This window comes from Eubalaena glacialis, chromosome 3 (assembly GCF_028564815.1).
Source record: "Eubalaena glacialis isolate mEubGla1 chromosome 3, mEubGla1.1.hap2.+ XY, whole genome shotgun sequence".
NCBI classification, from domain to species: domain Eukaryota; kingdom Metazoa; phylum Chordata; class Mammalia; order Artiodactyla; family Balaenidae; genus Eubalaena; species Eubalaena glacialis.
In genome coordinates, this window is record NC_083718.1 from 86,727,964 (window position 1) to 86,780,868 (window position 52,905).

At 44.1% G+C, this 52,905-nt stretch overlaps 10 non-coding genes across 10 annotated transcripts; all 10 read right to left on the reverse strand.

The window, feature by feature from the left end:
* Window positions 1-2,132: 2,132 nt before the first annotated feature.
* TRNAN-GUU (transfer RNA asparagine (anticodon GUU)) lies at window positions 2,133-2,206 on the reverse strand. Its single transcript has one exon. It is a non-coding gene; the product is annotated as a tRNA-Asn (tRNA).
* A 2,196-nt stretch (window positions 2,207-4,402) lies between these two features.
* TRNAV-CAC (transfer RNA valine (anticodon CAC)) lies at window positions 4,403-4,475 on the reverse strand. The gene has a single exon. It is a non-coding gene; the product is annotated as a tRNA-Val (tRNA).
* An 8,157-nt stretch (window positions 4,476-12,632) lies between these two features.
* TRNAN-GUU (transfer RNA asparagine (anticodon GUU)) lies at window positions 12,633-12,706 on the reverse strand. The gene has a single exon. It is a non-coding gene; the product is annotated as a tRNA-Asn (tRNA).
* Window positions 12,707-14,902: 2,196 nt separating this feature from the next.
* TRNAV-CAC (transfer RNA valine (anticodon CAC)) lies at window positions 14,903-14,975 on the reverse strand. Its single transcript has one exon. It is a non-coding gene; the product is annotated as a tRNA-Val (tRNA).
* An 8,183-nt stretch (window positions 14,976-23,158) lies between these two features.
* Window positions 23,159-23,232, reverse strand: TRNAN-GUU (transfer RNA asparagine (anticodon GUU)). The gene has a single exon. It is a non-coding gene; the product is annotated as a tRNA-Asn (tRNA).
* Window positions 23,233-25,428: 2,196 nt separating this feature from the next.
* On the reverse strand, window positions 25,429-25,501 carry TRNAV-CAC (transfer RNA valine (anticodon CAC)). Its single transcript has one exon. It is a non-coding gene; the product is annotated as a tRNA-Val (tRNA).
* Window positions 25,502-33,684: 8,183 nt separating this feature from the next.
* TRNAN-GUU (transfer RNA asparagine (anticodon GUU)) lies at window positions 33,685-33,758 on the reverse strand. Its single transcript has one exon. It is a non-coding gene; the product is annotated as a tRNA-Asn (tRNA).
* Window positions 33,759-35,954: 2,196 nt separating this feature from the next.
* On the reverse strand, window positions 35,955-36,027 carry TRNAV-CAC (transfer RNA valine (anticodon CAC)). Its single transcript has one exon. It is a non-coding gene; the product is annotated as a tRNA-Val (tRNA).
* Window positions 36,028-44,210: 8,183 nt separating this feature from the next.
* On the reverse strand, window positions 44,211-44,284 carry TRNAN-GUU (transfer RNA asparagine (anticodon GUU)). Its single transcript has one exon. It is a non-coding gene; the product is annotated as a tRNA-Asn (tRNA).
* Window positions 44,285-46,480: 2,196 nt separating this feature from the next.
* TRNAV-CAC (transfer RNA valine (anticodon CAC)) lies at window positions 46,481-46,553 on the reverse strand. Its single transcript has one exon. It is a non-coding gene; the product is annotated as a tRNA-Val (tRNA).
* Between the last annotated feature and the right edge of the window lie 6,352 nt (window positions 46,554-52,905).

A 52,905-nucleotide genomic window follows, 5' to 3' on the forward strand; every position in this document is an offset into this window, starting at 1 on the left:
GATATGTCTCTCCTCTGCTTTCTGTCGTCTGATTTCAGCAATCCCTGAAGGACGCTTGTTTGAATTTTTTCAGTTATTTAGGAACTTGAGTATACCAATGAAAGAAAGCTGCCTATTCCGTGCTAAAAATTCAACATTCTTCCTGTATTAGTCCCCCTTATTTTTTTTTAAACATCTTTATTGAAGTATAATTGCTTTACAATGGTGTGTTAGTTTCTGCTTTATAACAAAGTGAATCAGTTATACATATACATATGTTCCCATATCTCTTCCCTCTTGCATCTCCCTCCCTCCCACCCTCCCTATCCCACCCCTCTAGGTGGTCACAAAGCACCGAGCTGATCTCCCTGTGCTATGCGGCTGCTTCCCACTAGCTATCTATTTTACATTTGGTAGTGTATATATGTCCATGACACTCTCTCACCCTGTCACATCTCACCCCTCCCCCTCCCCATATCCTCAAGTCCATTCTCTAGTAGGTCTGTGTCTTTATTCCCGTCTTGCCACTAGGTTCTTCATGACCTTTTTTTTTTCCCTTAGATTCCATATATATGTGTTAGCATACTGTATTTCTTTTTCTCTTTCTGACTTACTTCACTCTGTATGACAGACTCTAACTCCATCCACCTCATTACAAATACCTCCATTTCATTTCTTTTTATGGCTGAGTAATATTCCATTGTATATATGTGCCACATCTTCTTTATCCATTCATCCGATGATGGACACCTAGGTTGCTTCCATGTCCTGGCTATTGTAAACAGAGCTGCAATGAATATTTTGGTACATGACTCTTTCTGAATTATGGTTTTCTCAGGGTATATGCCCAGTAGTGGGATTGCTGGGTCGTATGGTAGTTCTATTTTTAGTTTTTTAAGGAACCTCCATACTGTTCTCCATAGTGGCTGTATCAATTTACAGTCCCACCAACAGTGCAAGAGTGTTCCCTTTTCTCCACACCCTCTCCAGCATTTATTGTTTCTAGATTTTTTGATGATGGCCATTCTGACCGGTGTGAGATGATACCTCATTGTAGTTTTGATTTGCATTTCTCTAATGATTAATGATGTTGAGCATTCTTTCACGTGTCTGTTGGCAATCTGTATATCTTCTTTGGAGAAATGTCTATCTAGGTCTTCTGCCCATTTTTGGATTGGGTTGTTTGTTTTTTTGTTATTGAGCTGCATGAGCTGCTTGTAAATCTTGGAGATTAATCCTTTGTCAGTTGCTTCATTTGCAAATATTTTCTCCCATTCTGAGGGTTGTCTTTTGGTCTTGTTTATGGTTTCCTTTGCTGTGCAAAAGCTTTTAAGTTTCATTAGGTCCCATTTGTTTATTTGTGTTTTTATTTCCATTTCTCTAGGAGCTGGGTCAAAAAGGATCTTGCTGTGGTTTATGTAATAGAGTGTTCTGCCTATGTTTTCCTCTAAGAGTCTGATAGTGTCTGGCCTTACACTTAGGTCTTTAATCCATTTTGAGTTTATTTTTGTGTATGGTGTCAGGGAGTGTTCTAATTTCATACTTTTACATGTACCTGTCCAATTTTCCCAGCACCACTTATTGAAGAGGCTGTCTTTTCTCCACTGTATATGCTTGCCTCCTTTATCAAAGATAAGGTGACCATATGTGCGTGGGCTTATCTCTGGGCTTTCTATCCTGTTCCATTGATCTATATTTCTGTTTTGGTGCCAGTACCAAACTGTCTTGATTACTGTAGCTTTGTAATATAGTCTGAAGTCAGGGAGCCTGTTAATCCCCCTTATTAATGCTGAGTTCCTTAGGAGGGAACCATTGCATATTAAGATCATCCTTATTGTAGATATTACAGCTTTGCAGTTATTGACAAGGGTTGACTGGGCCCACGTGGTTTTTAGCAAATAGTGGAAAGACAAGAGGTGGACAGCTTCTCACTGCTGCGGTGTCACATACCAGGAAATACCAGAATCCTCAGGACAAGCCTCAGACAAAAAAGACTATCCGGGATAGGACCCCGAATGCAGTTCGGTAAACTTTGTGGGAGCAGATGTACAGGTGATAATCAGCATGGAACACCTGGAATGGTAATCAGCATGGAACACTTGGAATGGTAATCAGCACGGAAAACGCTGAATGGGTTCTAAAACCTCTCCCACCGTCCCTGGGTGGGCTCGAACCACCAACCGTTCGATTAACAGCCGAACGCGCTAACCCATTGCGCCACAGAGACAGCAGCACGCCGCTCTTCTGGCCTCTCTATGGAGTAGACACTTACCAATTCCTAGGCTGTGCCGCCTTTCTCGCAGGAAAACGGTACCAGTTCCAAAGCTTCGGAAAAACGGAAAGTTTAGAGCAGCCGATCGCACTGGACCTGAGACTGGGGCGAGGTCAGGAAAAGACAACACTAAGCACTATTATCACAGGGCAGCCACCCATGCAGACAATTCTGACAAGCACTTGAGAATACTCCCCCCTCCCTTGGACGCATTTCCCATCTGGTCCTCTCATCCTCCCACTCACTACAGGGAAGGATTCGTCACCTTTGTGTCCTGTCAGAACCCTTTACGCTCCGTGCAGGGCACAGAGATCCAGGCCACAGCCAAGGGGCAGCTGCACTTCCCAGAAGGGCCTTTCCCGAGGTAGGCGGTTCCAGCGCTCAGGCTGACCCGAGACCCCACTGCCCGCCAAGGCAACCGGGAAGGAGACCGGAGGGCAGCCGGTCCGGGGGGATTCCTACTAGCACAGAACGTGCCTGGCCTGCACTTCGGGGGCGGGGGGGAGCTGAATAAAACTCCTCCTGAAGCTTCTCTACAGCCTGAAGAGAACGGATTTCAGGTTCCTGAAAGGGCAAGGGGGCCTCCTCGCGAGGACAGAGGCTTCCCCTGGTCTTGGAGGACAAGTCCCGCAGAAGCTGCCTTTCAGAGACACGCCAAACGAAAGGAGCAATCTTGAGTGGAGATGTCTGCAAGGAGCTCTCAAGTGGTGTCGCCATTCTTATATACGGAGAGAGAGTGAGAAACCCAACGTGGGAAAATGTTTACTGTGCACTTACGTACAGAATATACGATGTTATTACTCTTGCAACTTTCTTGTATGTTTCAAAGGGCTTTGGTTTGGGTTCTTAATGAATGTTTGGAACTCGAGTCCCCGATTCTCTTGGGATGAGAACGCGGTAAATAAGACTTCGGGTTTGTACCATGCAGGGAGAAAAGAGCCGAGGCGAGAGCCGGCCAGCCCAGGCTGTTCCTTACATCTCACGTCCTCCAGCCTGCGCGACGTCAAGGACCCTGAGGCCGGGACTCAGCGGCATTTGGGGACTCAGTGCAGAAGCTCTTCTGCATCTGAACCTTGAAGCAAAACACAGCTCTGGTCGGGGCAGGAAGAGGAAGACTCCTGCCAGTGGAGACGCTGAAGGGGAAAAAAAGAAAAAAAATGTTTACAAAGGCTTCCCTGACCGGGAATCGAACCCGGGCCGCAGCGGTGAAAGCGCCGAATCCTAGCCACTAGACCACCAGGGAACCATTGAGGAGCCCCGACGTAGCGTCTCCAGATGCAAATGGTAAAAGTCAAGATTGAACTTCAGAGACCCGGAGCGCAGGAACGGAGATTTCCCAGAAGCCCAGGGCTGAATGCAGCTGTGCAAGGCTCCCAGCCCTTGCCCGGCTGCTCATCACCCTTCACCTCTCCAGTCTTGGGCGACGCCTTGGGCCCTGAGACAGGACCCAAGGTCCGTCCTGCTCTAGCTTCAGCGCTGTGTGCTGCCGAGCCAAGGTCCTGCTCTCTTTCTGAACCTCGCTTTTCCCTTGAGTCAGGTGCCGACCGGGATGTCAGCAGGTGATGGGCGGATCCGTCCACTTCCTGATCTCTGCCCTGGCTCTGGGGGCTCTGCTGGAGACGGCACCGGTACGGACTCCTTCCCCTCCGCGACCGGCTCAATTCGTGGAGCCTGACGTTGTTCATTTCCGTGTCTTTGGCTCGGATCCCCGGTGCACAGTTGGGTTCGGTCTCTTTTGTTGCGTCACGCAAATCAAACTGTTGCGTACGTGTGCCGAGGTGGGGGAAAGCCAAGTGTGCTTCACAGGGATGAACTCCTTGGTTTTCAGAGACATAACTCGTGTGAACACGTGGAAGAGGTTTAGGCGCCTGCTTAGTAGGTGAGGGGATTTCCGGATGTAAAAATGACCCGAAGTCAGCCTGGTCCTTTGCCCACTTGGATTAGCTGGCTGTGGCCTGCCCTCCGCAGTGCCTCAGAGCAGAGAAAGGAGGGCGGGTTCCTGGTGCTGAGCAGGCTCTCAGGCAGTAAGGGGACTCCTGCCCTGTACCTTGGGGATGGAAACTGAGGCTGCGCCCGCTGCCTCACCCCCTGCCTTTCGCCCGTTTGGGTTTTTTGAATGGGAAGGTAAAAACTTCAGAAAGGAAGGACGTTTGTTTCCGCCCGGTTTCGAACCGGGGACCTTTCGCGTGTGAGGCGAACGTGATAACCGCTACACTACGGAAACACGGCGGGTGCTACTCCTTAGTGGCACATCCCTGAAATCCGTAGGTCCTGCCACCACTATCCGAGTCGCCAACTTTTTCAACTGAAGAATGAACCTTGAAGCCCCGAGATCTCTCAGGCAAGGAGACTGCGGCTTCCGAGAGGCCCTGCTTTCAGGGTTCCTCGCCGGCCCCGAAGGGAGGACCCCCGAGCCTCCCACAGCCGGCCTTCGGGCTCCCGCACCGACCGCAGAGTCCGCGGATCCACGGCTGTGCCCCCGAGTGCAGGGGTCGCCCCCGCTGCCGACTCCTCAGCTCCCAGAAGCCGCGGGAGCCGGGGCTTCGGGCAAGTGCCCTTTGGGCCTAAGGGGAAAAGGTAGAGAAGTAGGTTCACTCCAGTGAGCTTCTCTCTCTCTGGAGCGGATCCTGTGGGTCCTAGCTGCATTTCTCCAAAGCCTGCAAACAGAATTCCTTTCATCCAGACTTGATTGAGTCGTTTTCAGGGTGAATGCTAGCTTGCTACAAACACTCCGTCGTACCTGAAGGAGGAAATCTACAACTTCCAGGTAAATTCTCTTTTCTTCCTTTGATTTCTTCAAACAACAACAACCAAAAGGACAGGTCACTGGTACATACTTGCACTTTTCTTATAATACTTAAGGTATGTCTGACTATCTATGAAAAGCTCTTGCTGTAGAAACATGTGCAAGAGATCGTCTACCATGAGCTAAACGATCGTCATGCCTGCCCAAGGTCCAAGAATCTGATGAAGCTGGATCCAGTCCCCCACTGCCTTTCGATCACCGGTTAGATCACCGTCCAAACCAACCAATTTTCCAGATGCAGGTCACTAATATGAGGGAGAAGAGGTCAGCTAAACATTTAAACAATCGCAATTTGTTCTGGGGCATGTTGAAAGTCAGCAGTGGTACAGTTAGAAGGGGAAATACAAGACTTCATGATAACGATAATACCAGCTTTCTCGAGCTTTACTCAGTGACCAGCACTGTTCCTCAGTGCTTTACTGTGGAATAACTTACTAAGTCCACATAACAACCCTGGAAGATTGTGTAGGACTTTACCACCCCTTGTTGCAGATGAGAACACTGAGGCACTGAAAAGCTGAGCTAACCTTTCCAGGGTCTCACCCCCCGTGACAGTGAGAGCCAGCACTCAGACCCAGGCAGTTTGCCTCCAGAGCCCCTGCCCTTGGCCACCATGCTCACGGGTAACTGAGAAAACTTCACTGAGATTTGCATCCCTTCCTTGTTCAACCTCCAAGATTTCAAAAGGAAAAGAAGATTGAAAGGTAGCCCTACAAACCTCGCCAAACTCATTAATGAAATGAAGAAGAAGAGGAGAAAGAGTAAACAGGACCATTGGAGAAGCAACGACGTTAGACGCAGAGAGAATGACGATGAGTTTGTTAAACACATACTAACTGGAAACTGTCTATTTAAAGACTAAGAAGGACCTATCTTCCAACCATTTAAGGCCTAAACTCTCCCTTTCCATGGCAGTCTCCACCCAAGAATAGATTTCAAAGCTACCAACATAGTGTATACAGATGTGAATATGAAAATCATACTTCAACATTAGTAGTAAAGAGATTATTTTTTGACTTTTAAAAAATTTTTTTATACAGCAGGTTCTTAATACTTATTTTATATATATTAGTGTATATATGTCAATCCCAATCTCCCAACGCATCCCACCACCACCAACCCCTCTGCCGCTTTCCCCCCGTTGGGGTCCATATGTTTGTTCTCGACATCTGTGTCTCTCTTTCTGCCCTGCAAACCGGGTCATCTGAACCATTTTTCTAGGTTCCACAGATATGCGTTAATATACGATATTTGTTTTTCTCTTTCTGACTTACTTCAAGTAGTAAAGAGATTTTGAATGAGTTAGCTCACATGGTTACTAATAAAAATGGGAAACAGTTATTAGGATGTTGTCATTAAACAAAGACAGGATTTATAAAAGAGCCAGAAAAGAGAAGAGAGGAAACACACACACACACACACACACACACACACACACACACAAAGCCTGAGAAAGGGGGGTTTTCCCTTTCCTAGAGGAACAGATAGCTGAAAGCCATCAAACAGCTACTCTGGACGGGTTAATCTAGTGAAGTTCCGAACTAATCAGGTAAACGCTTTTGGCTATGTGTGGATGCTCAAAACTTCTTGAGAGTTCAGTGGTGAAATGCATGTGGCGGCTTTTCTTTGTGTACTACCTGCCAGTGTCCCCCTTTGGCACCTGTGAGTTAAGCCTAATTGAACTACTTTCCTCATCAGAATTTCTCAATTTCATATACCCCACCCCCTTCCTTGACTCATATTTATTCTTCAAAGAGCAAATTTGGTCATGAACACTTGGTTCTCGCTTTGACACAGTATTAACAGTGGAATGTCAGCTTAAGATAATTGTTGTGAGCAGCACATGAGTAAGTAGTCAGATATCCGATAGTGAAGGGAAGCCAAAAATCTGAGGACAGCAAAAAAAATATCACAGTAACTACTTTGAACTTACTTTCCCTCCTAGCCCAGGACAAAGCAGAAGAAAAAGTATCAACATCACTTTAACAATAACCAAGTGGCAATAACCTTTAAAACAATGAGGCATAATATGCATAAAGTACAAAGAGTGTACAGTTCCCAAACCATTACCAGTGTACACCAACCTGAATCACTGCTGAAGCAACCTGAATAACTAAGGTATGGAAAATTACCAGACCACAGAAGGCTTCCTCATGACTCTTCCCATGCAAGAGCTCAGAGTAATCACACACATACCCCTCCCAACCTCTCTGCCTGTTACTTTCACATAAATTGAATCACAGGGCATGCACTGGGTTTGGGGGGATGGAGGGGCATGGGTCTGACTTCTTTCACTCACCATTATGTCTATGAAATTTAACCCTATTTTTCACGTAGTTCTTTGTCTCTGTGTGTATTCCTTGTAAGAATATAACTCGACATAGTTTTCTACTGTTGGACATTTCAGTTGTTTCCAATTGAGGATATTCTGAAATGGCACGAACATTTTTTTATGACTTTTGGTGGACATACACATTTTTCTAGGGCACCCCATTCCAAGAGAATAATGCCAGTGTTGACTTTCAAAATAATACTTTTGGGGGCTTCCCTGGTTGCGCATTGGTTAAGAATCTGCCTGCCAAGGCAGGGGACACGGGGTCGAGCCCTGTTCCGCGAAGATCCCACATGCTGTGGAGCAACTAAGCCCGTGCACCCCAACTACTGAGCCTACGCTCTAGAGCCCGTGAGCCACAACTACTGAGCCCTCATGCCACAACTACTGACGCCTGCCCGCCTAGAGCCCATGTTCCGCAACAAGAGAAGCCACCACAATGAAGCGTAGCCCCCAGTCACTGCAACTAGAGAAAACCCTCGCCCAGCAACGAAGACCCAACGCAGCCAAAAACAAATAAACAAAATACATTTTAAAAATTTATAAAAATAAAAATATATAAAAGTTGGGGGGTTTTTTGTTTTTTGTTTTTTTCCAGCAGAAAGGGTTTATTCAGGAATAGCGGGAGAATTGCAATTCAGGACAAGCAAGCTATAGCAAAAGCCATAGGCAAGTCCCACAAACAAAGGAGAGGAAGGAAACTTACTTTACAGAGAAAGAGGAGGAAGCTGAGGGAGGTTGTTTTGAACCCAAGTCCATTGGAGAAAAGTGAAAGTTCAGGGTGATGACGGTTTCTCATTGCCAAGTTGCTGAATTCTTGCAGGAGATGCAACGAATATGTTTTTCTGTTGGGGCCTGTAATCGATGATTCTTGCTGTTGATGCTTCTTCAGTTTGGGTTTGTAATTGACGATACTTCCTGTCTTTGAACTTGAGTGGTACCCCATGAGAGCTCCCACTTCTGGTCTCCCGACTTCATTTGAGTGACGTTTCCCTTTATTAGTTTTCAAACCTGTCACAAGGAATTTTGAATTTTCTATTTTCATCTATGTGAATGTTTTAGGAGACTTATTACGTCAAAATATTATCATTACAACCTGTGGCCCTAGCAACTTTCAAGTGTTCAGTAGCTACATGTGGCTTGTACCTATCATATTGGAGAGCACAGGTCAAAGGTATAGCACAGCTAAAAGTACGATTTCTGGGCCACAGCATATAACTGTGTATGTATGACCCTCAGTGGATGCTGCCAAATTTTTTTCCAACCTGTGGAACTTTTGTATACCTTTTCCAGAAATGAATAAGAATTTCCAGTGCTCGCCATCCTGTCAACATTTGGTTTTGTTTGTCCTTTTTTTTTAAAAAGTAAGCTTTATTGAGGTGTAATTTACATAGTAAAATCTGCCAACATTAGATTATTCTACATTCTTTTCAATGATATCATGTCTTTGCCAAGCTGGATTTTGGTGCTTGCTGTGATAAAAAGCAAGTGCCATGCAAAAAGTGAATGTGTAACAAGAAGCAAGGAGGCGCTTTGAGAAGGTTTCAGAAGCTGTGCAGTGCGCAGCATGAAGGTTATGATTCTGACGTGTCAGAGCAGTGAAAACACAAGCCACTCTACTGAACTTTTGTCAAGGGAACACATAAGAATAGCCACAGCACCAGCCACAAACCTACAACATATAGAAATATATGTGAACCCAGAAAACAACAGCATTCCCCAACGAAAGCACTGTTGTCAACCGACCTATCATGAAATTAGGGCAAACGGGAAGGACGAAGACAGAGAGAATTTGCAGGCAACCAAAGATGATTCGTTACTTAAATCAATTTAATGTTAGTCAAAGGATTAAAGTTAACTCTAGATCTTGAACTTGTAATTTAAGCTGACACATGTTGGACCATGAGAATGTTGGAATCATATATTGGTATATATGGAATCATATATTAGATGACGCCTAAAAATATTTACCAAAAATTGTAAGTGGAATAATTGAGTCGTCTGGTTCCTAGAATTACAAGTATTCATTCCTCTTTAAAGAAATTAGTATATTTAATGTACTTGACTAGTATATTTAATATACTTCAACACATAAATTGAAATTTTTAGTCGTTGAAAACTTATTGGATACGTTTGCTTATTTAACCAGTACAACCAGTACAGGAAATTTAGGAAGTCCAACGTAACTCAGATTTTCAAGCCAAAATAAAGCCAAGACTTATATAACAGTATATTATACCACCATTCTTTTCTACATCATAACATAATCTGAAAATATATATATAGTCGTTTTTAGACCAAAATTATTAAACCAATCTAATTTTTCTGAGTAACCTCGATAAAAGCACACGACAGGACATAAACATTTTAAATGTCATTATATATAAAATGTATAAATTATTTAAATTGCTTCAAAGTATTAAGGGTCATCTTTGTAATCAATTTCATTTCGTTTCTCACTGTTGTTCCGAGTAATCAAGACCATTAATTTAATCTACAGCTAAATCTGTTATTGTTCCTTGTCACCAATTCAACAACAAAATTTTTCCTTATAGAAATACCACATTGAAAGCATAAGTGGTAAAGCATTCTTCCCAGAAATTCTTAATTTTCTTATTTTAAATTTATACAGGTGATTATTACTTTCCTGAAATTAATTGGGGAATTAATTTTTAATTAATTTAAATGTTTAGAGGCCTAATTTGTCTATTCTCTCCCAAGGAAGAGAAAGTATATTGTTTTGCTTCTGAGAAAATATATTTAAAGGGAAAAAAATTCATCAAACTAGTGGGCATTATTTAAGGTGAAAGCAGAGGCAATGATATGTTTTAACAGCAACTGACAGTGAGGGAAACACAATGAAATAAGTAAGCCACATTAGGTCCTTGAAGGAAGCTCATTAATGAAAATCGGAGTAATTCTGTGATATGCTTTTGAGTCTCCAGGGTATGTGTCTGTGCATGAAGTCATTGTCCTATGCTTTTGAGTCTCCAGGGTATGTATCTGTGCATGAAGTCATTGCTCCTCATCCATTTTTATTAGCGACCGAACTGGCTTACAGTTCTGGAAGGTTCAAATCTTGATTTGTAGGGTTGTCACAAGTGCTCAGGCTGCTGACTTTGTTGCTTGTTTGTAATGATATGTCTCTCCTCTGCTTTCTGTCGTCTGATTTCAGCAATCCCTGAAGGACGCTTGTTTGAATTTTTTCAGTTATTTAGGAACTTGAGTATACCAATGAAAGAAAGCTGCCTATTCCGTGCTAAAAATTCAACATTCTTCCTGTATTAATCCCCCTTATTTTTTTTTAAACATCTTTATTGAAGTATAATTGCTTTACAATGGTGTGTTAGTTTCTGCTTTATAACAAAGTGAATCAGTTATACATATACATATGTTCCCATATCTCTTCCCTCTTGCATCTCCCTCCCTCCCACCCTCCCTATCCCACCCCTCTAGGTGGTCACAAAGCACCGAGCTGATCTCCCTGTGCTATGCGGCTGCTTCCCACTAGCTATCTATTTTACATTTGGTAGTGTATATATGTCCATGACACTCTCTCACCCTGTCACATCTCACCCCTCCCCCTCCCCATATCCTCAAGTCCATTCTCTAGTAGGTCTGTGTCTTTATTCCCGTCTTGCCACTAGGTTCTTCATGACCTTTTTTTTTCCCCTTAGATTCCATATATATGTGTTAGCATACTGTATTTCTTTTTCTCTTTCTGACTTACTTCACTCTGTATGACAGACTCTAACTCCATCCACCTCATTACAAATACCTCCATTTCATTTCTTTTTATGGCTGAGTAATATTCCATTGTATATATGTGCCACATCTTCTTTATCCATTCATCCGATGATGGACACCTAGGTTGCTTCCATGTCCTGGCTATTGTAAACAGAGCTGCAATGAATATTTTGGTACATGACTCTTTCTGAATTATGGTTTTCTCAGGGTATATGCCCAGTAGTGGGATTGCTGGGTCGTATGGTAGTTCTATTTTTAGTTTTTTAAGGAACCTCCATACTGTTCTCCATAGTGGCTGTATCAATTTACAGTCCCACCAACAGTGCAAGAGTGTTCCCTTTTCTCCACACCCTCTCCAGCATTTATTGTTTCTAGATTTTTTGATGATGGCCATTCTGACCGGTGTGAGATGATACCTCATTGTAGTTTTGATTTGCATTTCTCTAATGATTAATGATGTTGAGCATTCTTTCACGTGTCTGTTGGCAATCTGTATATCTTCTTTGGAGAAATGTCTATCTAGGTCTTCTGCCCATTTTTGGATTGGGTTGTTTGTTTTTTTGTTATTGAGCTGCATGAGCTGCTTGTAAATCTTGGAGATTAATCCTTTGTCAGTTGCTTCATTTGCAAATATTTTCTCCCATTCTGAGGGTTGTCTTTTGGTCTTGTTTATGGTTTCCTTTGCTGTGCAAAAGCTTTTAAGTTTCATTAGGTCCCATTTGTTTATTTGTGTTTTTATTTCCATTTCTCTAGGAGCTGGGTCAAAAAGGACCTTGCTGTGGTTTATGTAATAGAGTGTTCTGCCTATGTTTTCCTCTAAGAGTTTGATAGTGTCTGGCCTTACACTTAGGTCTTTAATCCATTTTGAGTTTATTTTTGTGTATGGTGTCAGGGAGTGTTCTAATTTCATACTTTTACATGTACCTGTCCAATTTTCCCAGCACCACTTATTGAAGAGGCTGTCTTTTCTCCACTGTATATGCTTGCCTCCTTTATCAAAGATAAGGTGACCATATGTGCGTGGGCTTATCTCTGGGCTTTCTATCCTGTTCCATTGATCTATATTTCTGTTTTGGTGCCAGTACCAAACTGTCTTGATTACTGTAGCTTTGTAATATAGTCTGAAGTCAGGGAGCCTGTTAATCCCCCTTATTAATGCTGAGTTCCTTAGGAGGGAACCATTGCATATTAAGATCATCCTTATTGTAGATGTTACAGCTTTGCAGTTATTGACAAGGGTTGACTGGGCCCACGTGGTTTTTAGCAAATAGTGGAAAGACAAGAGGTGGACAGCTTCTCACTGCTGCGGTGTCACATACCAGGAAATACCAGAATCCTCAGGACAAGCCTCAGACAAAAAAGACTATCCGGGATAGGACCCCGAATGCAGTTTGGTAAACTTTGTGGGAGCAGATGTACAGGTGATAATCAGCATGGAACACCTGGAATGGTAATCAGCACGGAAAACGCTGAATGGGTTCTAAAACCTCTCCCACCGTCCCTGGGTGGGCTCGAACCACCAACCGTTCGATTAACAGCCGAACGCGCTAACCCATTGCGCCACAGAGACAGCAGCACGCCGCTCTTCTGGCCTCTCTATGGAGTAGACACTTACCAATTCCTAGGCTGTGCCGCCTTTCTCGCAGGAAAACGGTACCAGTTCCAAAGCTTCGGAAAAACGGAAAGTTTAGAGCAGCCGATCGCACTGGACCTGAGACTGGGGCGAGGTCAGGAAAAGACAACACTAAGCACTATTATCACAGGGCAGCCACCCATGCAGACAATTCTGACAAGCACTTGAGAATACTCCCCCCTCCCTTGGACGCATTTCCCATCTGGTCCTCTCATCCTCCCACTCACTACAGGGAAGGATTCGTCACCTTTGTGTCCTGTCAGAACCCTTTACGCTCCGTGCAGGGCACAGAGATCCAGGCCACAGCCAAGGGGCAGCTGCACTTCCCAGAAGGGCCTTTCCCGAGGTAGGCGGTTCCAGCGCTCAGGCTGACCCGAGACCCCACTGCCCGCCAAGGCAACCGGGAAGGAGACCGGAGGGCAGCCGGTCCGGGGGGATTCCTACTAGCACAGAACGTGCCTGGCCTGCACTTCGGGGGCGGGGGGGAGCTGAATAAAACTCCTCCTGAAGCTTCTCTACAGCCTGAAGAGAACGGATTTCAGGTTCCTGAAAGGGCAAGGGGGCCTCCTCGCGAGGACAGAGGCTTCCCCTGGTCTTGGAGGACAAGTCCCGCAGAAGCTGCCTTTCAGAGACACGCCAAACGAAAGGAGCAATCTTGAGTGGAGATGTCTGCAAGGAGCTCTCAAGTGGTGTCGCCATTCTTATATACGGAGAGAGAGTGAGAAACCCAACGTGGGAAAATGTTTACTGTGCACTTACGTACAGAATATACGATGTTATTACTCTTGCAACTTTCTTGTATGTTTCAAAGGGCTTTGGTTTGGGTTCTTAATGAATGTTTGGAACTCGAGTCCCCGATTCTCTTGGGATGAGAACGCGGTAAATAAGACTTCGGGTTTGTACCATGCAGGGAGAAAAGAGCCGAGGCGAGAGCCGGCCAGCCCAGGCTGTTCCTTACATCTCACGTCCTCCAGCCTGCGCGACGTCAAGGACCCTGAGGCCGGGACTCAGCGGCATTTGGGGACTCAGTGCAGAAGCTCTTCTGCATCTGAACCTTGAAGCAAAACACAGCTCTGGTCGGGGCAGGAAGAGGAAGACTCCTGCCAGTGGAGACGCTGAAGGGGAAAAAAAGAAAAAAAATGTTTACAAAGGCTTCCCTGACCGGGAATCGAACCCGGGCCGCAGCGGTGAAAGCGCCGAATCCTAGCCACTAGACCACCAGGGAACCATTGAGGAGCCCCGACGTAGCGTCTCCAGATGCAAATGGTAAAAGTCAAGATTGAACTTCAGAGACCCGGAGCGCAGGAACGGAGATTTCCCAGAAGCCCAGGGCTGAATGCAGCTGTGCAAGGCTCCCAGCCCTTGCCCGGCTGCTCATCACCCTTCACCTCTCCAGTCTTGGGCGACGCCTTGGGCCCTGAGACAGGACCCAAGGTCCGTCCTGCTCTAGCTTCAGCGCTGTGTGCTGCCGAGCCAAGGTCCTGCTCTCTTTCTGAACCTCGCTTTTCCCTTGAGTCAGGTGCCGACCGGGATGTCAGCAGGTGATGGGCGGATCCGTCCACTTCCTGATCTCTGCCCTGGCTCTGGGGGCTCTCCTGGAGACGGCACCGGTACGGGCTCCTTCCCCTCCGCGACCGGCTCAATTCGTGGAGCCTGACGTTGTTCATTTCCGTGTCTTTGGCTCGGGTCCCCGGTGCACAGTTGGGTTCGGTCTCTTTTGTTGCGTCACGCAAATCAAACTGTTGCGTACGTGTGCCGAGGTGGGGGAAAGCCAAGTGTGCTTCACAGGGATGAACTCCTTGGTTTTCAGAGACATAACTCGTGTGAACACGTGGAAGAGGTTTAGGCGCCTGCTTAGTAGGTGAGGGGATTTCCGGATGTAAAAATGACCCGAAGTCAGCCTGGTCCTTTGCCCACTTGGATTAGCTGGCTGTGGCCTGCCCTCCGCAGTGCCTCAGAGCAGAGAAAGGAGGGCGGGTTCCTGGTGCTGAGCAGGCTCTCAGGCAGTAAGGGGACTCCTGCCCTGTACCTTGGGGATGGAAACTGAGGCTGCGCCCGCTGCCTCACCCCCTGCCTTTCGCCCGTTTGGGTTTTTTGAATGGGAAGGTAAAAACTTCAGAAAGGAAGGACGTTTGTTTCCGCCCGGTTTCGAACCGGGGACCTTTCGCGTGTGAGGCGAACGTGATAACCGCTACACTACGGAAACACGGCGGGTGCTACTCCTTAGTGGCACATCCCTGAAATCCGTAGGTCCTGCCACCACTATCCGAGTCGCCAACTTTTTCAACTGAAGAATGAACCTTGAAGCCCCGAGATCTCTCAGGCAAGGAGACTGCGGCTTCCGAGAGGCCCTGCTTTCAGGGTTCCTCGCCGGCCCCGAAGGGAGGACCCCCGAGCCTCCCACAGCCGGCCTTCGGGCTCCCGCACCGACCGCAGAGTCCGCGGATCCACGGCTGTGCCCCCGAGTGCAGGGGTCGCCCCCGCTGCCGACTCCTCAGCTCCCAGAAGCCGCGGGAGCCGGGGCTTCGGGCAAGTGCCCTTTGGGCCTAAGGGGAAAAGGTAGAGAAGTAGGTTCACTCCAGTGAGCTTCTCTCTCTCTGGAGCGGATCCTGTGGGTCCTAGCTGCATTTCTCCAAAGCCTGCAAACAGAATTCCTTTCATCCAGACTTGATTGAGTCGTTTTCAGGGTGAATGCTAGCTTGCTACAAACACTCCGTCGTACCTGAAGGAGGAAATCTACAACTTCCAGGTAAATTCTCTTTTCTTCCTTTGATTTCTTCAAACAACAACAACCAAAAGGACAGGTCACTGGTACATACTTGCACTTTTCTTATAATACTTAAGGTATGTCTGACTATCTATGAAAAGCTCTTGCTGTAGAAACATGTGCAAGAGATCGTCTACCATGAGCTAAACGATCGTCATGCCTGCCCAAGGTCCAAGAATCTGATGAAGCTGGATCCAGTCCCCCACTGCCTTTCGATCACCGGTTAGATCACCGTCCAAACCAACCAATTTTCCAGATGCAGGTCACTAATATGAGGGAGAAGAGGTCAGCTAAACATTTAAACAATCGCAATTTGTTCTGGGGCATGTTGAAAGTCAGCAGTGGTACAGTTAGAAGGGGAAATACAAGACTTCATGATAACGATAATACCAGCTTTCTCGAGCTTTACTCAGTGACCAGCACTGTTCCTCAGTGCTTTACTGTGGAATAACTTACTAAGTCCACATAACAACCCTGGAAGATTGTGTAGGACTTTACCACCCCTTGTTGCAGATGAGAACACTGAGGCACTGAAAAGCTGAGCTAACCTTTCCAGGGTCTCACCCCCCGTGACAGTGAGAGCCAGCACTCAGACCCAGGCAGTTTGCCTCCAGAGCCCCTCCCCTTGGCCACCATGCTCACGGGTAACTGAGAAAACTTCACTGAGATTTGCATCCCTTCCTTGTTCAACCTCCAAGATTTCAAAAGGAAAAGAAGATTGAAAGGTAGCCCTACAAACCTCGCCAAACTCATTAATGAAATGAAGAAGAAGAGGAGAAAGAGTAAACAGGACCATTGGAGAAGCAACGACGTTAGACGCAGAGAGAATGACGATGAGTTTGTTAAACACATACTAACTGGAAACTGTCTATTTAAAGACTAAGAAGGACCTATCTTCCAACCATTTAAGGCCTAAACTCTCCCTTTCCATGGCAGTCTCCACCCAAGAATAGATTTCAAAGCTACCAACATAGTGTATACAGATGTGAATATGAAAATCATACTTCAACATTAGTAGTAAAGAGATTATTTTTTGACTTTTAAAAAATTTTTTTATACAGCAGGTTCTTAATACTTATTTTATATATATTAGTGTATATATGTCAATCCCAATCTCCCAACGCATCCCACCACCACCAACCCCTCTGCCGCTTTCCCCCCGTTGGGGTCCATATGTTTGTTCTCGACATCTGTGTCTCTCTTTCTGCCCTGCAAACCGGGTCATCTGAACCATTTTTCTAGGTTCCACAGATATGCGTTAATATACGATATTTGTTTTTCTCTTTCTGACTTACTTCAAGTAGTAAAGAGATTTTGAATGAGTTAGCTCACATGGTTACTAATAAAAATGGGAAACAGTTATTAGGATGTTGTCATTAAACAAAGACAGGATTTATAAAAGAGCCAGAAAAGAGAAGAGAGGAAACACACACACACACACACACACACACACACACACACACAAAGCCTGAGAAAGGGGGGTTTTCCCTTTCCTAGAGGAACAGATAGCTGAAAGCCATCAAACAGCTACTCTGGACGGGTTAATCTAGTGAAGTTCCGAACTAATCAGGTAAACGCTTTTGGCTATGTGTGGATGCTCAAAACTTCTTGAGAGTTCAGTGGTGAAATGCATGTGGCGGCTTTTCTTTGTGTACTACCTGCCAGTGTCCCCCTTTGGCACCTGTGAGTTAAGCCTAATTGAACTACTTTCCTCATCAGAATTTCTCAATTTCATATACCCCACCCCCTTCCTTGACTCATATTTATTCTTCAAAGAGCAAATTTGGTCATGAACACTTGGTTCTCGCTTTGACACAGTATTAACAGTGGAATGTCAGCTTAAGATAATTGTTGTGAGCAGCACATGAGTAAGTAGTCAGATATCCGATAGTGAAGGGAAGCCAAAAATCTGAGGACAGCAAAAAAAATATCACAGTAACTACTTTGAACTTACTTTCCCTCCTAGCCCAGGACAAAGCAGAAGAAAAAGTATCAACATCACTTTAACAATAACCAAGTGGCAATAACCTTTAAAACAATGAGGCATAATATGCATAAAGTACAAAGAGTGTACAGTTCCCAAACCATTACCAGTGTACACCAACCTGAATCACTGCTGAAGCAACCTGAATAACTAAGGTATGGAAAATTACCAGACCACAGAAGGCTTCCTCATGACTCTTCCCATGCAAGAGCTCAGAGTAATCACACACATACCCCTCCCAACCTCTCTGCCTGTTACTTTCACATAAATTGAATCACAGGGCATGCACTGGGTTTGGGGGGATGGAGGGGCATGGGTCTGACTTCTTTCACTCACCATTATGTCTATGAAATTTAACCCTATTTTTCACGTAGTTCTTTGTCTCTGTGTGTATTCCTTGTAAGAATATAACTCGACATAGTTTTCTACTGTTGGACATTTCAGTTGTTTCCAATTGAGGATATTCTGAAATGGCACGAACATTTTTTTATGACTTTTGGTGGACATACACATTTTTCTAGGGCACCCCATTCCAAGAGAATAATGCCAGTGTTGACTTTCAAAATAATACTTTTGGGGGCTTCCCTGGTTGCGCATTGGTTAAGAATCTGCCTGCCAAGGCAGGGGACACGGGGTCGAGCCCTGTTCCGCGAAGATCCCACATGCTGTGGAGCAACTAAGCCCGTGCACCCCAACTACTGAGCCTACGCTCTAGAGCCCGTGAGCCACAACTACTGAGCCCTCATGCCACAACTACTGACGCCTGCCCGCCTAGAGCCCATGTTCCGCAACAAGAGAAGCCACCACAATGAAGCGTAGCCCCCAGTCACTGCAACTAGAGAAAACCCTCGCCCAGCAACGAAGACCCAACGCAGCCAAAAACAAATAAACAAAATACATTTTAAAAATTTATAAAAATAAAAATATATAAAAGTTGGGGGGTTTTTTGTTTTTTGTTTTTTTCCAGCAGAAAGGGTTTATTCAGGAATAGCGGGAGAATTGCAATTCAGGACAAGCAAGCTATAGCAAAAGCCATAGGCAAGTCCCACAAACAAAGGAGAGGAAGGAAACTTACTTTACAGAGAAAGAGGAGGAAGCTGAGGGAGGTTGTTTTGAACCCAAGTCCATTGGAGAAAAGTGAAAGTTCAGGGTGATGACGGTTTCTCATTGCCAAGTTGCTGAATTCTTGCAGGAGATGCAACGAATATGTTTTTCTGTTGGGGCCTGTAATCGATGATTCTTGCTGTTGATGCTTCTTCTGTTTGGGTTTGTAATTGACGATACTTCCTGTCTTTGAACTTGAGTGGTACCCCATGAGAGCTCCCACTTCTGGTCTCCCGACTTCATTTGAGTGACGTTTCCCTTTATTAGTTTTCAAACCTGTCACAAGGAATTTTGAATTTTCTATTTTCATCTATGTGAATGTTTTAGGAGACTTATTACGTCAAAATATTATCATTACAACCTGTGGCCCTAGCAACTTTCAAGTGTTCAGTAGCTACATGTGGCTTGTACCTATCATATTGGAGAGCACAGGTCAAAGGTATAGCACAGCTAAAAGTACGATTTCTGGGCCACAGCATATAACTGTGTATGTATGACCCTCAGTGGATGCTGCCAAATTTTTTTCCAACCTGTGGAACTTTTGTATACCTTTTCCAGAAATGAATAAGAATTTCCAGTGCTCGCCATCCTGTCAACATTTGGTTTTGTTTGTCCTTTTTTTTTAAAAAGTAAGCTTTATTGAGGTGTAATTTACATAGTAAAATCTGCCAACATTAGATTATTCTACATTCTTTTCAATGATATCATGTCTTTGCCAAGCTGGATTTTGGTGCTTGCTGTGATAAAAAGCAAGTGCCATGCAAAAAGTGAATGTGTAACAAGAAGCAAGGAGGCGCTTTGAGAAGGTTTCAGAAGCTGTGCAGTGCGCAGCATGAAGGTTATGATTCTGACGTGTCAGAGCAGTGAAAACACAAGCCACTCTACTGAACTTTTGTCAAGGGAACACATAAGAATAGCCACAGCACCAGCCACAAACCTACAACATATAGAAATATATGTGAACCCAGAAAACAACAGCATTCCCCAACGAAAGCACTGTTGTCAACCGACCTATCATGAAATTAGGGCAAACGGGAAGGACGAAGACAGAGAGAATTTGCAGGCAACCAAAGATGATTCGTTACTTAAATCAATTTAATGTTAGTCAAAGGATTAAAGTTAACTCTAGATCTTGAACTTGTAATTTAAGCTGACACATGTTGGACCATGAGAATGTTGGAATCATATATTGGTATATATGGAATCATATATTAGATGACGCCTAAAAATATTTACCAAAAATTGTAAGTGGAATAATTGAGTCGTCTGGTTCCTAGAATTACAAGTATTCATTCCTCTTTAAAGAAATTAGTATATTTAATGTACTTGACTAGTATATTTAATATACTTCAACACATAAATTTAAATTTTTAGTCGTTGAAAACTTATTGGATACGTTTGCTTATTTAACCAGTACAACCAGTACAGGAAATTTAGGAAGTCCAACGTAACTCAGATTTTCAAGCCAAAATAAAGCCAAGACTTATATAACAGTATATTATACCACCATTCTTTTCTACATCATAACATAATCTGAAAATATATATATAGTCGTTTTTAGACCAAAATTATTAAACCAATCTAATTTTTCTGAGTAACCTCGATAAAAGCACACGACAGGACATAAACATTTTAAATGTCATTATATATAAAATGTATAAATTATTTAAATTGCTTCAAAGTATTAAGGGTCATCTTTGTAATCAATTTCATTTCGTTTCTCACTGTTGTTCCGAGTAATCAAGACCATTAATTTAATCTACAGCTAAATCTGTTATTGTTCCTTGTCACCAATTCAACAACAAAATTTTTCCTTATAGAAATACCACATTGAAAGCATAAGTGGTAAAGCATTCTTCCCAGAAATTCTTAATTTTCTTATTTTAAATTTATACAGGTGATTATTACTTTCCTGAAATTAATTGGGGAATTAATTTTTAATTAATTTAAATGTTTAGAGGCCTAATTTGTCTATTCTCTCCCAAGGAAGAGAAAGTATATTGTTTTGCTTCTGAGAAAATATATTTAAAGGGAAAAAAATTCATCAAACTAGTGGGCATTATTTAAGGTGAAAGCAGAGGCAATGATATGTTTTAACAGCAACTGACAGTGAGGGAAACACAATGAAATAAGTAAGCCACATTAGGTCCTTGAAGGAAGCTCATTAATGAAAATCGGAGTAATTCTGTGATATGCTTTTGAGTCTCCAGGGTATGTGTCTGTGCATGAAGTCATTGTCCTATGCTTTTGAGTCTCCAGGGTATGTATCTGTGCATGAAGTCATTGCTCCTCATCCATTTTTATTAGCGACCGAACTGGCTTACAGTTCTGGAAGGTTTAAATCTTGATTTGTAGGGTTGTCACAAGTGCTCATGCTGCTGACTTTGTTGCTTGTTTGTAATGATATGTCTCTCCTCTGCTTTCTGTCGTCTGATTTCAGCAATCCCTGAAGGACGCTTGTTTGAATTTTTTCAGTTATTTAGGAACTTGAGTATACCAATGAAAGAAAGCTGCCTATTCCGTGCTAAAAATTCAACATTCTTCCTGTATTAGTCCCCCTTATTTTTTTTTAAACATCTTTATTGAAGTATAATTGCTTTACAATGGTGTGTTAGTTTCTGCTTTATAACAAAGTGAATCAGTTATACATATACATATGTTCCCATATCTCTTCCCTCTTGCATCTCCCTCCCTCCCACCCTCCCTATCCCACCCCTCTAGGTGGTCACAAAGCACCGAGCTGATCTCCCTGTGCTATGCGGCTGCTTCCCACTAGCTATCTATTTTACATTTGGTAGTGTATATATGTCCATGACACTCTCTCACCCTGTCACATCTCACCCCTCCCCCTCCCCATATCCTCAAGTCCATTCTCTAGTAGGTCTGTGTCTTTATTCCCGTCTTGCCACTAGGTTCTTCATGACCTTTTTTTTTTCCCTTAGATTCCATATATATGTGTTAGCATACTGTATTTCTTTTTCTCTTTCTGACTTACTTCACTCTGTATGACAGACTCTAACTCCATCCACCTCATTACAAATACCTCCATTTCATTTCTTTTTATGGCTGAGTAATATTCCATTGTATATATGTGCCACATCTTCTTTATCCATTCATCCGATGATGGACACCTAGGTTGCTTCCATGTCCTGGCTATTGTAAACAGAGCTGCAATGAATATTTTGGTACATGACTCTTTCTGAATTATGGTTTTCTCAGGGTATATGCCCAGTAGTGGGATTGCTGGGTCGTATGGTAGTTCTATTTTTAGTTTTTTAAGGAACCTCCATACTGTTCTCCATAGTGGCTGTATCAATTTACAGTCCCACCAACAGTGCAAGAGTGTTCCCTTTTCTCCACACCCTCTCCAGCATTTATTGTTTCTAGATTTTTTGATGATGGCCATTCTGACCGGTGTGAGATGATACCTCATTGTAGTTTTGATTTGCATTTCTCTAATGATTAATGATGTTGAGCATTCTTTCACGTGTCTGTTGGCAATCTGTATATCTTCTTTGGAGAAATGTCTATCTAGGTCTTCTGCCCATTTTTGGATTGGGTTGTTTGTTTTTTTGTTATTGAGCTGCATGAGCTGCTTGTAAATCTTGGAGATTAATCCTTTGTCAGTTGCTTCATTTGCAAATATTTTCTCCCATTCTGAGGGTTGTCTTTTGGTCTTGTTTATGGTTTCCTTTGCTGTGCAAAAGCTTTTAAGTTTCATTAGGTCCCATTTGTTTATTTGTGTTTTTATTTCCATTTCTCTAGGAGCTGGGTCAAAAAGGATCTTGCTGTGGTTTATGTAATAGAGTGTTCTGCCTATGTTTTCCTCTAAGAGTCTGATAGTGTCTGGCCTTACACTTAGGTCTTTAATCCATTTTGAGTTTATTTTTGTGTATGGTGTCAGGGAGTGTTCTAATTTCATACTTTTACATGTACCTGTCCAATTTTCCCAGCACCACTTATTGAAGAGGCTGTCTTTTCTCCACTGTATATGCTTGCCTCCTTTATCAAAGATAAGGTGACCATATGTGCGTGGGCTTATCTCTGGGCTTTCTATCCTGTTCCATTGATCTATATTTCTGTTTTGGTGCCAGTACCAAACTGTCTTGATTACTGTAGCTTTGTAATATAGTCTGAAGTCAGGGAGCCTGTTAATCCCCCTTATTAATGCTGAGTTCCTTAGGAGGGAACCATTGCATATTAAGATCATCCTTATTGTAGATATTACAGCTTTGCAGTTATTGACAAGGGTTGACTGGGCCCACGTGGTTTTTAGCAAATAGTGGAAAGACAAGAGGTGGACAGCTTCTCACTGCTGCGGTGTCACATACCAGGAAATACCAGAATCCTCAGGACAAGCCTCAGACAAAAAAGACTATCCGGGATAGGACCCCGAATGCAGTTCGGTAAACTTTGTGGGAGCAGATGTACAGGTGATAATCAGCATGGAACACCTGGAATGGTAATCAGCATGGAACACTTGGAATGGTAATCAGCACGGAAAACGCTGAATGGGTTCTAAAACCTCTCCCACCGTCCCTGGGTGGGCTCGAACCACCAACCGTTCGATTAACAGCCGAACGCGCTAACCCATTGCGCCACAGAGACAGCAGCACGCCGCTCTTCTGGCCTCTCTATGGAGTAGACACTTACCAATTCCTAGGCTGTGCCGCCTTTCTCGCAGGAAAACGGTACCAGTTCCAAAGCTTCGGAAAAACGGAAAGTTTAGAGCAGCCGATCGCACTGGACCTGAGACTGGGGCGAGGTCAGGAAAAGACAACACTAAGCACTATTATCACAGGGCAGCCACCCATGCAGACAATTCTGACAAGCACTTGAGAATACTCCCCCCTCCCTTGGACGCATTTCCCATCTGGTCCTCTCATCCTCCCACTCACTACAGGGAAGGATTCGTCACCTTTGTGTCCTGTCAGAACCCTTTACGCTCCGTGCAGGGCACAGAGATCCAGGCCACAGCCAAGGGGCAGCTGCACTTCCCAGAAGGGCCTTTCCCGAGGTAGGCGGTTCCAGCGCTCAGGCTGACCCGAGACCCCACTGCCCGCCAAGGCAACCGGGAAGGAGACCGGAGGGCAGCCGGTCCGGGGGGATTCCTACTAGCACAGAACGTGCCTGGCCTGCACTTCGGGGGCGGGGGGGAGCTGAATAAAACTCCTCCTGAAGCTTCTCTACAGCCTGAAGAGAACGGATTTCAGGTTCCTGAAAGGGCAAGGGGGCCTCCTCGCGAGGACAGAGGCTTCCCCTGGTCTTGGAGGACAAGTCCCGCAGAAGCTGCCTTTCAGAGACACGCCAAACGAAAGGAGCAATCTTGAGTGGAGATGTCTGCAAGGAGCTCTCAAGTGGTGTCGCCATTCTTATATACGGAGAGAGAGTGAGAAACCCAACGTGGGAAAATGTTTACTGTGCACTTACGTACAGAATATACGATGTTATTACTCTTGCAACTTTCTTGTATGTTTCAAAGGGCTTTGGTTTGGGTTCTTAATGAATGTTTGGAACTCGAGTCCCCGATTCTCTTGGGATGAGAACGCGGTAAATAAGACTTCGGGTTTGTACCATGCAGGGAGAAAAGAGCCGAGGCGAGAGCCGGCCAGCCCAGGCTGTTCCTTACATCTCACGTCCTCCAGCCTGCGCGACGTCAAGGACCCTGAGGCCGGGACTCAGCGGCATTTGGGGACTCAGTGCAGAAGCTCTTCTGCATCTGAACCTTGAAGCAAAACACAGCTCTGGTCGGGGCAGGAAGAGGAAGACTCCTGCCAGTGGAGACGCTGAAGGGGAAAAAAAGAAAAAAAATGTTTACAAAGGCTTCCCTGACCGGGAATCGAACCCTGGCCGCAGCGGTGAAAGCGCCGAATCCTAGCCACTAGACCACCAGGGAACCATTGAGGAGCCCCGACGTAGCGTCTCCAGATGCAAATGGTAAAAGTCAAGATTGAACTTCAGAGACCCGGAGCGCAGGAACGGAGATTTCCCAGAAGCCCAGGGCTGAATGCAGCTGTGCAAGGCTCCCAGCCCTTGCCCGGCTGCTCATCACCCTTCACCTCTCCAGTCTTGGGCGACGCCTTGGGCCCTGAGACAGGACCCAAGGTCCGTCCTGCTCTAGCTTCAGCGCTGTGTGCTGCCGAGCCAAGGTCCTGCTCTCTTTCTGAACCTCGCTTTTCCCTTGAGTCAGGTGCCGACCGGGATGTCAGCAGGTGATGGGCGGATCCGTCCACTTCCTGATCTCTGCCCTGGCTCTGGGGGCTCTGCTGGAGACGGCACCGGTACGGACTCCTTCCCCTCCGCGACCGGCTCAATTCGTGGAGCCTGACGTTGTTCATTTCCGTGTCTTTGGCTCGGATCCCCGGTGCACAGTTGGGTTCGGTCTCTTTTGTTGCGTCACGCAAATCAAACTGTTGCGTACGTGTGCCGAGGTGGGGGAAAGCCAAGTGTGCTTCACAGGGATGAACTCCTTGGTTTTCAGAGACATAACTCGTGTGAACACGTGGAAGAGGTTTAGGCGCCTGCTTAGTAGGTGAGGGGATTTCCGGATGTAAAAATGACCCGAAGTCAGCCTGGTCCTTTGCCCACTTGGATTAGCTGGCTGTGGCCTGCCCTCCGCAGTGCCTCAGAGCAGAGAAAGGAGGGCGGGTTCCTGGTGCTGAGCAGGCTCTCAGGCAGTAAGGGGACTCCTGCCCTGTACCTTGGGGATGGAAACTGAGGCTGCGCCCGCTGCCTCACCCCCTGCCTTTCGCCCGTTTGGGTTTTTTGAATGGGAAGGTAAAAACTTCAGAAAGGAAGGACGTTTGTTTCCGCCCGGTTTCGAACCGGGGACCTTTCGCGTGTGAGGCGAACGTGATAACCGCTACACTACGGAAACACGGCGGGTGCTACTCCTTAGTGGCACATCCCTGAAATCCGTAGGTCCTGCCACCACTATCCGAGTCGCCAACTTTTTCAACTGAAGAATGAACCTTGAAGCCCCGAGATCTCTCAGGCAAGGAGACTGCGGCTTCCGAGAGGCCCTGCTTTCAGGGTTCCTCGCCGGCCCCGAAGGGAGGACCCCCGAGCCTCCCACAGCCGGCCTTCGGGCTCCCGCACCGACCGCAGAGTCCGCGGATCCACGGCTGTGCCCCCGAGTGCAGGGGTCGCCCCCGCTGCCGACTCCTCAGCTCCCAGAAGCCGCGGGAGCCGGGGCTTCGGGCAAGTGCCCTTTGGGCCTAAGGGGAAAAGGTAGAGAAGTAGGTTCACTCCAGTGAGCTTCTCTCTCTCTGGAGCGGATCCTGTGGGTCCTAGCTGCATTTCTCCAAAGCCTGCAAACAGAATTCCTTTCATCCAGACTTGATTGAGTCGTTTTCAGGGTGAATGCTAGCTTGCTACAAACACTCCGTCGTACCTGAAGGAGGAAATCTACAACTTCCAGGTAAATTCTCTTTTCTTCCTTTGATTTCTTCAAACAACAACAACCAAAAGGACAGGTCACTGGTACATACTTGCACTTTTCTTATAATACTTAAGGTATGTCTGACTATCTATGAAAAGCTCTTGCTGTAGAAACATGTGCAAGAGATCGTCTACCATGAGCTAAACGATCGTCATGCCTGCCCAAGGTCCAAGAATCTGATGAAGCTGGATCCAGTCCCCCACTGCCTTTCGATCACCGGTTAGATCACCGTCCAAACCAACCAATTTTCCAGATGCAGGTCACTAATATGAGGGAGAAGAGGTCAGCTAAACATTTAAACAATCGCAATTTGTTTTGGGGCATGTTGAAAGTCAGCAGTGGTACAGTTAGAAGGGGAAATAAAAGACTTCATGATAACGATAATACCAGCTTTCTCGAGCTTTACTCAGTGACCAGCACTGTTCCTCAGTGCTTTACTGTGGAATAACTTACTAAGTCCACATAACAACCCTGGAAGATTGTGTAGGACTTTACCACCCCTTGTTGCAGATGAGAACACTGAGGCACTGAAAAGCTGAGCTAACCTTTCCAGGGTCTCACCCCCCGTGACAGTGAGAGCCAGCACTCAGACCCAGGCAGTTTGCCTCCAGAGCCCCTGCCCTTGGCCACCATGCTCACGGGTAACTGAGAAAACTTCACTGAGATTTGCATCCCTTCCTTGTTCAACCTCCAAGATTTCAAAAGGAAAAGAAGATTGAAAGGTAGCCCTACAAACCTCGCCAAACTCATTAATGAAATGAAGAAGAAGAGGAGAAAGAGTAAACAGGACCATTGGAGAAGCAACGACGTTAGACGCAGAGAGAATGACGATGAGTTTGTTAAACACATACTAACTGGAAACTGTCTATTTAAAGACTAAGAAGGACCTATCTTCCAACCATTTAAGGCCTAAACTCTCCCTTTCCATGGCAGTCTCCACCCAAGAATAGATTTCAAAGCTACCAACATAGTGTATACAGATGTGAATATGAAAATCATACTTCAACATTAGTAGTAAAGAGATTATTTTTTGACTTTTAAAAAATTTTTTTATACAGCAGGTTCTTAATACTTATTTTATATATATTAGTGTATATATGTCAATCCCAATCTCCCAACGCATCCCACCACCACCAACCCCTCTGCCGCTTTCCCCCCGTTGGGGTCCATATGTTTGTTCTCGACATCTGTGTCTCTCTTTCTGCCCTGCAAACCGGGTCATCTGAACCATTTTTCTAGGTTCCACAGATATGCGTTAATATACGATATTTGTTTTTCTCTTTCTGACTTACTTCAAGTAGTAAAGAGATTTTGAATGAGTTAGCTCACATGGTTACTAATAAAAATGGGAAACAGTTATTAGGATGTTGTCATTAAACAAAGACAGGATTTATAAAAGAGCCAGAAAAGAGAAGAGAGGAAACACACACACACACACACACACACACACACACACACACAAAGCCTGAGAAAGGGGGGTTTTCCCTTTCCTAGAGGAACAGATAGCTGAAAGCCATCAAACAGCTACTCTGGACGGGTTAATCTAGTGAAGTTCCGAACTAATCAGGTAAACGCTTTTGGCTATGTGTGGATGCTCAAAACTTCTTGAGAGTTCAGTGGTGAAATGCATGTGGCGGCTTTTCTTTGTGTACTACCTGCCAGTGTCCCCCTTTGGCACCTGTGAGTTAAGCCTAATTGAACTACTTTCCTCATCAGAATTTCTCAATTTCATATACCCCACCCCCTTCCTTGACTCATATTTATTCTTCAAAGAGCAAATTTGGTCATGAACACTTGGTTCTCGCTTTGACACAGTATTAACAGTGGAATGTCAGCTTAAGATAATTGTTGTGAGCAGCACATGAGTAAGTAGTCAGATATCCGATAGTGAAGGGAAGCCAAAAATCTGAGGACAGCAAAAAAAATATCACAGTAACTACTTTGAACTTACTTTCCCTCCTAGCCCAGGACAAAGCAGAAGAAAAAGTATCAACATCACTTTAACAATAACCAAGTGGCAATAACCTTTAAAACAATGAGGCATAATATGCATAAAGTACAAAGAGTGTACAGTTCCCAAACCATTACCAGTGTACACCAACCTGAATCACTGCTGAAGCAACCTGAATAACTAAGGTATGGAAAATTACCAGACCACAGAAGGCTTCCTCATGACTCTTCCCATGCAAGAGCTCAGAGTAATCACACACATACCCCTCCCAACCTCTCTGCCTGTTACTTTCACATAAATTGAATCACAGGGCATGCACTGGGTTTGGGGGGATGGAGGGGCATGGGTCTGACTTCTTTCACTCACCATTATGTCTATGAAATTTAACCCTATTTTTCACGTAGTTCTTTGTCTCTGTGTGTATTCCTTGTAAGAATATAACTCGACATAGTTTTCTACTGTTGGACATTTCAGTTGTTTCCAATTGAGGATATTCTGAAATGGCACGAACATTTTTTTATGACTTTTGGTGGACATACACATTTTTCTAGGGCACCCCATTCCAAGAGAATAATGCCAGTGTTGACTTTCAAAATAATACTTTTGGGGGCTTCCCTGGTTGCGCATTGGTTAAGAATCTGCCTGCCAAGGCAGGGGACACGGGGTCGAGCCCTGTTCCGCGAAGATCCCACATGCTGTGGAGCAACTAAGCCCGTGCACCCCAACTACTGAGCCTACGCTCTAGAGCCCGTGAGCCACAACTACTGAGCCCTCATGCCACAACTACTGACGCCTGCCCGCCTAGAGCCCATGTTCCGCAACAAGAGAAGCCACCACAATGAAGCGTAGCCCCCAGTCACTGCAACTAGAGAAAACCCTCGCCCAGCAACGAAGACCCAACGCAGCCAAAAACAAATAAACAAAATACATTTTAAAAATTTATAAAAATAAAAATATATAAAAGTTGGGGGGTTTTTTGTTTTTTGTTTTTTTCCAGCAGAAAGGGTTTATTCAGGAATAGCGGGAGAATTGCAATTCAGGACAAGCAAGCTATAGCAAAAGCCATAGGCAAGTCCCACAAACAAAGGAGAGGAAGGAAACTTACTTTACAGAGAAAGAGGAGGAAGCTGAGGGAGGTTGTTTTGAACCCAAGTCCATTGGAGAAAAGTGAAAGTTCAGGGTGATGACGGTTTCTCATTGCCAAGTTGCTGAATTCTTGCAGGAGATGCAACGAATATGTTTTTCTGTTGGGGCCTGTAATCGATGATTCTTGCTGTTGATGCTTCTTCTGTTTGGGTTTGTAATTGACGATACTTCCTGTCTTTGAACTTGAGTGGTACCCCATGAGAGCTCCCACTTCTGGTCTCCCGACTTCATTTGAGTGACGTTTCCCTTTATTAGTTTTCAAACCTGTCACAAGGAATTTTGAATTTTCTATTTTCATCTATGTGAATGTTTTAGGAGACTTATTACGTCAAAATATTATCATTACAACCTGTGGCCCTAGCAACTTTCAAGTGTTCAGTAGCTACATGTGGCTTGTACCTATCATATTGGAGAGCACAGGTCAAAGGTATAGCACAGCTAAAAGTACGATTTCTGGGCCACAGCATATAACTGTGTATGTATGACCCTCAGTGGATGCTGCCAAATTTTTTTCCAACCTGTGGAACTTTTGTATACCTTTTCCAGAAATGAATAAGAATTTCCAGTGCTCGCCATCCTGTCAACATTTGGTTTTGTTTGTCCTTTTTTTTTAAAAAGTAAGCTTTATTGAGGTGTAATTTACATAGTAAAATCTGCCAACATTAGATTATTCTACATTCTTTTCAATGATATCATGTCTTTGCCAAGCTGGATTTTGGTGCTTGCTGTGATAAAAAGCAAGTGCCATGCAAAAAGTGAATGTGTAACAAGAAGCAAGGAGGCGCTTTGAGAAGGTTTCAGAAGCTGTGCAGTGCGCAGCATGAAGGTTATGATTCTGACGTGTCAGAGCAGTGAAAACACAAGCCACTCTACTGAACTTTTGTCAAGGGAACACATAAGAATAGCCACAGCACCAGCCACAAACCTACAACATATAGAAATATATGTGAACCCAGAAAACAACAGCATTCCCCAACGAAAGCACTGTTGTCAACCGACCTATCATGAAATTAGGGCAAACGGGAAGGACGAAGACAGAGAGAATTTGCAGGCAACCAAAGATGATTCGTTACTTAAATCAATTTAATGTTAGTCAAAGGATTAAAGTTAACTCTAGATCTTGAACTTGTAATTTAAGCTGACACATGTTGGACCATGAGAATGTTGGAATCATATATTGGTATATATGGAATCATATATTAGATGACGCCTAAAAATATTTACCAAAAATTGTAAGTGGAATAATTGAGTCGTCTGGTTCCTAGAATTACAAGTATTCATTCCTCTTTAAAGAAATTAGTATATTTAATGTACTTGACTAGTATATTTAATATACTTCAACACATAAATTTAAATTTTTAGTCGTTGAAAACTTATTGGATACGTTTGCTTATTTAACCAGTACAACCAGTACAGGAAATTTAGGAAGTCCAACGTAACTCAGATTTTCAAGCCAAAATAAAGCCAAGACTTATATAACAGTATATTATACCACCATTCTTTTCTACATCATAACATAATCTGAAAATATATATATAGTCGTTTTTAGACCAAAATTATTAAACCAATCTAATTTTTCTGAGTAACCTCGATAAAAGCACACGACAGGACATAAACATTTTAAATGTCATTATATATAAAATGTATAAATTATTTAAATTGCTTCAAAGTATTAAGGGTCATCTTTGTAATCAATTTCATTTCGTTTCTCACTGTTGTTCCGAGTAATCAAGACCATTAATTTAATCTACAGCTAAATCTGTTATTGTTCCTTGTCACCAATTCAACAACAAAATTTTTCCTTATAGAAATACCACATTGAAAGCATAAGTGGTAAAGCATTCTTCCCAGAAATTCTTAATTTTCTTATTTTAAATTTATACAGGTGATTATTACTTTCCTGAAATTAATTGGGGAATTAATTTTTAATTAATTTAAATGTTTAGAGGCCTAATTTGTCTATTCTCTCCCAAGGAAGAGAAAGTATATTGTTTTGCTTCTGAGAAAATATATTTAAAGGGAAAAAAATTCATCAAACTAGTGGGCATTATTTAAGGTGAAAGCAGAGGCAATGATATGTTTTAACAGCAACTGACAGTGAGGGAAACACAATGAAATAAGTAAGCCACATTAGGTCCTTGAAGGAAGCTCATTAATGAAAATCGGAGTAATTCTGTGATATGCTTTTGAGTCTCCAGGGTATGTGTCTGTGCATGAAGTCATTGTCCTATGCTTTTGAGTCTCCAGGGTATGTATCTGTGCATGAAGTCATTGCTCCTCATCCATTTTTATTAGCGACCGAACTGGCTTACAGTTCTGGAAGGTTTAAATCTTGATTTGTACGGTTGTCACAAGTGCTCATGCTGCTGACTTTGTTGCTTGTTTGTAATGATATGTCTCTCCTCTGCTTTCTGTCGTCTGATTTCAGCAATCCCTGAAGGACGCTTGTTTGAATTTTTTCAGTTATTTAGGAACTTGAGTATACCAATGAAAGAAAGCTGCCTATTCCGTGCTAAAAATTCAACATTCTTCCTGTATTAGTCCCCCTTATTTTTTTTTAAACATCTTTATTGAAGTATAATTGCTTTACAATGGTGTGTTAGTTTCTGCTTTATAACAAAGTGAATCAGTTATACATATACATATGTTCCCATATCTCTTCCCTCTTGCATCTCCCTCCCTCCCACCCTCCCTATCCCACCCCTCTAGGTGGTCACAAAGCACCGAGCTGATCTCCCTGTGCTATGCGGCTGCTTCCCACTAGCTATCTATTTTACATTTGGTAGTGTATATATGTCCATGACACTCTCTCACCCTGTCACATCTCACCCCTCCCCCTCCCCATATCCTCAAGTCCATTCTCTAGTAGGTCTGTGTCTTTATTCCCGTCTTGCCACTAGGTTCTTCATGACCTTTTTTTTTTCCCTTAGATTCCATATATATGTGTTAGCATACTGTATTTCTTTTTCTCTTTCTGACTTACTTCACTCTGTATGACAGACTCTAACTCCATCCACCTCATTACAAATACCTCCATTTCATTTCTTTTTATGGCTGAGTAATATTCCATTGTATATATGTGCCACATCTTCTTTATCCATTCATCCGATGATGGACACCTAGGTTGCTTCCATGTCCTGGCTATTGTAAACAGAGCTGCAATGAATATTTTGGTACATGACTCTTTCTGAATTATGGTTTTCTCAGGGTATATGCCCAGTAGTGGGATTGCTGGGTCGTATGGTAGTTCTATTTTTAGTTTTTTAAGGAACCTCCATACTGTTCTCCATAGTGGCTGTATCAATTTACAGTCCCACCAACAGTGCAAGAGTGTTCCCTTTTCTCCACACCCTCTCCAGCATTTATTGTTTCTAGATTTTTTGATGATGGCCATTCTGACCGGTGTGAGATGATACCTCATTGTAGTTTTGATTTGCATTTCTCTAATGATTAATGATGTTGAGCATTCTTTCACGTGTCTGTTGGCAATCTGTATATCTTCTTTGGAGAAATGTCTATCTAGGTCTTCTGCCCATTTTTGGATTGGGTTGTTTGTTTTTTTGTTATTGAGCTGCATGAGCTGCTTGTAAATCTTGGAGATTAATCCTTTGTCAGTTGCTTCATTTGCAAATATTTTCTCCCATTCTGAGGGTTGTCTTTTGGTCTTGTTTATGGTTTCCTTTGCTGTGCAAAAGCTTTTAAGTTTCATTAGGTCCCATTTGTTTATTTGTGTTTTTATTTCCATTTCTCTAGGAGCTGGGTCAAAAAGGATCTTGCTGTGGTTTATGTAATAGAGTGTTCTGCCTATGTTTTCCTCTAAGAGTCTGATAGTGTCTGGCCTTACACTTAGGTCTTTAATCCATTTTGAGTTTATTTTTGTGTATGGTGTCAGGGAGTGTTCTAATTTCATACTTTTACATGTACCTGTCCAATTTTCCCAGCACCACTTATTGAAGAGGCTGTCTTTTCTCCACTGTATATGCTTGCCTCCTTTATCAAAGATAAGGTGACCATATGTGCGTGGGCTTATCTCTGGGCTTTCTATCCTGTTCCATTGATCTATATTTCTGTTTTGGTGCCAGTACCAAACTGTCTTGATTACTGTAGCTTTGTAATATAGTCTGAAGTCAGGGAGCCTGTTAATCCCCCTTATTAATGCTGAGTTCCTTAGGAGGGAACCATTGCATATTAAGATCATCCTTATTGTAGATATTACAGCTTTGCAGTTATTGACAAGGGTTGACTGGGCCCACGTGGTTTTTAGCAAATAGTGGAAAGACAAGAGGTGGACAGCTTCTCACTGCTGCGGTGTCACATACCAGGAAATACCAGAATCCTCAGGACAAGCCTCAGACAAAAAAGACTATCCGGGATAGGACCCCGAATGCAGTTCGGTAAACTTTGTGGGAGCAGATGTACAGGTGATAATCAGCATGGAACACCTGGAATGGTAATCAGCATGGAACACTTGGAATGGTAATCAGCACGGAAAACGCTGAATGGGTTCTAAAACCTCTCCCACCGTCCCTGGGTGGGCTCGAACCACCAACCGTTCGATTAACAGCCGAACGCGCTAACCCATTGCGCCACAGAGACAGCAGCACGCCGCTCTTCTGGCCTCTCTATGGAGTAGACACTTACCAATTCCTAGGCTGTGCCGCCTTTCTCGCAGGAAAACGGTACCAGTTCCAAAGCTTCGGAAAAACGGAAAGTTTAGAGCAGCCGATCGCACTGGACCTGAGACTGGGGCGAGGTCAGGAAAAGACAACACTAAGCACTATTATCACAGGGCAGCCACCCATGCAGACAATTCTGACAAGCACTTGAGAATACTCCCCCCTCCCTTGGACGCATTTCCCATCTGGTCCTCTCATCCTCCCACTCACTACAGGGAAGGATTCGTCACCTTTGTGTCCTGTCAGAACCCTTTACGCTCCGTGCAGGGCACAGAGATCCAGGCCACAGCCAAGGGGCAGCTGCACTTCCCAGAAGGGCCTTTCCCGAGGTAGGCGGTTCCAGCGCTCAGGCTGACCCGAGACCCCACTGCCCGCCAAGGCAACCGGGAAGGAGACCGGAGGGCAGCCGGTCCGGGGGGATTCCTACTAGCACAGAACGTGCCTGGCCTGCACTTCGGGGGCGGGGGGGAGCTGAATAAAACTCCTCCTGAAGCTTCTCTACAGCCTGAAGAGAACGGATTTCAGGTTCCTGAAAGGGCAAGGGGGCCTCCTCGCGAGGACAGAGGCTTCCCCTGGTCTTGGAGGACAAGTCCCGCAGAAGCTGCCTTTCAGAGACACGCCAAACGAAAGGAGCAATCTTGAGTGGAGATGTCTGCAAGGAGCTCTCAAGTGGTGTCGCCATTCTTATATACGGAGAGAGAGTGAGAAACCCAACGTGGGAAAATGTTTACTGTGCACTTACGTACAGAATATACGATGTTATTACTCTTGCAACTTTCTTGTATGTTTCAAAGGGCTTTGGTTTGGGTTCTTAATGAATGTTTGGAACTCGAGTCCCCGATTCTCTTGGGATGAAAACGCGGTAAATAAGACTTCGGGTTTGTACCATGCAGGGAGAAAAGAGCCGAGGCGAGAGCCGGCCAGCCCAGGCTGTTCCTTACATCTCACGTCCTCCAGCCTGCGCGACGTCAAGGACCCTGAGGCCGGGACTCAGCGGCATTTGGGGACTCAGTGCAGAAGCTCTTCTGCATCTGAACCTTGAAGCAAAACACAGCTCTGGTCGGGGCAGGAAGAGGAAGACTCCTGCCAGTGGAGACGCTGAAGGGGAAAAAAAGAAAAAAAATGTTTACAAAGGCTTCCCTGACCGGGAATCGAACCCGGGCCGCAGCGGTGAAAGCGCCGAATCCTAGCCACTAGACCACCAGGGAACCATTGAGGAGCCCCGACGTAGCGTCTCCAGATGCAAATGGTAAAAGTCAAGATTGAACTTCAGAGACCCGGAGCGCAGGAACGGAGATTTCCCAGAAGCCCAGGGCTGAATGCAGCTGTGCAAGGCTCCCAGCCCTTGCCCGGCTGCTCATCACCCTTCACCTCTCCAGTCTTGGGCGACGCCTTGGGCCCTGAGACAGGACCCAAGGTCCGTCCTGCTCTAGCTTCAGCGCTGTGTGCTGCCGAGCCAAGGTCCTGCTCTCTTTCTGAACCTCGCTTTTCCCTTGAGTCAGGTGCCGACCGGGATGTCAGCAGGTGATGGGCGGATCCGTCCACTTCCTGATCTCTGCCCTGGCTCTGGGGGCTCTCCTGGAGACGGCACCGGTACGGGCTCCTTCCCCTCCGCGACCGGCTCAATTCGTGGAGCCTGACGTTGTTCATTTCCGTGTCTTTGGCTCGGGTCCCCGGTGCACAGTTGGGTTCGGTCTCTTTTGTTGCGTCACGCAAATCAAACTGTTGCGTACGTGTGCCGAGGTGGGGGAAAGCCAAGTGTGCTTCACAGGGATGAACTCCTTGGTTTTCAGAGACATAACTCGTGTGAACACGTGGAAGAGGTTTAGGCGCCTGCTTAGTAGGTGAGGGGATTTCCGGATGTAAAAATGACCCGAAGTCAGCCTGGTCCTTTGCCCACTTGGATTAGCTGGCTGTGGCCTGCCCTCCGCAGTGCCTCAGAGCAGAGAAAGGAGGGCGGGTTCCTGGTGCTGAGCAGGCTCTCAGGCAGTAAGGGGACTCCTGCCCTGTACCTTGGGGATGGAAACTGAGGCTGCGCCCGCTGCCTCACCCCCTGCCTTTCGCCCGTTTGGGTTTTTTGAATGGGAAGGTAAAAACTTCAGAAAGGAAGGACGTTTGTTTCCGCCCGGTTTCGAACCGGGGACCTTTCGCGTGTGAGGCGAACGTGATAACCGCTACACTACGGAAACACGGCGGGTGCTACTCCTTAGTGGCACATCCCTGAAATCCGTAGGTCCTGCCACCACTATCCGAGTCGCCAACTTTTTCAACTGAAGAATGAACCTTGAAGCCCCGAGATCTCTCAGGCAAGGAGACTGCGGCTTCCGAGAGGCCCTGCTTTCAGGGTTCCTCGCCGGCCCCGAAGGGAGGACCCCCGAGCCTCCCACAGCCGGCCTTCGGGCTCCCGCACCGACCGCAGAGTCCGCGGATCCACGGCTGTGCCCCCGAGTGCAGGGGTCGCCCCCGCTGCCGACTCCTCAGCTCCCAGAAGCCGCGGGAGCCGGGGCTTCGGGCAAGTGCCCTTTGGGCCTAAGGGGAAAAGGTAGAGAAGTAGGTTCACTCCAGTGAGCTTCTCTCTCTCTGGAGCGGATCCTGTGGGTCCTAGCTGCATTTCTCCAAAGCCTGCAAACAGAATTCCTTTCATCCAGACTTGATTGAGTCGTTTTCAGGGTGAATGCTAGCTTGCTACAAACACTCCGTCGTACCTGAAGGAGGAAATCTACAACTTCCAGGTAAATTCTCTTTTCTTCCTTTGATTTCTTCAAACAACAACAACCAAAAGGACAGGTCACTGGTACATACTTGCACTTTTCTTATAATACTTAAGGTATGTCTGACTATCTATGAAAAGCTCTTGCTGTAGAAACATGTGCAAGAGATCGTCTACCATGAGCTAAACGATCGTCATGCCTGCCCAAGGTCCAAGAATCTGATGAAGCTGGATCCAGTCCCCCACTGCCTTTCGATCACCGGTTAGATCACCGTCCAAACCAACCAATTTTCCAGATGCAGGTCACTAATATGAGGGAGAAGAGGTCAGCTAAACATTTAAACAATCGCAATTTGTTCTGGGGCATGTTGAAAGTCAGCAGTGGTACAGTTAGAAGGGGAAATACAAGACTTCATGATAACGATAATACCAGCTTTCTCGAGCTTTACTCAGTGACCAGCACTGTTCCTCAGTGCTTTACTGTGGAATAACTTACTAAGTCCACATAACAACCCTGGAAGATTGTGTAGGACTTTACCACCCCTTGTTGCAGATGAGAACACTGAGGCACTGAAAAGCTGAGCTAACCTTTCCAGGGTCTCACCCCCCGTGACAGTGAGAGCCAGCACTCAGACCCAGGCAGTTTGCCTCCAGAGCCCCTCCCCTTGGCCACCATGCTCACGGGTAACTGAGAAAACTTCACTGAGATTTGCATCCCTTCCTTGTTCAACCTCCAAGATTTCAAAAGGAAAAGAAGATTGAAAGGTAGCCCTACAAACCTCGCCAAACTCATTAATGAAATGAAGAAGAAGAGGAGAAAGAGTAAACAGGACCATTGGAGAAGCAACGACGTTAGACGCAGAGAGAATGACGATGAGTTTGTTAAACACATACTAACTGGAAACTGTCTATTTAAAGACTAAGAAGGACCTATCTTCCAACCATTTAAGGCCTAAACTCTCCCTTTCCATGGCAGTCTCCACCCAAGAATAGATTTCAAAGCTACCAACATAGTGTATACAGATGTGAATATGAAAATCATACTTCAACATTAGTAGTAAAGAGATTATTTTTTGACTTTTAAAAAATTTTTTTATACAGCAGGTTCTTAATACTTATTTTATATATATTAGTGTATATATGTCAATCCCAATCTCCCAACGCATCCCACCACCACCAACCCCTCTGCCGCTTTCCCCCCGTTGGGGTCCATATGTTTGTTCTCGACATCTGTGTCTCTCTTTCTGCCCTGCAAACCGGGTCATCTGAACCATTTTTCTAGGTTCCACAGATATGCGTTAATATACGATATTTGTTTTTCTCTTTCTGACTTACTTCAAGTAGTAAAGAGATTTTGAATGAGTTAGCTCACATGGTTACTAATAAAAATGGGAAACAGTTATTAGGATGTTGTCATTAAACAAAGACAGGATTTATAAAAGAGCCAGAAAAGAGAAGAGAGGAAACACACACACACACACACACACACACACACACACACACAAAGCCTGAGAAAGGGGGGTTTTCCCTTTCCTAGAGGAACAGATAGCTGAAAGCCATCAAACAGCTACTCTGGACGGGTTAATCTAGTGAAGTTCCGAACTAATCAGGTAAACGCTTTTGGCTATGTGTGGATGCTCAAAACTTCTTGAGAGTTCAGTGGTGAAATGCATGTGGCGGCTTTTCTTTGTGTACTACCTGCCAGTGTCCCCCTTTGGCACCTGTGAGTTAAGCCTAATTGAACTACTTTCCTCATCAGAATTTCTCAATTTCATATACCCCACCCCCTTCCTTGACTCATATTTATTCTTCAAAGAGCAAATTTGGTCATGAACACTTGGTTCTCGCTTTGACACAGTATTAACAGTGGAATGTCAGCTTAAGATAATTGTTGTGAGCAGCACATGAGTAAGTAGTCAGATATCCGATAGTGAAGGGAAGCCAAAAATCTGAGGACAGCAAAAAAAATATCACAGTAACTACTTTGAACTTACTTTCCCTCCTAGCCCAGGACAAAGCAGAAGAAAAAGTATCAACATCACTTTAACAATAACCAAGTGGCAATAACCTTTAAAACAATGAGGCATAATATGCATAAAGTACAAAGAGTGTACAGTTCCCAAACCATTACCAGTGTACACCAACCTGAATCACTGCTGAAGCAACCTGAATAACTAAGGTATGGAAAATTACCAGACCACAGAAGGCTTCCTCATGACTCTTCCCATGCAAGAGCTCAGAGTAATCACACACATACCCCTCCCAACCTCTCTGCCTGTTACTTTCACATAAATTGAATCACAGGGCATGCACTGGGTTTGGGGGGATGGAGGGGCATGGGTCTGACTTCTTTCACTCACCATTATGTCTATGAAATTTAACCCTATTTTTCACGTAGTTCTTTGTCTCTGTGTGTATTCCTTGTAAGAATATAACTCGACATAGTTTTCTACTGTTGGACATTTCAGTTGTTTCCAATTGAGGATATTCTGAAATGGCACGAACATTTTTTTATGACTTTTGGTGGACATACACATTTTTCTAGGGCACCCCATTCCAAGAGAATAATGCCAGTGTTGACTTTCAAAATAATACTTTTGGGGGCTTCCCTGGTTGCGCATTGGTTAAGAATCTGCCTGCCAAGGCAGGGGACACGGGGTCGAGCCCTGTTCCGCGAAGATCCCACATGCTGTGGAGCAACTAAGCCCGTGCACCCCAACTACTGAGCCTACGCTCTAGAGCCCGTGAGCCACAACTACTGAGCCCTCATGCCACAACTACTGACGCCTGCCCGCCTAGAGCCCATGTTCCGCAACAAGAGAAGCCACCACAATGAAGCGTAGCCCCCAGTCACTGCAACTAGAGAAAACCCTCGCCCAGCAACGAAGACCCAACGCAGCCAAAAACAAATAAACAAAATACATTTTAAAAATTTATAAAAATAAAAATATATAAAAGTTGGGGGGTTTTTTGTTTTTTGTTTTTTTCCAGCAGAAAGGGTTTATTCAGGAATAGCGGGAGAATTGCAATTCAGGACAAGCAAGCTATAGCAAAAGCCATAGGCAAGTCCCACAAACAAAGGAGAGGAAGGAAACTTACTTTACAGAGAAAGAGGAGGAAGCTGAGGGAGGTTGTTTTGAACCCAAGTCCATTGGAGAAAAGTGAAAGTTCAGGGTGATGACGGTTTCTCATTGCCAAGTTGCTGAATTCTTGCAGGAGATGCAACGAATATGTTTTTCTGTTGGGGCCTGTAATCGATGATTCTTGCTGTTGATGCTTCTTCTGTTTGGGTTTGTAATTGACGATACTTCCTGTCTTTGAACTTGAGTGGTACCCCATGAGAGCTCCCACTTCTGGTCTCCCGACTTCATTTGAGTGACGTTTCCCTTTATTAGTTTTCAAACCTGTCACAAGGAATTTTGAATTTTCTATTTTCATCTATGTGAATGTTTTAGGAGACTTATTACGTCAAAATATTATCATTACAACCTGTGGCCCTAGCAACTTTCAAGTGTTCAGTAGCTACATGTGGCTTGTACCTATCATATTGGAGAGCACAGGTCAAAGGTATAGCACAGCTAAAAGTACGATTTCTGGGCCACAGCATATAACTGTGTATGTATGACCCTCAGTGGATGCTGCCAAATTTTTTTCCAACCTGTGGAACTTTTGTATACCTTTTCCAGAAATGAATAAGAATTTCCAGTGCTCGCCATCCTGTCAACATTTGGTTTTGTTTGTCCTTTTTTTTTAAAAAGTAAGCTTTATTGAGGTGTAATTTACATAGTAAAATCTGCCAACATTAGATTATTCTACATTCTTTTCAATGATATCATGTCTTTGCCAAGCTGGATTTTGGTGCTTGCTGTGATAAAAAGCAAGTGCCATGCAAAAAGTGAATGTGTAACAAGAAGCAAGGAGGCGCTTTGAGAAGGTTTCAGAAGCTGTGCAGTGCGCAGCATGAAGGTTATGATTCTGACGTGTCAGAGCAGTGAAAACACAAGCCACTCTACTGAACTTTTGTCAAGGGAACACATAAGAATAGCCACAGCACCAGCCACAAACCTACAACATATAGAAATATATGTGAACCCAGAAAACAACAGCATTCCCCAACGAAAGCACTGTTGTCAACCGACCTATCATGAAATTAGGGCAAACGGGAAGGACGAAGACAGAGAGAATTTGCAGGCAACCAAAGATGATTCGTTACTTAAATCAATTTAATGTTAGTCAAAGGATTAAAGTTAACTCTAGATCTTGAACTTGTAATTTAAGCTGACACATGTTGGACCATGAGAATGTTGGAATCATATATTGGTATATATGGAATCATATATTAGATGACGCCTAAAAATATTTACCAAAAATTGTAAGTGGAATAATTGAGTCGTCTGGTTCCTAGAATTACAAGTATTCATTCCTCTTTAAAGAAATTAGTATATTTAATGTACTTGACTAGTATATTTAATATACTTCAACACATAAATTTAAATTTTTAGTCGTTGAAAACTTATTGGATACGTTTGCTTATTTAACCAGTACAACCAGTACAGGAAATTTAGGAAGTCCAACGTAACTCAGATTTTCAAGCCAAAATAAAGCCAAGACTTATATAACAGTATATTATACCACCATTCTTTTCTACATCATAACATAATCTGAAAATATATATATAGTCGTTTTTAGACCAAAATTATTAAACCAATCTAATTTTTCTGAGTAACCTCGATAAAAGCACACGACAGGACATAAACATTTTAAATGTCATTATATATAAAATGTATAAATTATTTAAATTGCTTCAAAGTATTAAGGGTCATCTTTGTAATCAATTTCATTTCGTTTCTCACTGTTGTTCCGAGTAATCAAGACCATTAATTTAATCTACAGCTAAATCTGTTATTGTTCCTTGTCACCAATTCAACAACAAAATTTTTCCTTATAGAAATACCACATTGAAAGCATAAGTGGTAAAGCATTCTTCCCAGAAATTCTTAATTTTCTTATTTTAAATTTATACAGGTGATTATTACTTTCCTGAAATTAATTGGGGAATTAATTTTTAATTAATTTAAATGTTTAGAGGCCTAATTTGTCTATTCTCTCCCAAGGAAGAGAAAGTATATTGTTTTGCTTCTGAGAAAATATATTTAAAGGGAAAAAAATTCATCAAACTAGTGGGCATTATTTAAGGTGAAAGCAGAGGCAATGATATGTTTTAACAGCAACTGACAGTGAGGGAAACACAATGAAATAAGTAAGCCACATTAGGTCCTTGAAGGAAGCTCATTAATGAAAATCGGAGTAATTCTGTGATATGCTTTTGAGTCTCCAGGGTATGTGTCTGTGCATGAAGTCATTGTCCTATGCTTTTGAGTCTCCAGGGTATGTATCTGTGCATGAAGTCATTGCTCCTCATCCATTTTTATTAGCGACCGAACTGGCTTACAGTTCTGGAAGGTTTAAATCTTGATTTGTACGGTTGTCACAAGTGCTCATGCTGCTGACTTTGTTGCTTGTTTGTAATGATATGTCTCTCCTCTGCTTTCTGTCGTCTGATTTCAGCAATCCCTGAAGGACGCTTGTTTGAATTTTTTCAGTTATTTAGGAACTTGAGTATACCAATGAAAGAAAGCTGCCTATTCCGTGCTAAAAATTCAACATTCTTCCTGTATTAGTCCCCCTTATTTTTTTTTAAACATCTTTATTGAAGTATAATTGCTTTACAATGGTGTGTTAGTTTCTGCTTTATAACAAAGTGAATCAGTTATACATATACATATGTTCCCATATCTCTTCCCTCTTGCATCTCCCTCCCTCCCACCCTCCCTATCCCACCCCTCTAGGTGGTCACAAAGCACCGAGCTGATCTCCCTGTGCTATGCGGCTGCTTCCCACTAGCTATCTATTTTACATTTGGTAGTGTATATATGTCCATGACACTCTCTCACCCTGTCACATCTCACCCCTCCCCCTCCCCATATCCTCAAGTCCATTCTCTAGTAGGTCTGTGTCTTTATTCCCGTCTTGCCACTAGGTTCTTCATGACCTTTTTTTTTTCCCTTAGATTCCATATATATGTGTTAGCATACTGTATTTCTTTTTCTCTTTCTGACTTACTTCACTCTGTATGACAGACTCTAACTCCATCCACCTCATTACAAATACCTCCATTTCATTTCTTTTTATGGCTGAGTAATATTCCATTGTATATATGTGCCACATCTTCTTTATCCATTCATCCGATGATGGACACCTAGGTTGCTTCCATGTCCTGGCTATTGTAAACAGAGCTGCAATGAATATTTTGGTACATGACTCTTTCTGAATTATGGTTTTCTCAGGGTATATGCCCAGTAGTGGGATTGCTGGGTCGTATGGTAGTTCTATTTTTAGTTTTTTAAGGAACCTCCATACTGTTCTCCATAGTGGCTGTATCAATTTACAGTCCCACCAACAGTGCAAGAGTGTTCCCTTTTCTCCACACCCTCTCCAGCATTTATTGTTTCTAGATTTTTTGATGATGGCCATTCTGACCGGTGTGAGATGATACCTCATTGTAGTTTTGATTTGCATTTCTCTAATGATTAATGATGTTGAGCATTCTTTCACGTGTCTGTTGGCAATCTGTATATCTTCTTTGGAGAAATGTCTATCTAGGTCTTCTGCCCATTTTTGGATTGGGTTGTTTGTTTTTTTGTTATTGAGCTGCATGAGCTGCTTGTAAATCTTGGAGATTAATCCTTTGTCAGTTGCTTCATTTGCAAATATTTTCTCCCATTCTGAGGGTTGTCTTTTGGTCTTGTTTATGGTTTCCTTTGCTGTGCAAAAGCTTTTAAGTTTCATTAGGTCCCATTTGTTTATTTGTGTTTTTATTTCCATTTCTCTAGGAGCTGGGTCAAAAAGGATCTTGCTGTGGTTTATGTAATAGAGTGTTCTGCCTATGTTTTCCTCTAAGAGTCTGATAGTGTCTGGCCTTACACTTAGGTCTTTAATCCATTTTGAGTTTATTTTTGTGTATGGTGTCAGGGAGTGTTCTAATTTCATACTTTTACATGTACCTGTCCAATTTTCCCAGCACCACTTATTGAAGAGGCTGTCTTTTCTCCACTGTATATGCTTGCCTCCTTTATCAAAGATAAGGTGACCATATGTGCGTGGGCTTATCTCTGGGCTTTCTATCCTGTTCCATTGATCTATATTTCTGTTTTGGTGCCAGTACCAAACTGTCTTGATTACTGTAGCTTTGTAATATAGTCTGAAGTCAGGGAGCCTGTTAATCCCCCTTATTAATGCTGAGTTCCTTAGGAGGGAACCATTGCATATTAAGATCATCCTTATTGTAGATATTACAGCTTTGCAGTTATTGACAAGGGTTGACTGGGCCCACGTGGTTTTTAGCAAATAGTGGAAAGACAAGAGGTGGACAGCTTCTCACTGCTGCGGTGTCACATACCAGGAAATACCAGAATCCTCAGGACAAGCCTCAGACAAAAAAGACTATCCGGGATAGGACCCCGAATGCAGTTCGGTAAACTTTGTGGGAGCAGATGTACAGGTGATAATCAGCATGGAACACCTGGAATGGTAATCAGCATGGAACACTTGGAATGGTAATCAGCACGGAAAACGCTGAATGGGTTCTAAAACCTCTCCCGCCGTCCCTGGGTGGGCTCGAACCACCAACCGTTCGATTAACAGCCGAACGCGCTAACCCATTGCGCCACAGAGACAGCAGCACGCCGCTCTTCTGGCCTCTCTATGGAGTAGACACTTACCAATTCCTAGGCTGTGCCGCCTTTCTCGCAGGAAAACGGTACCAGTTCCAAAGCTTCGGAAAAACGGAAAGTTTAGAGCAGCCGATCGCACTGGACCTGAGACTGGGGCGAGGTCAGGAAAAGACAACACTAAGCACTATTATCACAGGGCAGCCACCCATGCAGACAATTCTGACAAGCACTTGAGAATACTCCCCCCTCCCTTGGACGCATTTCCCATCTGGTCCTCTCATCCTCCCACTCACTACAGGGAAGGATTCGTCACCTTTGTGTCCTGTCAGAACCCTTTACGCTCCGTGCAGGGCACAGAGATCCAGGCCACAGCCAAGGGGCAGCTGCACTTCCCAGAAGGGCCTTTCCCGAGGTAGGCGGTTCCAGCGCTCAGGCTGACCCGAGACCCCACTGCCCGCCAAGGCAACCGGGAAGGAGACCGGAGGGCAGCCGGTCCGGGGGGATTCCTACTAGCACAGAACGTGCCTGGCCTGCACTTCGGGGGCGGGGGGGAGCTGAATAAAACTCCTCCTGAAGCTTCTCTACAGCCTGAAGAGAACGGATTTCAGGTTCCTGAAAGGGCAAGGGGGCCTCCTCGCGAGGACAGAGGCTTCCCCTGGTCTTGGAGGACAAGTCCCGCAGAAGCTGCCTTTCAGAGACACGCCAAACGAAAGGAGCAATCTTGAGTGGAGATGTCTGCAAGGAGCTCTCAAGTGGTGTCGCCATTCTTATATACGGAGAGAGAGTGAGAAACCCAACGTGGGAAAATGTTTACTGTGCACTTACGTACAGAATATACGATGTTATTACTCTTGCAACTTTCTTGTATGTTTCAAAGGGCTTTGGTTTGGGTTCTTAATGAATGTTTGGAACTCGAGTCCCCGATTCTCTTGGGATGAGAACGCGGTAAATAAGACTTCGGGTTTGTACCATGCAGGGAGAAAAGAGCCGAGGCGAGAGCCGGCCAGCCCAGGCTGTTCCTTACATCTCACGTCCTCCAGCCTGCGCGACGTCAAGGACCCTGAGGCCGGGACTCAGCGGCATTTGGGGACTCAGTGCAGAAGCTCTTCTGCATCTGAACCTTGAAGCAAAACACAGCTCTGGTCGGGGCAGGAAGAGGAAGACTCCTGCCAGTGGAGACGCTGAAGGGGAAAAAAAGAAAAAAAATGTTTACAAAGGCTTCCCTGACCGGGAATCGAACCCGGGCCGCAGCGGTGAAAGCGCCGAATCCTAGCCACTAGACCACCAGGGAACCATTGAGGAGCCCCGACGTAGCGTCTCCAGATGCAAATGGTAAAAGTCAAGATTGAACTTCAGAGACCCGGAGCGCAGGAACGGAGATTTCCCAGAAGCCCAGGGCTGAATGCAGCTGTGCAAGGCTCCCAGCCCTTGCCCGGCTGCTCATCACCCTTCACCTCTCCAGTCTTGGGCGACGCCTTGGGCCCTGAGACAGGACCCAAGGTCCGTCCTGCTCTAGCTTCAGCGCTGTGTGCTGCCGAGCCAAGGTCCTGCTCTCTTTCTGAACCTCGCTTTTCCCTTGAGTCAGGTGCCGACCGGGATGTCAGCAGGTGATGGGCGGATCCGTCCACTTCCTGATCTCTGCCCTGGCTCTGGGGGCTCTGCTGGAGACGGCACCGGTACGGACTCCTTCCCCTCCGCGACCGGCTCAATTCGTGGAGCCTGACGTTGTTCATTTCCGTGTCTTTGGCTCGGATCCCCGGTGCACAGTTGGGTTCGGTCTCTTTTGTTGCGTCACGCAAATCAAACTGTTGCGTACGTGTGCCGAGGTGGGGGAAAGCCAAGTGTGCTTCACAGGGATGAACTCCTTGGTTTTCAGAGACATAACTCGTGTGAACACGTGGAAGAGGTTTAGGCGCCTGCTTAGTAGGTGAGGGGATTTCCGGATGTAAAAATGACCCGAAGTCAGCCTGGTCCTTTGCCCACTTGGATTAGCTGGCTGTGGCCTGCCCTCCGCAGTGCCTCAGAGCAGAGAAAGGAGGGCGGGTTCCTGGTGCTGAGCAGGCTCTCAGGCAGTAAGGGGACTCCTGCCCTGTACCTTGGGGATGGAAACTGAGGCTGCGCCCGCTGCCTCACCCCCTGCCTTTCGCCCGTTTGGGTTTTTTGAATGGGAAGGTAAAAACTTCAGAAAGGAAGGACGTTTGTTTCCGCCCGGTTTCGAACCGGGGACCTTTCGCGTGTGAGGCGAACGTGATAACCGCTACACTACGGAAACACGGCGGGTGCTACTCCTTAGTGGCACATCCCTGAAATCCGTAGGTCCTGCCACCACTATCCGAGTCGCCAACTTTTTCAACTGAAGAATGAACCTTGAAGCCCCGAGATCTCTCAGGCAAGGAGACTGCGGCTTCCGAGAGGCCCTGCTTTCAGGGTTCCTCGCCGGCCCCGAAGGGAGGACCCCCGAGCCTCCCACAGCCGGCCTTCGGGCTCCCGCACCGACCGCAGAGTCCGCGGATCCACGGCTGTGCCCCCGAGTGCAGGGGTCGCCCCCGCTGCTGACTCCTCCCTCAGCTCCCAGAAGCCGCGGGAGCCGGGACTTCGGGCAAGTGCCCTTTGGGCCTAAGGGGAAAAGGTAGAGAAGTAGGTTCACTCCAGTGAGCTTCTCTCTCTCTGGAGCGGATCCTGTGGGTCCTAGCTGCATTTCTCCAAAGCCTGCAAACAGAATTCCTTTCATCCAGACTTGATTGAGTCGTTTTCAGGGTGAATGCTAGCTTGCTACAAACACTCCGTCGTACCTGAAGGAGGAAATCTACAACTTCCAGGTAAATTCTCTTTTCTTCCTTTGATTTCTTCAAACAACAACAACCAAAAGGACAGGTCACTGGTACATACTTGCACTTTTCTTATAATACTTAAGGTATGTCTGACTATCTATGAAAAGCTCTTGCTGTAGAAACATGTGCAAGAGATCGTCTACCATGAGCTAAACGATCGTCATGCCTGCCCAAGGTCCAAGAATCTGATGAAGCTGGATCCAGTCCCCCACTGCCTTTCGATCACCGGTTAGATCGCCGTCCAAACCAACCAATTTTCCAGATGCAGGTCACTAATATGAGGGAGAAGAGGTCAGCTAAACATTTAAACAATCGCAATTTGTTCTGGGGCATGTTGAAAGTCAGCAGTGGTACAGTTAGAAGGGGAAATAAAAGACTTCATGATAACGATAATACCAGCTTTCTCGAGCTTTACTCAGTGACCAGCACTGTTCCTCAGTGCTTTACTGTGGAATAACTTACTAAGTCCACATAACAACCCTGGAAGATTGTGTAGGACTTTACAACCCCTTGTTGCAGATGAGAACACTGAGGCACTGAAAAGCTGAGCTAACCTTTCCAGGGTCTCACCCCCCGTGACAGTGAGAGCCAGCACTCAGACCCAGGCAGTTTGCCTCCAGAGCCCCTCCCCTTGGCCACCACGCTCACGGGTAACTGAGAAAACTTCACTGAGATTTGCATCCCTTCCTTGTTCAACCTCCAAGATTTCAAAAGGAAAAGAAGATTGAAAGGTAGGCCTACAAACCTCGCCAAACTCATTAATGAAATGAAGAAGAAGAGGAGAAAGAGTAAACAGGACCATTGGAGAAGCAACGACGTTAGACGCAGAGAGAATGACGATGAGTTTGTTAAACACATACTAACTGGAAACTGTCTATTTAAAGACTAAGAAGGACCTATCTTCCAACCATTTAAGGCCTAAACTCTCCCTTTCCATGGCAGTCTCCACCCAAGAATAGATTTCAAAGCTACCAACATAGTGTATACAGATGTGAATATGAAAATCATACTTCAACATTAGTAGTAAAGAGATTATTTTTGAATTAAAAAAAATTTTTTTTATACAGCAGGTTCTTGATCGTTATTTCATATATATTAGTGTATATATGTCAATCCCAATCTCCCAACGCATCCCACCACCACCAACCCCTCTGCCGCTTTCCCCCCGTTGGGGTCCATATGTTTGTTCTCGACATCTGTGTCTCTCTTTCTGCCCTGCAAACCGGGTCATCTGAACCATTTTTCTAGGTTCCACAGATATGCGTTAATATACGATATTTGTTTTTCTCTTTCTGACTTACTTCAAGTAGTAAAGAGATTTTGAATGAGTTAGCTCACATGGTTACTAATAAAAATGGGAAACAGTTATTAGGATGTTGTCATTAAACAAAGACAGGATTTATAAAAGAGCCAGAAAAGAGAAGAGAGGAAATACACACACACACACACACACACACACACACACACAAAGCCTGAGAAAGGGGGGTTTTCCCTTTCCTAGAGGAACAGATAGCTGAAAGCCATCAAACAGCTACTCTGGACGGGTTAATCTAGTGAAGTTCCGAACTAATCAGGTAAACGCTTTTGGCTATGTGTGGATGCTCAAAACTTCTTGAGAGTTCAGTGGTGAAATGCATGTGGCGGCTTTTCTTTGTGTACTACCTGCCAGTGTCCCCCTTTGGCACCTGTGAGTTAAGCCTAATTGAACTACTTTCCTCATCAGAATTTCTCAATTTCATATACCCCACCCCCTTCCTTGACTCATATTTATTCTTCAAAGAGCAAATTTGGTCATGAACACTTGGTTCTCGCTTTGACACAGTATTAACAGTGGAATGTCAGCTTAAGATAATTGTTGTGAGCAGCACATGAGTAAGTAGTCAGATATCCGATAGTGAAGGGAAGCCAAAAATCTGAGGACAGCAAAAAAAATATCACAGTAACTACTTTGAACTTACTTTCCCTCCTAGCCCAGGACAAAGCAGAAGAAAAAGTATCAACATCACTTTAACAATAACCAAGTGGCAATAACCTTTAAAACAATGAGGCATAATATGCATAAAGTACAAAGAGTGTACAGTTCCCAAACCATTACCAGTGTACACCAACCTGAATCACTGCTGAAGCAACCTGAATAACTAAGGTATGGAAAATTACCAGACCACAGAAGGCTTCCTCATGACTCTTCCCATGCAAGAGCTCAGAGTAATCACACACATACCCCTCCCAACCTCTCTGCCTGTTACTTTCACATAAATTGAATCACAGGGCATGCACTGGGTTTGGGGGGATGGAGGGGCATGGGTCTGACTTCTTTCACTCACCATTATGTCTATGAAATTTAACCCTATTTTTCACGTAGTTCTTTGTCTCTGTGTGTATTCCTTGTAAGAATATAACTCGACATAGTTTTCTACTGTTGGACATTTCAGTTGTTTCCAATTGAGGATATTCTGAAATGGTACGAACATTTTTTTATGACTTTTGGTGGACATACACATTTTTCTAGGGCACCCCATTCCAAGAGAATAATGCCAGTGTTGACTTTCAAAATAATACTTTTGGGGGCTTCCCTGGTTGCGCATTGGTTAAGAATCTGCCTGCCAAGGCAGGGGACACGGGGTCGAGCCCTGTTCCGCGAAGATCCCACATGCTGTGGAGCAACTAAGCCCGTGCACCCCAACTACTGAGCCTACGCTCTAGAGCCCGTGAGCCACAACTACTGAGCCCTCATGCCACAACTACTGACGCCTGCCCGCCTAGAGCCCATGTTCCGCAACAAGAGAAGCCACCACAATGAAGCGTAGCCCCCAGTCACTGCAACTAGAGAAAACCCTCGCCCAGCAACGAAGACCCAACGCAGCCAAAAACAAATAAACAAAATAAATTTTAAAAATTTATAAAAATAAAAATATATAAAAGTTGGGGGGTTTTTTGTTTTTTGTTTTTTTCCAGCAGAAAGGGTTTATTCAGGAATAGCGGAAGAATTGCAATTCAGGACAAGCAAGCTATAGCAAAAGCCATAGGCAAGTCCCACAAACAAAGGAGAGGAAGGAAACTTACTTTACAGAGAAAGAGGAGGAAGCTGAGGGAGGTTGTTTTGAACCCAAGTCCATTGGAGAAAAGTGAAAGTTCAGGGTGATGACGGTTTCTCATTGCCAAGTTGCTGAATTCTTGCAGGAGATGCAACGAATATGTTTTTCTGTTGGGGCCTGTAATCGATGATTCTTGCTGTTGATGCTTCTTCCGTTTGGGTTTGTAATTGACGATACTTCCTGTCTTTGAACTTGAGTGGTACCCCATGAGAGCTCCCACTTCTGGTCTCCCGACTTCATTTGAGTGACGTTTCCCTTTATTAGTTTTCAAACCTGTCACAAGGAATTTTGAATTTTCTATTTTCATCTATGTGAATGTTTTAGGAGACTTATTACGTCAAAATATTATCATTACAACCTGTGGCCCTAGCAACTTTCAAGTGTTCAGTAGCTACATGTGGCTTGTACCTATCATATTGGAGAGCACAGGTCAAAGGTATAGCACAGCTAAAAGTACGATTTCTGGGCCACAGCATATAACTGTGTATGTATGACCCTCAGTGAATGCTGCCAAATTTTTTTCCAACCTGTGGAACTTTTGTATACCTTTTCCAGAAATGAATAAGAATTTCCAGTGCTCGCCATCCTGTCAACATTTGGTTTTGTTTGTCCTTTTTTTTTAAAAAGTAAGCTTTATTGAGGTGTAATTTACATAGTAAAATCTGCCAACATTAGATTATTCTACATTCTTTTCAATGATATCATGTCTTTGCCAAGCTGGATTTTGGTGCTTGCTGTGATAAAAAGCAAGTGCCATGCAAAAAGTGAATGTGTAACAAGAAGCAAGGAGGCGCTTTGAGAAGGTTTCAGAAGCTGTGCAGTGCGCAGCATGAAGGTTATGATTCTGACGTGTCAGAGCAGTGAAAACACAAGCCACTCTACTGAACTTTTGTCAAGGGAACACATAAGAATAGCCACAGCACCAGCCACAAACCTACAACATATAGAAATATATGTGAACCCAGAAAACAACAGCATTCCCCAACGAAAGCACTGTTGTCAACCGACCTATCATGAAATTAGGGCAAACGGGAAGGACGAAGACAGAGAGAATTTGCAGGCAACCAAAGATGATTCGTTAATTAAATCAATTTAATGATAGTCAAAGGATTAAAGTTAACTCTAGATCTTGAACTTGTAATTTAAGCTGACACATGTTGGACCATGAGAATGTTGGAATCATATATTGGTATATATGGAATCATATATTAGATGACGCCTAAAAATATTTACCAAAAATTGTAAGTGGAATAATTGAGTCGTCTGGTTCCTAGAATTACAAGTATTCATTCCTCTTTAAAGAAATTAGTATATTTAATGTACTTGACTAGTATATTTAATATACTTCAACACATAAATTTAAATTTTTAGTCGTTGAAAACTTATTGGATACGTTTGCTTATTTAACCAGTACAACCAGTACAGGAAATTTAGGAAGTCCAACGTAACTCAGATTTTCAAGCCAAAATAAAGCCAAGACTTATATAACAGTATATTATACCACCATTCTTTTCTACATCATAACATAATCTGAAAATACATACATAGTCATTTTTAGACCAAAATTATTAAACCAATCTAATTTTTCTGAGTAACCTCGATAAAAGCACACGACAGGACATAAACATTTTAAATGTCATTATATATAAAATGTATAAATTATTTAAATTGCTTCAAAGTATTAAGGGTCATCTTTGTAATCAATTTCATTTCGTTTCTCACTGTTGTTCCGAGTAATCAAGACCATTAATTTAATCTACAGCTAAATCTGTTATTGTTCCTTGTCACCAATTCAACAACAAAATTTTTCCTTATAGAAATACCACATTGAAAGCATAAGTGGTAAAGCATTCTTCCCAGAAATTCTTAATTTTCTTATTTTAAATTTATACAGGTGATTATTACTTTCCTGAAATTAATTGGGGAATTAATTTTTAATTAATTTAAATGTTTAGAGGCCTAATTTGTCTATTCTCTCCCAAGGAAGAGAAAGTATATTGTTTTGCTTCTGAGAAAATATATTTAAAGGGAAAAAAATTCATCAAACTAGTGGGCATTATTTAAGGTGAAAGCAGAGGCAATGATATGTTTTAACAGCAACTGACAGTGAGGGAAACACAATGAAATAAGTAAGCCACATTAGGTCCTTGAAGGAAGCTCATTAATGAAAATCGGAGTAATTCTGTGATATGCTTTTGAGTCTCCAGGGTATGTGTCTGTGCATGAAGTCATTGTCCTATGCTTTTGAGTCTCCAGGGTATGTATCTGTGCATGAAGTCATTGCTCCCCATCCATTTTTATTAACGACCGAACTGGCTTACAGTTCTGGAAGGTTTAAATCTTGATTTGTAGGGTTGTCACAAGTGCTCATGCTGCTGACTTTGTTGCTTGTTTGTAATGATATGTCTCTCCTCTGCTTTCTGTCGTCTGATTTCAGCAATCCCTGAAGGACACTTGTTTGAATTTTTTCAGTTATTTAGGAACTTGAGTATACCAATGAAAGAAAGCTGCCTATTCCGTGCTAAAAATTCAACATTCTTCCTGTATTAATCCCCCTTATTTTTTTTTAAACATCTTTATTGAAGTATAATTGCTTTACAATGGTGTGTTAGTTTCTGCTTTATAACAAAGTGAATCAGTTATACATATACATATGTTCCCATATCTCTTCCCTCTTGCATCTCCCTCCCTCCCACCC